Raw genomic sequence first — 72,089 nt, 5'->3', positions numbered from 1 at the left:
ATGAAGTATTACAGAATGGATAGAAACTTTGGAGATAGAAGGAACAATGGAAGAAACTTCAAAAATAGAAAGAATGATAGAAGGAACTAGGAAAAGAACTCTAGAACTAGCAATAATAATGAAGAACAAAGAAACATTGTGAGTGAACTTTGAGAAGAACTTAATGAAGCATTTGTGAAAGGAACAAATATCTCAAAAGAAAAGTTAGATGATGACGATACATGAAGATTGGAGTTAGTTGTTGAGTTTGATTCAATTAAGTTGAATTGAGCTTGTTCAATGAAGAGCATTCAAAAGTGACTTGTTAGAGTGATTTCAAAAAAAATCCTATTTTCAAAAGGAAGTATTTTATCATTTTTCCACAAATTTATTCAGTAAAAGATATTTTTTGATAAAGAATCATGGATTTTTTGTAGTACATAGTGTTGAGAATGAGGATAGACCCAAATTTAAGATAGTTTACATAAAATATAATGAAGGAAACCATAACTTTGCATTGTTTATCAATCTAAATAATGTAGTTTAACTTGAGGATGTAGAAAGTTATTTGAATTGCAAGTTTGAATCGATTGGTAGTGAATATATGAACAAAGATATGGAGTTGGTCTTTAACCACAACATGATAGTGAATCCTAGATTTAAACATTTAAGGGAATTAGACTTGTTTAAGTATCATTTCTACTATGAATTATATACTGATGAATGGACTCAAATTATACTGAATAGGATACATGATGGAAAACTGTGGATGCAGCATAATGTTGTAGACATTTCTGCCAACCTTATACATGAGGCAACTAGTCTTAGCAAACAAGACAATGTACCCATAGGTGAGAAGATGGTTAAGAAGAAAGTAGAAAGTTATACTAAGGTAGTATACAATGGGAAGGCTATGGTAATCAGCTCCATCAAGTAGGATGATGTGAGGTTTCTTAGTAGAATTATTGCTTATTTAGTTTGTGCAAGTTCTAAGATAGATAAACTTTCAACAGGATTTATTTATGCATCTTCTAAGATATGTGTTGAGAAAGAGAAAGTAAATCTAAGTGAAATACTAAAGACTCTTGGAAAACCTTGAAAAGATCAAGAGGACAAAGAATGGTGTATTTAGATTCCAATCATTGATAAATCACATATTCTTTCATGTGCTAAAGAGATTTCCCTACTTGTTAGTAACAAATGTAATGAGTAGTGATAGCTGCATTATGGAGAAGATTTTAGAGGTATGCATAAGGTATCCTTAAGACAAGATATTATACAATGGAAAAATAAATAATGAAAGAATTCTAAAATGAGATGAAATAGAGATTTAGGATTTCACCAAAAATTGTGGATAGATTCAAGGAGGACATATGTATTTTGGTTGATACAAATCACACTTAAATTTAAGTAGTGGAACCTTGGGAAACATTCTTAGATCCTTTGAGCTATGAGTTGAGTGATGATGTTGTAGTTGGCTACAATTATTTGTTGTTGAATTTAGAGAAAGATAAAGCTAAATATAGATTTGGAACATATGATGAGATCGCACAACATGCTCATCAAGAAACCTTGGAGAAGGCATCTCACAAGAATGTTGAATCAATAATGAAGATGGCACTATCAGAGACCAAAATGATAGAGTGCGAGTCTGAGGCCATAAGATAGACAATGAAGCAAGGTGTATTAAATATACAACCCTTGTTAGTATTAGTTTCTAAGCCATCTTTAGGATAGAGCATTCCATATGCGACAGTGTCCAATGTTCAGCCTAGTGAGTAGAAAAGAAAATCAGAGAGATTAGTGGAAGCAGTATCTTCAATGACTAAGAGATTTAAATAGATGGCTACTAGACTTCGTAAGATGTAGAAAAAATTGTTGAAAATTGAGTCAATTGATGAAGAAGATGAGGAATAGGAAACCAAACAAGCTGAAAAGGTAACTCCACCTAAGCAAGTAACATGCAAAGCTTGAAAACCATGGAAGTTGAAGATTAAAAAGATTAACACATCAATTACCAATGAGTGAAACTTTGTTTAGATGAAAAATTTTTATGATCTATATAATAATTTTGAGAAGGATCAAATTGATATATCTACTATGAGACATATCATTGAAAAAATCTAAGTATGAAGGATATCAAAGGAGTAGTGAACTAGAAAGTCTATGAGAGACTCATAGAGAAGAAGACTCCAGCAAGAGAAGAAGACCTTGAACTTCATAAGTTTATGCTAAGGACCATTTGTAAGACTAATATTGAAGATGAAATTAAGAGATTGTTGAATAACCCCGCACCATACTTGAGGAATAAGTTGAGACCATTCTTATTTATTGTTGGTGATAAGGATAAATTGAGAAAGGAGACTACAACAGTTATCAATAAAATATTGTTAGAGTCACAAGTAGCATCTCCTCCAGCTCCTAGAACCTTGAAAGTATCAATAAGTGGTGAGACTATGAAGATTTATCAAACTTCTAATTCCTACCCCAAATCTCTATGTCGAGCCCCAATGTTGCTCTTAACATTGATGATACCAATCTATTTGGTGGTTCTGAACCAAATGTACTAAATATTGAAGATATTGAAGAAAAGTTGAAAAAAATTGAGGAAGAAAAGAGGCTACTAGAAGTTGAAAGGAGAAGATAGAGGAAGCCAAGCATAAATTGCTTGAGGAAAACAAGAAAAGAAAGGAAGATGAAGAAAATAGAAGAATTGTAGAAGAAGAAAGGAAAAGGAAAACTAAGGAAGAATAAAAGAAAATATTGGAAGAGAAAAGAGAAAGATAGGAAAAGGAAAAGATAGAAGAGCAAGAGAGAAGAGCACAAGAAGAAGCAAAGAAATAGAAGGAGGATGAGATTAAACCATCTAGTTCATCTACTCTGCTCTCTCTTGCAAGTTTGGCTACCGACGATGATGATTGAATAGATCTAATCTCATCCCTATCCAATATCATATAGAAGAATAAAATGGTGAAAATTTTGTAGAGCTCATTAATGCAAGTGACAGATAGATTATGCATCACTTTCACAGTTCAGCATACTGAGTTAGATCCCAAACAAAGAGGACAAGTAGTGCTAAATTCTTCTAATGAAGAATTTACTATTTTTTTGAATGTTGTAGAGGTGAAGGCTCAAATTTCCCATGATGCTAACCTATTTAGAACCATCTTCCAAAATATCAAGAATGACTTAGCACTACTAAATTTGAGCTCAAATTTTGACCAATTTTGGTCAAAATTTCCACCTAGGTTGGTCAAAATTTCCACCTAGATGTTTGCCAAAGTTTTTCTCATCAAAATTTTGATCAAAAAATTTGTCAATTTTTTTAAATTTTTGGTGGTCCTAATTTTTCAATGCTGGTCAAAATTTCAACCAATCCATTCATTGAAATTTTTTTGATTGGTCAAAATTTCAATCAATCTATTTGTCAATTATTTTTTGATTGGTGGAAATTTTGACCAATGCTTGGTAGAAAACTAACAAGCATTAGTCAAAATTTCCACCAATGTTTGGTGAAATTTTTTTAGCATAGGTGGAAATTTCCACCAATGGTTGGTTGAAAATTTTTTAATTGGTGGAAATTTTGATGAATGCTTGGTAGAAAACTAACAAGCATTGGTCAAAATTTCCACCAATGTTTGGTTGAATTTTTTTTTTTATGTTGTATCAAGAAATTGATTCTTATCCAAGCCATTTAATTTGAAACCTTTTAAATCTTTGTAAAGATAAAGTTGGAGCAGGAAATAAATTCTTTTCAAAGGTGTCTTCTGATTGTAAAGCATCCATTCCATTATTTGTTCAACAAACAAGACATATCTAGTTCAACGAATAATGGAATGGATGATTTACAATTAGAGGACACCTTTGAGAAGAAAAAATTTCCTACTCCAACTTTACCTTTGTAGAGATTTAAATGGTTGCAAACTAAATGGCTTGGATAAGAAACAATTGCTTGATACAACATGCAACAAATGGACATTTATGCATAGGGCACCATCAACTATGTGATTGATGCAAATGCAACCAAAATTTTTGGGGTCAAAGCCACCAATTAATATAAGGTTTCTAATCTCCACAAGGTTAACATTTTGGTTGTAAGGGTTGTGGAGAGGGCACTTCTTCATTGTCTACTTCATCACTGATTAACTTGCACCATAGATCGACAGTCTTCATATTTGTTGTGGGCTCCTATCCCCTATCTGAGTGTTGATGTAGAAGCCAAAGCAAAAAAAATAAGTGAAAGCAAGTTGAAGAAGGTTTCTAATCTCAACTTGGTCAACATTGTTTATTTAAGGGCTATGGACTGGGCAATTCTTCAATGTCCAAATAGGGGTAGCATTGCATCCTCTTTAACTATTACATGTCTAGCCCTAGGAGGAAATAGGTTGTTGGTTACTTCTTCTGGCCTTTCACTTTCTTCTTTGTAGGTTTTTCTTAAACACAACTCTACATCCATCCCCAATTTCAAGTGATTTGGCAATGCATCTATTTGCTGTAGAAAATAATACCCATTTCTTGTTTTAGTTTCTGATAGGTCTTGCTCAACTCTTTCATTTAGAGAGAAGGTTTTCATCATGGAAATAGCATATTAAACATCTCAAGGAAAAACTGAAGATGAAAATGAGTACAAGTATACGGTTGACTTACCTCAGATAAGCTTCACCCACAAAGCCAATTCAATAGCACATGAACTAGAAATATAGAAGTTGTGGGATAAGAAATAGATATTAAATAGGGTTGCAAATAAGAACATAGGGAATATTTTTACTCTTCATGATGGTCCCCCTTATGCCAATGGAAATTTTCATATTGGGCATGTGTTGAACAAGATATTTAAAGATTTTATCAACAAATATAAGTTGCTTGAAGGGTATAAGGTGCACCATGTGCCTAGTCCCCCTATTTGACACTTGCTCCAAAGTATATATGAAGATGCACATATTGAAGTATTTGGGAAAACAAATTTTGAGGGCCACATTTATAGAGGCCAAAAGCTAGTTCATTGGAGTCCCTCATCTAGCATGGCTTTAGCTAAGGCTGAGTTGGAGTATCTAGAGGGACACATATCAAGAAGTGTTTATGTTATTTTCAAAGTGGTTAACATAGCAAACACAACTCCTAATATTCTCAAAGGACTTCTACCTAGTTTGGTTTGGCTATCTAGACTACAACCTTATGGACAATTCCTACAAATTGTAATGTCCCCTTTTATATTTCTTGAACACCACATGAGCTATTGCAATATTATAGCTTATTCTATTGATTTATGAATGGTGAACAATGAAGGTGGGATATTTAGTTTGAGCTACATATAGACACAGAATTGGGGATTTAGCAAAGTAGTTGAAATTTATTACTATACTACTAAAGTTGCCACTGCCAATAGGATTTTCTATACCAGCCCACATATTTGCAGCATAGAGATCAACATACAAAAACTTGCAATCACAAAATTGAAAATTATCAAATGAGTTTACTTATCATTTAAGAAAGTGTAACAAGAGGAAAGAACACTAATACCCATGATGGAAGACTCGATTATTGTTCCCTATGAATTATTTCTTCAGAATAACAGTATAAAGTTAGTTTTTTGAGTTCTTTGGAATGACAATTTTTAGTTCTAATTTTATAAGTAAGATTCTTCACCTTCACCCATCATCAGAGAGAAAATTGATCCATTGATTCAACTACCAAGAGTTGCATGTTTCTTAAGATGTGAAAAGCTAAGAGCAAGTATAGAGTGGTGTTTTTTTGAAGCACGGTGATAGTAAAATACTACATAGCTTCATACCTTCCATAAATGCACACATCTTGGTTTTATCTAGAAAGATAGCCATCGATTATAGAGGTAGATCCTTCATATTGATTAATGCTATTATGATCATAACCCATTATTGGAAGAATGGGCTATATAGAAGTTGCACTTGTGTTTCCTCCTAGGAATGAAGGAGGAATGTAGAGATTAGATCCTTCATAGACATTCCAACCATAGTTCCCACCTTCTATTATCAAATTCACCTCCTCATATACTTCTTGCAAATGCATATAATTCAATGTTAGAATCAAAGACATTAAGGTCCTAAGATTTCCAAATAATCTCAGTAAAGAATGTATAATTTATTAATATAATTTTTCTCATCCTAAAGAAATATGTAATAATCCAATTCATATACACAATCTTTCTAATCTAAATTTTCATTAAACTTTTATGAGTGTTTCACACAATTTTGATATAGCTTTAGAATGATCTTTTTGAGGCCTTCATCAAGTTCATTATACATCCCCTAAAGCTTACTATTTAAGACTAATGTCTTGGAATTTCTCCATAGTATAGAGATCCATTCCCATTCCCAAAAGCCACACTACATGTACAATATGAAAACTTTGGCCAAAACATAGTCTATGAAAATCTTGCCCCTAAATTCCCCAAAATTTGAAATATTGGATAACAACTAGTTAACAACTCTACATTCTAACTTCTGTTTTTCCTACATAAACATTAGACCAATTTTTGTCCCATGCTTCCCCATTTACCACTTCCCATAGATGTTTACCTCCTGAAATGTAAATCTATATGCTTCCATTTCATGGGTTCCCTTATATCCAATTTTCTCATTCAAATTTTTAATTATGTATCTTCTTATAATAAACTTACACAATTGGTTTGTTCTTCTGATCACTAACAATTCCATTTAAAATGAGAACCAAAAAGATTTTGCTTCTACAATTTTGCTTTTGCGACAAGGCAATGATAGCTTCCTGAGAAAAAATATTGAAATTTCTTTAACTGAGTTTGAAATGCATTTGAAAACATCATATGGTAATAAGGCTTATTAAACCTTGAGATATTTCTTGTATTTATGGCACCCTGATTTTCTCCAATGAAGGCACTATACAATATCTAGGACCAACATAATGCTCTTCTATCTATTGTCTATTACTCCATTTGTGTTTCACTGTGATACTTCTTTGTGCCATTTTCATTCATCTAATACAAATAATTTAATATTGCTTTCTGGAGCTGGCTACTCATACCTTTCCACACAATCAAACGAGATTTTTATTCATTATTTTAAATTTACATGAATGCCTTGGATAGCATACAGTTAAGAGGTTGCATTTAATTTATCTATAGGAAATATCACAGACTTCTTGAGTTGAGACAGGAAGCATGCATTGGTTGAAAACTTTTATTGCTTGCCAGTGTTGGCATAAAAGTGAAGTCACTATTTCCAATCAATAGACCAATTCTTCACAGTAACAAAAGCTATCAAATAAATATTTATGATAACTTCCAGTTTAGAATATTTTTAGTAGACTCCTTTATTTTTCCTAAATTGGAATTATTAAACACATAGGTTCAAATCATAATAATTAAAAAAGGAAAAGATAAGTTTATAGCACTTGACCAATGTTTGCACAAAAAAAATAAGTTGCATTCAATGTATCAAAGCTACATCACCAAGGATTTCTCAAACCTATGGCCCAAATCTCTGGCTACTAGTTATCATCTTGAACATATGGGTTGTTATATGGAATAGAATAATTCCCCCAAAGGTTAGTTGCATGTATTTCTTCTACACCTTTAAGTTCAAAGAATCAATAGAAAAATAGATGAAGTTAGGTACACCATACAGCCATGCATCAAAGACTTGAATAAAAAAATGTTCACTTGCACATTCCATGTGGGAGATCAAACTCTTAGCAATTTCATTTTCAGTTTCAGAGCCTTGAACAAGACAAATAATTTCAAATATTTCAAATAAATGAGCATATAAATCATTGCTAGATGTTGCTATAAAAGGTGATACTGATCTTTTAAGATCTTTTTGACATATTCAAAACCATTTCCAATGCATAAATTGGTGCTTATAAGGAGGCATAGTCTTTTTGTCAACTATGTATCATGCATACTGAGGTTCCAAATAACACTTTTTAAATATCTGGTACCAATAATAAAAATGAAGACTAATCTCTAACCTATGGAATTCACTAATTTCATCAGTGATAACAATAATTATTGCATTGGCATGGCCCACTAAAGAATTTTTCAAGTACTATTCACATGTGATATTGTCTATGTTCCTTTATTATAGGCATTAGCAAAGAATATGCATTCTAAGTACACACACACTAGAGATGGATGTATTTCCTTAACTTGTTCAAAGTATTACCTTCAGTAGTATAGATGCAAGGAAATATTTTCAATTTGATATTTCCATTTCAATATATAAGGATTATTTGCAACCAAGAATATTCACATTCATAAGGCCCAGCTCCTAGTAGAATTTCTAAAATTCAAAACACAACTATAAACTCTGGAATTCAGACAAGGGAAAAAATAAGAATTCATAACTAGGTATTAATATTAGAACTTGAAGAAATGTTGGAAATACAAGGCTAACTTTGTATAGTAGATTTTGTAGTTTAAGAAAAGCAATGCTCCACATCCTACGTTTTCAATATAGAAACTGCTTACAAGGTGAAGGTGGCAAGAGTCCTCAAAAGTGGCAAAATTTATAATGAGAATGTAAAAAATGCATTTTTTGTAACAAACAAGACTAATAATTTCATTTTTGTACATGGATATCGATTATCCAAATTCATGGTAACAGAAATGAATAAGCATTCAAAACTTTGAATGTTTCCTTAACACATTAGAAGAAATTAGAAGTTTTCATAGGATGTTCATTAAATGGTTTTTGAATATGAGATATTGATTAGAATACTTAAAATTTCTCTTTCTATTTGAATGGTATAGCTTATTATCCTATTCATTTCACAAGGATACATATTCAGCCTCTCTCTATGGTATAGAGGAATCAATTTGTAATGTCCCCATTTTTTGGTTCTCTTTTAGTGCAACTAGTGTTGGCTTTTTGGGTTGATGTCAGTAGGATTAGAGGGGTATTTCAATAATACCAATGTGGTCAAATGGATTGATGTAGATGAATGAGGTTTTTTGGAGTGATTTCAAACTACTTATCCAAGGCTTACCATTTTTAGTATGTGTTAGTTTTGACATTGGTTGATCAGTCCAAAGGTTTGGATGATTGACCATTTTTAGTAGTTACTGTTCCTAGTAATAGTGACATTTTAAATTTCACCCCATGTGATTTTACATCACATGAACATCCTCTTTAGCTTAATTAATTACAAACCTTAAACCTTACTCAAAATTTTCAAAACATCCTTGCCACTTACCATGCCTAGTTCCTCAATTGTTAGGTGTGGATTGCACTCTAACACATGTGAGCCATGGAGACATCTACATGCCATTCTAGCATCCTATGAATAGCTGCAACCAAAGCTTATCATTGGGATGTTACACGTTCTGATTTTGGCAGTGTAATGCCTCTTTGGGCTTGCATTGACATCAAGACAGCTGCTAGTCCCTTAAAAATTCCCTTTTTACCCCATTTTCACTATCTGGTCAATCTCTCTCACATTCTACAAAATCTCTTGGCATTCTACTTGGATTTTCTACACATTTGTGGACATTCTACACACTTAATAGACCACCATTGTATTCCATCCTTTCACAGTTCAACTATTTCACCACTTTACACTATTGTTCAACAAAGTTTCGATTAACTTAGAGGTCTCCACCATTCCTCATTCTAGAAAGTAATGCTACTTCTAGTCTAGAATTGAGGGTAACTCTCTAGGTTGTGTTCTTTATCTATGGATAAAATGAACTAATGAATTAATATGCAAGTGTGGGTGTAATATGCAATTAATGCAAAAAGTGTATAATGAGCAATGCAATGACAATGAATTATGTAATCGAGATGGGAATAGCATATACATATTTACAACTATAATTTCAACCCCTTAGATTGATTACTCGCTTACAATTGATAAGGAAATTGAACATCAAAGAGTTGAGACCCATTTCTTGATCTTTTCTACATATAGAGGTAAAAGGAGACCCACACTTGCAATTTATGGAATCCCTGGTCTCAACTTAGATTGGGTACAAAACTATCACAAGTTTTGTAAAAATAAAATGACTCGTTACACCAATGCACAATGCATACCATGTTACACTGGCCAATGACATCTTCATAACAGTTTAGTTTCAACAAACATGCAGCCATGTTGAGATGGCATGGATTCTTAATAGCATTTTCCATTTCCTTATATTTTACAAATAACTGGAACATAAAATCATCTCCCATGTACACCAGGATCTACACAAAACCACATCTTGGAAAAGTCTACTAGGTAGGAAAACTACCGGAACCTAGGTAATTTGGAATATAGTAAATAGAAGAATCAACAAAGGAATAGATATGTCACCATTTCATATTGCTGCATCACCTCTACTAGTTTTTCCTCTTTAAAAAATTCATTACCCTTTATACATCTCATATCAACTACTTTAATCTATTCCTCTACTGTCATGTCACTCCGCGCCTTACCCTTAAAAATTTATAATAAATGAAAAGAAAATTATAATTTACGAATTGTAATGTAACTACATGACAAGATAATTGGTTTTGCAACTGTAGGTTACCAAGATTGCTGGAATAAGTATTCAGTCTAATTTTCACTTGTTGAGGGAGAAGACTAGTAGGAATTTGACCTAGGTCTATTGTGCAGCAAGCACTCAAAATTAACACTAGACAAAGTCTGCTTGTCATCTTACAAAAAGACATTAAGATTTAAGAATTATACAAAAACCAATGGACCATCTATGTTGGAGGTGTGGAAATGCATTGTGAAAATTTTCTATCAATTCAATGGTCAATCAATAAAAAACATGAAAGAGTGCCAACAATGTAATGAAACTATCAATTTTGATATTACCATCAATAAGAAGGTGCACATAAAGATTGTACATAAGTGGAAATAACACATTATGATATGCAATGTATGTTGAAGATTCATGAAGTTAAGCGTGCTTTCTATGGTCTACTTCTAAATTGATTTCAGATGTAACATGACAAACCCAATCAACGTCCAAATAGAATTGAACAAGCTTACAAACATGAAGATCTACTAATTCCCAATACTACCTTAAATGATTTGATGGATATTTGAATGAGGCCCATAACTAACACCAAAATGCTAAGTGAATCATCCACATTTGGATAAGATACATGTAAACTATTTTGGTCTTGTACTTCCCCCTTTAATAGAATCCTAGTATCAAGAAAACCAAATATGCTTAATAGAAGCATGTTTGAGCATCATAGCATGTCTAGATAATTTACCTAAATAGATAAGGAACAATATAAATGATTGTATACTAGAAGTGAAGCAATAGATGCTAGAGAAAAATGAACAGTTATACAAAAAGATAACATACATACAAACAATAGATATATTGTCCCACATGTAAATATACTCATTTGATGCATGGATACTAAAATGACAAGGCAATCAAGAAAGAATTATTTAAGCAATTTTGTTTGGGCCATTTACAGGTGCAAAAAGAGAAAACCAAAATAATAGCTTAATGAATAAAACATGGTGGTATAACCTAATTAATAAAAAACAATGTCCTAAAATTCTAGTTGAGAAATCAAATGCAAGTCTTAAATGAATTCTAGATCATCCAAATGCCTTATTGAGGTAGATTTTTCAATAAATGATAGATATCAACCCATCAGATATGTTTTTACTTTCTAACTCACAATCTTTCTTTATCAATAAATTGGCATGATCCCACATAAATGTGGGCCTAAAATTGAAGGATATCCATCAATTCCCACATTTTGAACCAAAAATGGCAGTCATTCTAGCATAACATGAGGGAGAAAAATGTGGGGGTCTATTTCCATTGGTGAAAACTAAGTCCATTTTATGTAGATCTAGGATTTTTAAGTTCTCTTTTGGTCTTTTGATTTTGATCTTGCTACTTATCCCAAACCTCACTCCTCATAGATGGATCTTTTAAAGAGTGATAAGTGAGAAATATTAGCCAATATGAATTTTAATTTGTGATATGTAGTGTCAGAGGTGATTTTCTTACATTGATTAGGACTACAGACCAGCACCTTAATATATCCTTATGACTTTCATCAATCACATACATGGTAATATGATTAAGACTAAAGAAAATTGAACAAATTGTATTAAGGGTAATATGGTATACAAAGGAAAATAATTGCATCAATCTAAACCAGAATGTGTGCTCTTGGTGTCTTTTACTCTTCTATGCTGGTAATGGTGCACTTTGAAATTTAGTGGTGAGGAAAAGTGGTTCCCTTACATTCTTTAGGTTTCATTTTAGTCCTTTAATGAGGCTTCTTTTAGCCTCTCTATCTTCTACAATTTTTGATCTCCATCCAGAAAAAACTCATTTAATTAATTAGAAAACTAGAAACAACCTTAAGCCCTTGTTTGTTTCCTTTCAAAACATTATTCAAATAGCATAATCAAACCTCATCTTCTAGCCTGTTGATAAGGAAAAGTAACAAAAATTACCAATAGTAAAACCTTTTGATTCACAAGCAAGCATAATATCTTAGAAACCAATTTCTAATAGTAACTCACAATGAAAGTGCTAATTCAATCCATATCACAAAAAGCCTTTTTTAACAAGAATAAAAGAGATTATTTCCTAAGAATAAAAGGCTCTGTGTATGTAGTTTCAAATTTTTCATGCATACATTCAAGTTTCCAATCAATCTCCTATATTCAGAAAAAATATTTCTGAAATGTAGGGATAGAAGCAAGTGCAACATGACAAACAAATTATTTAATATTGGATTTGATTTGTATCGCATATAATGATGAATACTTTTTGAAAGGAGAGTGAAAAAATATTGTGATATTGCTACCATGTTTCAACTATGTAGTTTTTAAGTCAAATTTGACCTAGGCTTCATGCATTGTGTGTGGTTCACAAGAACCCATCTATCATGAGAATGAATGGAAGACTTGGCACTCATGGAAGATTGAATATGTCATATTGGAGTTAAGTAACATAAAAAGAGATTACAATTTACTCAAATTTTAGCCAAGTCTTGCCTTATAGACATATCAGATGTTATTGTAACAATCTGAAGGAAGCACTAAACAATAAAAATTTCAATAACCATGATTTTAGTAGGGGACTTACCATCACAATTTATGGCCATACAATTTGGTAAATATATCCTCACCCTTGAATCAATGTGTTTTAAAATAGAAAAGTAACAAATTTGAATAAATAATAAGCAATCCTATAAACTTCTTTCTATGCATTATAGTACATAACAGTTTTAACGATACAATTTATTTCTGCCATTCGCTGCCAAGAAAAGATGATTTTATCAAATGAAAAGTTTGTAGAGAATTGTGAGTTTTTTCAAAAATATAAATGGTCAATTAAAAATGGATGGAATTAAATATGAAGAGGTCAAATGACTTCATTTTGTCATTTCTATATTCTTTGTAGTTAGTGTTCTTTGGACAGATCTTATGAGTATCAGGTTCTCTACTTCTAGTTATTTCTATGATTCACAACTAAGACAAGATGATTTTATCGAATTGAAAGTTTATAGAGAATTGTGAGTTTTTGAAAAAAAACTAAATAGCCAAAGAAACATGGATGGAAGTAAATACAAAAAGGTCAGGTGACTTCATTTTGTCATTTCTATATTTTTGCAATTTGTGTTCTTTGCTTCTTTTCCAACTCTTATTCAACATTCTATAAGGCATTTTGTTTTGCTGATCATAATAAAAGGAGTCAAAAAGTGAGGTTGCTAATACTACCACAAACTGAATTTGTCAAGACATCTGTATTGAACTGAATAACAACACATTTTAGAAACAAAATTATGGAACAACCTAGGAGAGGTGCAGATAGTGGTGTGGTGCTTGAGAAAAAAACTTGAACAAGAGTCTAGAATTTAAACCTTCTTGGTAGTCTTGGATACATTGTACTACCACCATTGAGAAAAATGTGCTAATATAACTACAAGTGTGTCAAGAATTTTCTTGTAGTTTTCCTTATGAAAATAAAGAAGCATTCTCATTTACATTTGCACCATATTTTCTCTTCATGTTTTATACAAAATAAATTGAAGAGTATACCCAACTAAGATTTGATGTCATTATCAATTTATTGTTTTTTATGCTTGTTCTACATGCCTCATTCTTGTACTTCAAAAAAATTGGATAATAAAAGGTGTCCACCATATGTAGATTACATGTATTGTCCAAATCTGGCACAAATATGAATTTCATTCTAAGCTAATATGGAAAATAGAAAATTGCCCATTCAAAATTAAAAACTAGGAGAGTATTACTATATGCCAAATAGGTCAACAAGAAATATAGAGAACAACATTAATGTTAATGAGAATCACTGAAAACCAAAACAAATGTACAAGGAATGATGGTATGGTTATTTGAAAGTTTAAAAGAAAATATTTCTTTTAGGTAGTTACTACTCCTATAAATATATTGAGGTCCAGAAGAACATGTAATTATGATGAAGAAAAGACTCAATTAGGCTTAACAAAATCCTTTTATTTGGAGTATGCAATTTCTTATAGGAGAAACTAGTGATGGATCTTACAATTTTGATATCAGAATCTAATTGCTATTCTATTTTCACATATTCTCCAAAAAAGTATCTTAGAGGTTGATTGAGAAAGAACATGAAACCGGTTCAATGCCATTTTTTAGCACCTTTCTGCCTAGTAAACTTCATAGCTAACTTCCCCCACATCTTATATCAATTTGAATAAAATAGATTCTAGGAAACAAAATGAGAGCTAACTATGTAGAGCTCTTAGAACCTTTTGAAACATTTAATAGAGCTCTTTAGAACTTTTTTATATCACTATATTTATTAGCATGTTAATAGCAAGTTAAATGCATGCAATGGAAGAGGCATTTCAAGGACTATTAGAATATAAAGTGTGTATCACTAAAAAGATATATGAAGTTGAACTACTTACCATCAAATAGTTATCAATTTCCAAACTTTGGATGCACTAAAACACCAAGTTAGCCAATCCATCTCCCTCAATGTCTATTAGCTCCTACAAATAACATAGAACACAAATACAAAACTGATGGCTAACAAATGGCCATACTAAGTTGAAAACCTAAAGCTTTAGGAGTCCAAACAAATAAGAAGAACAAAGAATTAGCCATTGTGAGGTAGCAAGAGAAACATGGACCTATAATGTTCATCATGCCAATGGAAATCATCTCCTTATTACCATCAATATGGTTGTTCTTAATGAGCCCAAAAAATCTACCAATTGCTATTTCGTCCTATTTTTTATGTCACCTAGATCAGCCTAAATGAATAATTAATTGTACATAAATATAATAAGAGAGGAGAAATGGTTACACTAAGTAAAAAAAGCCCACTTATAAGTCCTATTGTTACTATAGTCTTCAAATATTTTCCATCAAAGATAAAATCATTGATAATCACTGGATTTAACCCACTTTTTAAATGATCAACCTACTTAAGCTAGATAAAAACATTAGATGTGGCCCAACACATCAAAACTATGTTGTCAATATTTAACTAGAAATGGCATATTAGTATTGTCACAAAAATTAGGGTGGTTGTTGCATCAAAAGATTGATGCTTGGTAATAGATTCCTTAGACATGAGTTCTCCTCTTAAATGACCAAAAAAGATGGAAGCATTGTTCTTAATAACCATATGCAGTCTTAAAGTGGTTCATTGGGAAAACTATCAATGGTAAAACAACTATAAGGGAGTAGTCAACAAGAAGTCATGAAGGACTACTAGAGCACAATACAAATAGAAAGCACCATACAAGTGAGGAGCAATGGAGGTGAAAGGAATAGAGATTCAAAGCTATGAGAAAAATTTAAGGGCCCCATCATTTTTTTCAATCAAGGTCATAGCTAAGAAACATATTTTCTTGAGAATAAGATGGAGTAAGTGAATAGCATGCAAAAACACTAATTTGTGAATGGTAGAGGTGCAACAATTTGGAGGGTAGCACAAAAATAATGTTTATGACAGTCATACCTCAAAACTAGGATCACCTATAGGCCAAATAATCAGAGGCAGAGAGGATCATTACATGATAGTCATCTCAAAAAAAGCTTGACCTATATGATCAAACAGTCATAAAGGTGCAAAATATTATCAACTGATGATAAGCTTGACCTTGACCTATAGCCCTAGTTTCAAGGGTTTAACAGTGCTAGTTTGGGTTTTTTTTGTGTTGTAGCAACCCTGAGACTAATTCCTTTTATATTTGATTATCTTAAGACATAACTAAGTATTGCCTAGGAGTTGAGGTCATTAGGAGGAATCATTCCTATAGTTCCTTTGAAAAATTAGGCAATTTTGGTGCATGAAAACAAGGCAACAATGCTAAATAGGGGTGTTTGTTCAAAGCAATAGTATAAAAGCCTTTGGTGTATTGTTGAACTCCACAAAGGGTGTCTACAAATGTCATTGTTTTATTTAGTGTCTTGAGAAAAGAAAGAGTTATCCACATTCCAAGCATGCAATAGGCCTAAAGGGCAAAAAATTAGGCTTTTGGAATAGTTTGAGAAAATGTTGTGTGAATTGGGGGTAGTTGAATTGAATTGGAGCCTTAGAACCCTTGAGTTAAATTGTTTTTAAAGCTTATAAAACCAAATCCTTCATTTAGGAGCCTTAAAGACAATCTTAAAAAAATAGATCCAAGAAGTATTTGATATAATTGATAGGCTAGTGTGCCTAAATCTTTGAAATTTGTAACTCTTATTATGTTTTGGATACCTCCAAACTAGTTGTTGCATCACAAGCAATCTTGGGGAGGTGGGTTTTAATGTCCCCTCCTTAGACATGCTAGTTGGCAGTTGGCTTGGGCTATTATTTGGTTCTTGTAGGCCATTAGACTATGTAGGGGACCATTCATGAGCTTATGCAGATACATTAGGGCTTTGTAAGCCAGTTTGACTAGTTTGGGATAGTCTTGTAGGTTTTAGGAGGAATCCTTTTTTAGGGATGGATTAGGAGACCTTCAGAATCAATGTGGAGACTATTTGTTAGGTTGTAGTAGTCAAAGAATGTTAGTGGACATGTATCACAAGAGAAACCTTAGATTACAGTATAATTGATTTCAAGATATTATGCTGATTAAATTGAAATAGATGTTCAATCTCAGAAGCATAGATTACAGTTTGACATCCATTTTGTTTCTTATACATTAGTAATAGATTTCATACCTATTTCTCTATCCATTCACACCTTCAAAATTCTCCTACACAATCATTTATCACTCTTTAGTTCATCTCCAAAGTATATCCACTGCAACACAATGATATCCGTTAGGTCATCCTAATAAGATGTATTTTCTATAAAGATGTACAACACAATTACTCATATGGAATTTTTGGATGCATTAAGAAATGTAATTAATTTTTTTGCAATTTATAATTAAAATACAAGCATTCAATATAAAACTTTTAATTCAGAAGGTTTGGCTAGCTATGAATATTTTTATTATCTGGGAGGTGGTATGCAATGAGATATTTTTTATAAATAGGACTTTGAGAAATCTTTGCAATCTATGTTTTTGAGTTTTTCATGTAGGAAAATGCTTAATCAATTTCTCAAAATTTTACTAGGCAGGTTTAATCTAATTGCTCTCCACATGAATGGAAGGTGGTTTCCTATCATTCAAAAAGTGAATAGGTATAATGAATTCAATAACCTTGAGCTAGCTAGAAGAGGAATGATAGGACTCACCATGGTTTACTCTTTGCATAATTGCCAACAAACAAGAAATTTTAGGTTTCACAATGAAGTAGTTCTCCTAGATTGTGCTTCAGCTGGCAAGCTGCATGGTGATGAAAGAACTTTAAATGCGAAGGGGATTAAGTGTTTCTCAAAATTCATATTCAATGCTTCCCAATTGGAGAAGTCTCTTGAAATGTCCAAATCTATCACATCATTTCATGGATCAACAATGCATGCATTCAAACAAAGTTTAAGGAAAAACCATAATTTATGTAGAGAGTGGTTGGAACAATTATGGCTTGAGGAGAAGAAAAGGAAAAAATTGAAATGCAAAAGAAATAATAAACTTTGTGAAAGTGCAAGTTTAGTTGATTCAATGAATTATACTTATTCAATTTTTTGGGATTTAGTCTGATGTGCCTCTAGCTTTAGTTCATCCTAGGGGTTTAGTGGGTCCACCTATTCAACAACCATCTCCAAGCTAGTTTCTTGTAGGAATTCTAAAGCCAACTTGCCTAGAAGAAGTAAGATATTCTGAACATGTGATGCATTTTTTAAAAACAATAGTTCATCCTAGAAATTGTACAAACTAGTTTGTTTGTTCTTTTCACCCTACTTGAATTTTTAAGGGGAATACCTTCTTTTTGTTCTAGAATCTAATGTATTTAACTATAAATATTAATCTCTAAAATAGGAAGCAACTTGGGCTAGACAAAATAAAGAAGCTATCTAATTGGCATGTCTGGATGAGTGAAATTTGAATAATCTAAAGTCTTAGCCCCACTAACAAATTACATGTATTAACATCCAGTTTTAGCTCATCTCAATCCAAACTTTAGTATCAATTTCAAAATATACCCCAATAGATTCTTCTCTAGATCCAACAAAAGAGCATCTTTTACTTTTTAAATGTTTAATACGAATTGCCTCTGCTAGTATCATGAATAGCCCTAATTGGATTTCCTTTGAGAAAATCATATAGCCACCCTAATCTTGTCTCTAAGCTGATGGGATTGATTGCATTCAAATGAACTAGACTTTGATTGCTTGTTAAAGTCGGATCACTCATTTCTCATGTAGAATTCGGTCCAAAACATTTGATATAAAGAATCTACACAACAAAATTTAAATGCTATAAATTTAAAATTTTACAAGGGCATCCAATAAAATAACATAGGAAGAAAAGTTGAAGAACCTAAAATAATAGAATTCTAGCTCAACTGCATGCCCAGGACTCAATGTATGCTGATTGATCTACACAGAGCCACAATGAGAAAAGCTAGGCAAATTTGTCCTCACAAGAATGAAGTCCCAATTTTATTCCCACCCATGCTTAGGCAACTTTTTCTTCATAGGAATGAAGTCCCAATTTTTCTCCTACTCGTGCTCATACCTTTAGGATTGCTCATGAATTAATGAAATTTTTTCTTTTTGACCCATGCACGAATGATTGAAACTTTTCTTTTTTTACATGTAAGCCCCTTATTGGTTGAAATTTCAACCAATGCCCCTGTGTTGGTCAAAATTTTGACCAACATAGGGCTTACAAGTAAAATAAAAGAAATTTTTACCTTAACATTCTGACCAACCTAAACTTATTTAGTTGATTGTCAAAAATTTTGCTAGAAAAATGAGGTTAAATGTAGTAGTGTAGTCAATCTTGATACATGCATAAAAGAACTTTAGAAATGCTAGTAGGAAGGGAAAGTTTTGTATTTTATCTATAACTTATCATAAAAATTGACTAAAGACATTGATAGTCAGATAGAGACTAAGATGAGTGAGCTAGAGGCTTTATCCAACCAGATCCATCATCCATCTAGTGAAATTGATGATTTTGAGAGTCAAGTTGCTAGTGTTCACAATGAGATCAGGAAATTGGAACTAAAAGAAGAGAAAATCTTGAAGAGAACATTTGATTTTAGAGAATCCATTTCTCTAAAGTTATCTTTTGTTGAGAAATAGCTAGAGGAATGTTTCAAGGCCAAGGACACATATACAAACTTTTTGTATTGAGATATCAATGCAATTGAGATTGCATCATATGCTTTATGTGCAACTCTCACATCAACAAAGTCTACAAAAGAGACATGGAACAAAGGTATGGACAAGATATTTTTTGCTGATTGTATGAAGATAATATTAGCATAAGGGAAGACAACAGTTTCAATGGTTTTGACAATTTTTGGGACAATTTTTTGATATTTTTACCTTTTTTATTGATGTCAAGGGGGAGAGATACATGTGAAAATTGGATACTTGTCATTGTTGGGAAAGATACAAAGGGGATAGATACATGTGGAGATTGTAAAAGTGTAAAGTATATTGTAAGGGGGATCGTATATGTAATGTTGATCAAGTTGTAATAGACGTAATGTTGATTTTGATAGTTTGTTTTTGTCACTTAGCCAATTTTCCCTATTTTGTTGCCATCAATTCCAAACTGGGAGATTGTTGACAATTGGCTAATAGTGATATGTAAATTTTTTCATTTATGGAAACATATGATGTACATGTTGACAAGAAACCTCTAAAATAAAGATACTTAGTGTTTGATAATCTAGAAAATTGTCTAAGTATAAAATTTGGTTTACAATAGTGTATTGTTTTGTTTATAACATATTGCAAACATCATATTGTGACAAGAAAAGTTACATGCAAATAGTATACATGTTGATGATGATGTGTGTAACCTTGGAAGTTTGTACGAACTGTACAAAATAGAGATAATCATGTTTTGATGAATCAAGATAGTGAAATTGAAGGGAAGAACTGTTTTGTTTGCAAAAAAATTAATTTTCCAATTAGGGCCAAAATCCTAGATGTTTACTATTGTTGGGACTCAAAATTGAAGCCTTGATTTTGAGTACCATTGAAAAAATCAAGCGCTTTAAATGCTTTTAAATGCATACGTATTCAGTTATCCATTCAAGGCCTAAGAGGCACTTAATGTTTCTAACACCTTGCATTCAATATGTCCACTTGTCCCATGAAGATAAATTGTGATTCTGAGCCATTTTGTGAAGTCCCATTTTGAGCGATGTCTAAATCTGCATTTTTGCCTAAGTGTCAAATAGCGATAGGAGGCCATGTTTACAATTGAATATCTTGCACCCAATAATTTTTCATGACTCACTGCTTTGGGAGTGTTTAGTGTCCATACCAAAGAGCTGATGTTTCAGATTTCAATCTATTTTGAGTCCATTTGGCTAGGTTTTGAATCCCTCAAAGTTGGTCATTTATTATTAGCATGCTGATGCATTCTGTTCTAAATTTTGGGAGGCCCTGTTTGACTTGTCATAAATTTGACCCAGTAGAACAAAATGAGAAAATTCCTTTTGCATCAAATTCTAAAGGTTAGATACTTGCTACATTTCAACTTTGAGCTTATGATGAATCCATTTGATCAATTTTCAAACGTGATTCCAAATGCAATTTGTAACTTTTTACTGGTATCAAGAAAGGTAGATTGATCAGTACCCCTATTTGTGATGTCATAACTCAAAATATGATATAGGTGAGATAGAATGGATTGTAACACTACATTCTAATCCAAAAATACTTCAAGTATTCCAATTTTTAAAATTTTATGAATCCATCTACACACTTTCCCAGATCTATTCCATTTGCAAAAACTGCTTTTCTGACATTGTTTCCAATCTGCAAATTTGAGTGGCCCACTTTGACCATTCATCTAATGTGTCTTGTTATTTTTCATGAGCCCTCACTATAGATTTATATTTTCCTCATGACAATGAACTAATGTCTTGGTTCTTGCTTCCCCAAGTATTAGTCTGACCTATTTTTAGAGCCAAATCCAAACGTGTTTTATGGTTTTCTAACATGTTTTCTTGCAAGCAGTTCTAAAAGGGTAACATTGATGGTCTATCTTTTGAATAAGAATTTTTCATGAGATGTGATTTGGTAGGGTGAAAGAATGTGGAAGAGAGAATTAGCATGTATGATTTCAAAGCCTAGTCAGGTGTTTTTGTTAGTTTTTAAAGCTAGTTAAAGGACTTCCTGGCACAAAGTTGATTAGTTGCAGAAAGAGGTGAATTAAAATTTCAAATGCTGATTCAATGGTCAAATTTAATTTGGATTTTTATCAGATGATCAATGGAAGAATTCTAGGAATTAGTTCTTTGAAAGAAAAAAATATTTTTATGCTGACTAATTCCATCAAACTAGTATGATTGATGTCAAAAAATGATAGAATGATATTTTGTGAGATCAATTAGACATTTGAATTATACACATTATGATTAGATTAAGGTGGTTTGAGGCATAGTTCAATAAAGATCAAAGGCTGAAAGATTAGAAGGTATGACCAAAAATGGATGAAGTGCATAAGATGCAATTGTGCATTGACAAAAAGAGATGGGAGAGAAAGAGGAGAGGATGATACAACCTTTGAGAAGTAGAGTTCACTTTTTGCTTTAGTAGTTTCAAATACTGTGCTTATAAATATGTGGTTTCATGATATTGGTTATGAACAAGCAACAAGCAAGCCATTATTGAAAACAATGTTCTAAGTCATGATGTGTTTATTTAGTTTACAAAGAATGACATTACTTTTTGTCATTAAGGATAAGAAAAAGACACCTTTAGAAGTTCTAGAGCCCATTCTTTGAGAATATATTTAGAAGATTTGGAACTCTGTTATAAAACCACCAAAACATAGAGGGACACCACTTAGAGAGTTTTTCAATGCTAAAGTTATACTTTTCAAAGAGTAGGTTACCTTCCTTAGATAATATTTTTTCCAACTCCATTGCACTGGGTGGACTTGTTGGTGATAGAAGAGTAGTTGTCCCTGGATCTAGCTTTCCATTTAGCATACAACAATTTTGGAAAATCATCGAAGAAAATAAGGACTTTGACTTGCCTGCTCATAAGATTATGGTTGTAACTATTTGATATGAAGAGATTGTGAAAGGAAAAGTTGATTAGTTGTCCATTGATGAGGAAAAAGTACAATTCTGAATCATCTCTACCATACGAATTTCATGGAGATGGATGCCAACATTCAAGGCAAGGGCAGCAACAATTTCAAAAATCACCAAATGTCAATGAGAAAATACATTGAATGGGTTTCATGAAGGGAAACTTTTAGTATTGGTTGCTCCAAATGTTGCAACTTGTGGCCTCCACTTGCTACATTATGCAATGTTGTTTGACCTAGGATGTTTGTTTCCTAAACCCACTTCATGTACTATTTTGGTAGAAAATTACCAAGAAGGTTGTTGACCATAGATGGGTTGCCTCTAGCAACAACCATGCGCAATAGCATTGTTTGGCTCAAATCTTTGATAAAAACTAAATTTGTACCCTGTGCTCTAGAAATGAAGAATTGTAAAACACTTGGACTATTATGAGGTCCAGCTATTGCATAAAATATAGGAGTCTATCCTTAATTGTGTATAATTCTTCATTCACAAATCTTATTTGCTTGATTTCTATTCCAATGACTTTGTCTTCCCAAAAGTAGAATGAAGCCATGAATGCAAACCTGACATAAAAGAATGAAGAAACAAAATAGAGGAAGCTATTGCATAGAAGGGGGAATAAGAAGCAATTATCCCACATTTTCTATGTTTAGGTTCTTTTAGGTCTTCAAATACAACAACACACATAAACCTAAATGTCTTCAAGACAAGCCCTTTAAAGAAAAGAAGCTTGCAAGGAGGGTACCACCGTGGACGGCCAACTGGCATGGCAATTGAAATTTTGACCGACGAAGCACAAGAGTTGCTGGAAAAACCTATCAAAATCTGGATATCAACATGTTGCCACTAGAAAATGGGAGAATTTTTCCAGTACCAACATGGTGAACTCCCAAAAAATCCAAAAATAGACAAAAGTTGCAAGACTCAGTAGTGGTCAGGAGGACCAATAGCATGATGCCATGTGGCACTATTAAGATGACCAAGGGAGATATAAGGATATTTAGTTTTAAAATAATAATAATTATTTTATTTCTAATTTTGAGTTCTTAGAACTCCAATTGAAAATTTAGATTTTAAATGGTGTTTCCCTATAGTTTAGACTATATAGTTTTTATAAAAAAAAAAAAAAAATTGTATTGCATTTTAATATGAAACACTAGAGTTGGAGCTTGAAATTTGAAATGGCTACTAGAGGAGTGATTTTTAACCAAAATATGGACTTCATTATATGGTTGGAACTAGGAGGAGATGAGTTTTCTAAGTATGGGCTAAAAATTTGTACAGATGTTTAGTAATTCAGTCTATAAGCAGATTTGTATTTTTTGGGGCATTCTCAGCAGAATGAGCAAATTTTCAAGTTTGTCAAGGCCCAAATGTGGATAAAAGTAATTATGATAAGTTTATTTTGCCTCTAGAGGTCATTTGACTAGATTTTTCCTTTTCCTTGAGCTCAAATCTGACATCAAAATCAGTTATGTTTTTCCATCAAATATTTGAGATATTTTATGCTTTTGAAAGGCAAAATGATTTGGGATTTGATATTTAGTTACAAAGAGAGATTAGAGAAATGTTTTGCATCTAGAAATGGAAGTTTTCCAAGTGGACACATGTCAGACACATAACAGATCTAGGAATCCATTCCTCCTATATCTTTCTCTCTCTCATTCTTTGTAGGTGTTGGCAATTTTCTCTTTGATACCAGCAGGGTTCCAATTTTCATTGCGAGACTAGGTTGTTGTTGGTTTTACTTCCTATCTAATTAAGTAGAGCTCTAGCTATGAAGGCCACACATCCACTCTTGTGTAATTTTTAGTTTCATTTCATGTGTTGTTTCTCTAAGATAATGGAAATTGATGATAGATAATGTAGCATATCTTGAGTTTCATTTAGGATTAATAGTTGAATGTATTTGGTCTATCCAAGGATAAATACAAAAAGGGATTTATAATGAATTATTTGTGTTCTCTTATTATGTCTCCTATTTCTTCATATTGTATTAATTTTGTGATTGAATGAATAAGGTTCATTGAATCTAAGGCAGCTTGGATGAGTTGTATGTCAAATCTATTGTTGCTTTTGATTCAACGAGTGAAGTAAATGCCTCAATGATTTAATAGGGTTTCTGAGTGTATGGAGGGGATACTAGTAAGAATGAAATTTGGGAATTTCAGTTGATAAACTTAATTGTAAGGCAATTAAGTTAGGTCATCCTACTAGTAGTGACTCTATGTTGCAATGGATAAGGCACTAATCACTAAATTAGATGCAAGCTGAGATGAAGATCATTTGTACAAATCTTTTTTAATCAAATCAAATTAGTTCTTTATGTTATTAAATGGCTAAAAGGAATTAACCCTCACTTAGCTTATGGGTTCATAGGTTATGATTAGTAGCTATTTCATTCCTATGTTACAACATAAGTATTAGAAGACATAAGGGTTTCATCTGTTGTTAATAGGTTTGAATTATATGTTTAATTACACTAGTCCTATGTATTAGAACCTCAAGGTTAACCTACCTAGGTTTTGTAGAGCCTGAAGTGAAGAAGGAGTTATGCCTTATAGTTGGTGCAAGATTGGTAGTCAAGTGTATCCATCATAGGAATTCACTAGCCTTAGATGCATTGGTCTCACTTCTTGGTTAGTTCTAAATCTGTTAAACTAGGTGCCAACAAAGTGAAAAAAAAATTGTAATCTTATAGGTGCTAGCCAATTAATTGAATCAGGAATCACAACATCAAGGAAAACACTAGGCAGAGAAGACTCCTCAAGTCTATAATCAAAAGGCATCTCTCTAATTACTGATTTAAACTTTAGATAACACTAAAATCCACTAAGACCCTTAATATCACCAATTGCATTTCTTATGCCAATGATGATATTATTATGAATCTTTCTTTTAAGCTTAGCAATATTTGAATGAACACTTTTAGGAGTTGGTACATCACTTTCAGACCTACACTCTGAATTTGTCTTTTTAAATTTTTAAATTCTACCTTTATTTTCTTAGTGCTAAAACCACTTGATGGAGGCAACCATTTTTACCATTCAACTTTCATGAAAGACAAATACATGAAAGCTAGAAATATCTTTATGTGTTGCTACATAAAACCTCTAATCTACTGATTGGCACTATGTAAACATGAAATCCTTTACACCATAAATCAAATCCATGTAGAGCCATCAGGTCCTTAAAGAGGAAAATGAAATCATAGTAGTGATTCACCTATTTAAATCAATTACTTTAGTAGATACAAACAACCACATAAAATATCAATGAAGAAACTTATACTTCATCTTTCCAAACAAACTAGATCTACCCATAAATACTAAAAGCCTCTGATATTAAATAAACCATGCACTAGCATAGAGATTTAGACTAGAGTTGCCACTCACACTTAGTGAGAAATGATTTTGATGCAGGAGCATCCTGGGTGTAAGAGCAATCTTATATCACCCAAAAATATTTTATTTTCAGTCTTTTCTATTTTAATAAGGACAAGTAGCTAGGGTGGTTATTATTTATGGAAACTTTCTATTGTTAGTAAGTTTTTCATATGAGCTTAGAGTGTTCTTATTTTCTATAGGAAGGTTCATTTTAGAGATATAAGCCTATCATAAAAATCTCATTGCTCCAGCTTAAGTATCAGAGAAGTTATTATAGATTTTTGGTGGAGCAATTTGTACAAAAATCTTTAGGCTCACTGTCAGAGGCCTTAGATTGCCTAGATGAGGTCCAAAAACTTGATAGAAGGGCATTAGTGTGGTTTTGAGCTTGTATATTAGAAGTTGATATTTTTGAAAAGTGGTTATAATAGCCAATCAGAGCAACAATTCATGAGTTGTGGCCTTTTGAAGTTGGGCTACTTGAAACTTCTAAAATAATTGTCAAAGATGTATTTAGCAAGCTCTATATATTTTTTTAGGGTCTCTCAACCCTAAGTATTAAGTTTGAGCATCTAGAACCTTCCCGAGTGGCATAAAGCTACCTATTTTAGAAAGGGCTTGAACATTGTCTAGGATAGCTTTGAGTAATAGTTCATAGCTTGTCTTGCAAATTATTGTACTAAAGGTGCCCATGTGGGTTATCATATTGTACTTATGAATTCTATAATTCTGCATTTGTAGTGCAAATAAGAAGTCCATGTTTTGTTCTTGCATTTGCTATTGTGGTATTAAGGGGATCATCCTACATAAAGTGGTATCAAAGCTAGAGTACTTAAGTGTGTGGACAAATCACCGATTGTGAGGTAGTTTTCACTAGGACCATGGTTTTGGCTGAGTGTGTAGATAGATCATAGATTGTGAGGTAGTTTGCACTAGGGTTTTAGCAGAAGTGCAAAAATGCCTCCATGAAGAGAGCATGGTGGAAAAGCTATAGGTGTTACACCTGAGGGTTTTTAAGCCCTCCAAAGGTAAATGCAAGCATTGGAAGAACAAATACAAAGAGGAATAAATCTTCCTATAAGAGATGAAAGCAAGGATGAGGACAAAGTAGTATAAAATGCTGAAGCAGAGGTAGTTCTAAATCTAGAGGAAGAGAGGATTTTTAGGGCCATCTCCAAGATTGGAAAAAGGCCTAAATTTGAGATTCCCACATTTTTGGGAAATCTTAACCTAGAGGAGTTGATCGATTGGATCAATGAATTGGAGGACTACTTTGAGTATGGAGATATTGATGATCATGATAGGGTCAAGTTTGCAAAAGTAAAATTAAAGGGACATGCAAAGATCTGGTGGTAGGAGGTTCAATTGGAGTGAAATAGAAAGGGAAAGGACAAAATCACTAGATGGGATCAGATGAAAGATAAAATGAAGTGGCAATTCATTCCCATAGATTATGAGTTTGATATATTAAAGAAAATGCAAGGGTTGAAGCAAGCGAGAAAAATTATTCAAGAGTATACCAAAGAGTTCTACTGAGTTCTCATTAGAACTAGCCATGCAAAAGCTGATAAGGAGAAAGTCACCCATTATCTTAATGGGTTAAAGCCTAGCATTTAGGATGAGTTGAGTCTAGTTTGAATGAGTAGTATTGAGGAGACATACCAATTTTTCCTAAGAGTCAAGAAGAAACTAAGCAAGAAGTTTGACAATAAGAATAGTGGAAGAGGTCATGGTGGAAGATCTAGTGGATGATCTTATGGTGGTCGTAATGAAGATCAAAAGAACAAGGATGAGGCTAGAAGTAGTAATTAGAACTAGAGGGGAAATAATTCTCATTGTTTCTATGATCAAAACAATAGAGATCAAAGAGAAAGAGGCAAAGGAAAAGGATATGAAAGACGAGGCTTCTGTGGGAAATGTCCCCACTATGGGGAAGAAGGGCATAGAGCATTTGAATGTACCCAGTGCCAAGGAAGGATAGATTGAAGAATAAAAGGCCACGAAAAAGTTACACATGTTGATGAAGATGTTAGATCCTCACATTCTAAAGATGCTAAAAGAGGAAAAGTCCTAGTTAACTAAAGAGTCTTGCTAAGTGGTGAGAATGAACCTGAGCAAAGAAGGAGCTTGTTTCACACAAGGTGTAGATGTGAAGATAAGTGTTGTGATGTGATCATTGATGGTGGAAGTACCAACAATCTGGTGTCAAAAATGATGGTCACCAAGTTGAAGCTAAAGAGGTAGAAACACCCGCATCCATACCATATTGCTTGGGTGGAAGATGACCACAAGGTCATGGTCAATGAGCAATGCTTAGTGAAGTTCATTATTGGAAGCTACTAGGATGAGGTACTATGTGATATCATACCTATGGAGATATGTCATATGTTGTTGGGTAGACCATGGTAGTTTGACATGCATGTTTTACATGATGGGTGAGAAAATACCTACACTCTAGCTAAGGATGGAGTGAAACATAAGTTGAAGACATTGAAGGATAAAGAAGAAAAGGTATATAGTGCTACCAGAATATTTTTTTTGATTGAAAAGAGTTTCTTAAATGTATGAAACATGAGCATATGTGGTATTCTATAATTCCTAAAGATAGTAAAGAAGAAGTAGAAGAGGTACCTGTAGATGTTGTAGATATGTTGGGAGAGTTTTTTGATATTATATCATATAATGTACCTAATGGATTACCCCTAATGAGGAATATTAGTCACCAAGTGGATTTGGTTCAAGGAGCCTATTTTCCAAACAAGGTAGTGCATAGAATGATACTAGCAAAAAGTGGAGAGTTCAACAAACAAGTTCATAAGTTGTTGTAGAAGGGGTTGATTCAAGAGAGTCTAAGTCCATGTGTTGTGTTGGTAGTATTAGCACCAAAGAAGAATGGAGAATGTGCATAGATTTTCAAGATTAAGTATTTGAGAAGTTATTAAAAATTTCTAGTGGAACAATTTGTAGAAAAACATTTAGGCTCACCATTGGAGGCCTTAGATTTCCTAGCTGAGGTTCAAAAACTTGACAAAAGGGTACTAGCATGGTTTCAATTTCATAGTTTAGAAGCTGGCATTTCCAAAAGGTGGTTATAATAGCCAATCAGAGCAATAGTTCATGATTTATGCCCTTTCAAAGTTGGGTTACCTGAAACTTCTAAAACAATTGTCAAAGATGTATTTGGCTAGCTCTATATATTTTGTTAGGATCTGTCAGCCCTAGGTATTAAGTTTGAGCATCTAGAACCTTCCCGTGTGGCATAAAACTACCTATTTAAGAAAGGCCTAAACATTGTCTAGAACAACTCTATGTGATAGTTCACAACTTGTCTTGCAAATTATTGTACTGAAGGTGCCCATGTGGATTAGCATATTGTACTTATGAATTATGTAATTCTACATTTGTGGTGCAAATAAGAAGTCCATGTTTTGTTCTCTCATTTTTTGTTGTTTCTTTGTTTCTGTTATGAGTTTATGGTATTAAGTGGAATACCCTGCATAAGATTTGAAACAATTTACCACTTGTAAATTTTGAACCAAACTTTCAATATGAAAAACTTGTAGATCATTAATACCTTGAAAAGAGAATACACTTCATAAATCAATTCTTGACACTGAACTTTCTCAACAGCATATTAAAAAACCTAAATTTATTGAAGATAGACTTATAATAGTCATAAAACACAATTTACATCCAATTTTACAACATATTGTTGTCTGTGAATAAAGCTTAACTAGGGAACACAAAAATTTAGTAGAGAAATGGAAAACACCTCACAACCCTGCTGTTATAGAAATTTCTTCTTCTTGTATTGAATCTTTTCTTTTCAAATTATCAAGGTTTGTCTATCATTAAAATTCAATACAAGTCCCCAATAGAGTCACCATTTTGTTTGTGACTTAGATGGGAAAAACCATATTGGAAAATAGGATTAAGATATTCAATTGACACTAGAGGTTCCTATCCTTTTAACAAGGTTTATTGCCATCTTATCTCTCTAGTAGATTGTCATTTTGTTGGATCTTGATCTAACAATGATTATTACCAATAGACAACAAAATTTATTATACCTAGAGGTAGCTAGTTCTCATATTTAGCATAATAAACTATGTCTTTAGGCCAACTTCATAAAGCACAAATGCTTCCTACACTTTTGGCTCTGCAAGACCAAGGTGGCAATACTTTAGGGTCTCAAATATTTACTTGAATCTTACCCTTAATCCCTAGAAACAATAGATATGGTCCAATTTCTCAAATATAAATGTGGAACAAAGATGAGCTATAGCAACTAACACTAACTCATAAATTTCCATAAATTAGATGATGACCACCTTTATGCACTTGATACAATATTTGATTGATTGAAAATTGAATTATAAATGGATACATGTAGTAGAGTTTGTTACAATTTGTTTCTAGTTTATATGACTAGTGCCTTATCCATTATTGCACAAAGTCCTCTATCAATAGGGGATCTAATTTAGATAACTTGTAAATGAATTATATTAGCTCTGATCACCAACTCCCATTCTTATGAAATATCCCTCCTACAAACTCATAGACCCTATTGATTCATTGAAGCAATTCCTTAATTCCTTGAATTAAAAGAAATAATAGAATCCATATACAACCTATCTAGATTGCATTCAACCAATTAAACCTTACTTAACTGATCTTAAAGTAAGAAAATTAATCAAATGGAGATAGAGATTAACAACACAAATGTAGTGTAAATGCCCTTTTGTATTATCCTTTTAAAAGATTGATACAATAACTAATAGAAACTCAATAAAACTTAGAGTATATTACTAGTTGTCATTGACATCAAAATGTTATAAAATTACAAAGCTAGAAAATAAACTTAGGAAATTGCACATAAGATTGGACCGACTGTACTTTTGAACAAGGAAAAATTACAAAATGCATAGAACAAGGAAAAATTACAAAATGCATAGATATGGATGCCAACATTTAAGGCAAAGATAGTGATAGTTTTGAAAATCATCAAATGTCAACAAGAAAAGACATTGAATGGGTTTCGTGAAGGGTGATTTATAGTATTGGTTGCTACAAATGTTGCAGCTCATGGCCTCCACTTACTACTTTATGCAGTGCCATTTGACCTAGGATGTTTGTTGCCTAAACCCACTTCATGTGCTCTTGTGGTAGAAAATTCCCAAGAAGGCTATAGACCATAGACGGGTTGCCTCTAGCAAAAACTACATGCAATAGCATTATTTGGCTTGAATCTGTGATGAAAACTGAATTAGTACCTTCTGCTTTGGAAATGAAGAATTGTAAAACACTTGGATTGTTATGATGTCTAGCTATTGCATAAAATGTAGGAGTCTATCCTTAATTGTGTACAATTCTTCATTCACAAGTCTTAGTTCTTTGATTTTTATTCCAATGACTTTGTCTCCCAAGAGTAGAATGAAGCCATGAATGCAAGCCTGACATAAAAAATTTGAAGAAACAAAATACAGGAAGTCGTTGCATAGAAGGGGGGAATAAGAAGCAATTATCCCACATTTTTCATGTTTAGGTTCTTTGAGGTCTTCAAATGCAATAGCACACATAAACCTAAATGTCTTCAAGACAAAGCCTTTTGAAGGCAGAGAAGCTTGCAAGGAGGGGCATGCTATGGATGGCCAGCTGGCATGGCAACTAAAATTTTGACTAGTGAAGCACAAGAGTTGCTAGAAAAACCTACCAAAATCTGATTGCTGCCATGTTATCATCAAAAAATGGGAGGATCTTGCCAGTAGAAACATGGCGACCTCCTAGAAAATAAAAAAAGTGGCGAGAGTTGTGGGACCCAGAGATGGTCAAGAGGGCCAATATCATGATGCCACATGGCACTTTTAAGATGACCAAGGGAGATATAAGGATATTTATTTAAAAAATAATTATTATTATTTTATTCCTAGTTTTGAGAGCTCTAACCTCTAGTTGAAAAGTTTGATTTTAAATGGTGATTCCCTATAGTTCAAACTATATAGTTTTTTTAAATTTTTCAATTGTGTTGCATTTAATGTGAAACACTAGAGTTGGAGCTTGAAATTTCAAATGGCTTCTAGAGGAGCAATTTTTAACCAACATATGGACTCCAATATACCATTGGGACTGAGAGGAGATGAATTTTCCAAATATGGGCTTGGAATTTGCACAGATGTTATGTAGTTCAATCTATAACTAGATTTGTATTTTCTAGGGCATTCTCAATAGAACAAGTAGAATTCACCATTGAGCATCAAAATTGGTTGGAAGGAAGATTTTGAACTTTTTTGAGCCTAAAGTGAAGGAGTTATGCCTTATAGTTAGCCCATGATTGGTAGTCAACTACATCCATCATAGGAATTTGCTAGCCTTAGGTGTATTTGTCTAGCTTGTTGGTTATTTCTAAAACTGTTAAATCAGGAGCCAACAAAATGATAACTCTGCTAGGGAGATAAGATGGCAATACACCTTGTTAAAAGGATAGGAACCTCTAATATGAATTGAATATCTCAGTCCTATTTTTTAGTACATTTTTCCCCATCTAAGTCACCAACAAAGTGGTGAATCTGTTGGGGACTTGTATTGAATCTAAATGATAGACAATCCTTGAGAATTTGAAAATAAAAGATTCAATACAACAAGAAAATTTTTCTGTAATAGTAGGGTTGGGAGATGTTTTCCATTTCTCTACTAAATTTTTGTATTCCCTAACTAAGCTTTATTCATGGACATTAGTATGTTGTAAAATTGGATGTAAATTGTGTTCTATGACTATTATAAGTCTATCTTCAATCAATTTAGTTTTTTCATATGTTGTTGAGAAAGTTCAGGGTCAATAATTAATTTCTATAGTGTATTCTCTTTTCAAGGTGTTAATGATCTGCAAGTTTTTTATATTGAGAGTCTGGTTCAGAATTTACAAGAGGTAAATTGTTTCAAATCATTTCTCACCAAGTGTGAGTGGTGAAATGCATGGTTTATTTTAATATTAGAGGCTTTCAATATTTATGTGTAGATCTAATTTGTTTGGAAAGAGAAAGTGTAAGTTTCTTGATTTATATTTTATGTGGTTGTGTGTATATGTTGAAGTAATTGATTTCAAAAGGTGAATCACTAATGTGATTTCATTTTCCTCTTCAAGAAGGTGGTGGCTCTACAAGGATTTGATTTATGGTGTGAAGGATTTCACATTTACATAGTGCCAATCAATAGATTAGAGGTTTCATGCAGCAACACATAAAGGTATTTCTAGCTTTCATGTGTTTATCTTTCATGAAAGTTGAATAGTAAAAATGGTTGCCTCTATCTAGTGGTTTTAGCACTAAGAAAATAGAGGTAGAATTTTAAAATTTAAAAAGATGGATTCAGAGTGTAGGTCTGAAAGTGACATGTCAACTCTTGAAAGTGTTCGTACAAATATTGGTAAGATGAAAATAAAGATTCATAATAATACTGTCATTGGTATAAGAAATGCAATTTGTGATATTAAGGGTCTTAGTGGATTTTAATGTTATCTAAAGTTTAAATTAGTAATTGGCAAGATGCCTTTTCATTATAGACTTGAGGAGTCTTCTTTGCCTAATGTTTTCCTTGATGTTGTGATTCTTGGTTTAGTTAATTGGCCAACACCTATAAGATTACAAAGTTTTTTACATTTTGAAATATTTGTGGAGATGGAAAGTGATAATTATAGAGTTCATGATATATCTTCTAATGATAATAATGAGTGTGCTAAAAGTTGCGGTAGTAATGAATATGTATATAAAGATAATTTGTCTTCCAATTGTGAAGAGGTGGATTCAAATGTTAATGAATCAGATAATTGCAATCAACGTGAAGAAGATGGATATGAAAGTGAAAATGAACCCTGTTATAGTAAATATGAAGTTGATGAATTATATAATAGTAGTGGAGATAGTTCTCGCCATGATGAGGATGAATTTTGTAATAATGTTGGTATTTCAAATTTTTATACTAATTATTTTGTGGTTATGAATTCTTCATGTCATCTAGATGATAATCATAGCTAGGAGAAGATTTGTAAGGCAGTCTTCTTCAACCCTGATGAAATTTCAGCTTTGTTGGCTCATGATTTTGATAATCATGTAAGTGCTACTAAGGATGCTCATATTTTCCATCATAATATTTCTTCATTCAGTCAAGTTACTTCCCCAAAGTTTGACATGGAAAGAGTTATAGAATCTAAATAATCTTTGTTAGATTTTGGAGGTGTATATGATAGTACTTCAAATGTATTTACACATGACAACTTTTTGGATGCAAGGGATATCAGTGGAGAGAAGTTTGATGTTGTTTTATATTCTTCTCATGTTGATCTTGCTGCAATGTGTCTTGACATTTCAAATTATGAAGAGGAAAATAGTGAAAGTTGTCAATCTGAATGTGGATTTTCTTTATGTGCTGATAAGTCTTGTAAAGATAATTTTAGGGTTCATTTTAACATCTTGTTAGATGGAAAAAATGATTGTGATCAGCATGGTTTATATCAACACTTTTAGGATAGGTTTTCAGACTTGGTAACTAACCCATTGTTTGGAGAATATGAAGAGGTTTTAGCGAAAGAAAAAACTAATTTAATGAATGACATGACTGCAAGTAGGTAGCGATCAAATTTTACATACTCTTCACACCTGAATACACAAGTTGAGTTATAAATTGATTCATGTAACACATTGAATGAAGTAGTATACCAAACCTTTGTGTTTCCAATTAATAGCATGCAACAATCATATGTGGATGACAATTTTTAGTTTGATCCTAGTTTTCATGAGCATGCTAATTTTCTTTCTCATAGTGAGCATGATATAGAAGTTAATGAAGGAAGCTATTTCATTTTGCCAAGTGATGTGATTCAAGATGCTAATCTAATTGGTGAAATTGAGAAATATTTTTCAGCTTACCTCATGAAAGTGCACATTAAAATCAAATTTATGATAGAGGTAAGAAGTTGTGATAAGTTCAATGGCCTAGGGCCATCATTTGTACATAGTAGGAGTAGATTTATTTCTTTCAATAAAAGTTGCATGAGATAAGTTTTTGCTATCAGGTGTGTGGTCTACTTCTTCTAAAGATATCACTCTTATCCATACCTGCAAGGGACATGTATCCCCAAATAGAGCCACAATTGGGACTCAAAATTGAAGCCCTAATTTTGAGTACCATTGAAAAAATTAAGCCCTTTAAGCACTTTTAAATGTATGTGTACTTAGTTATCTTTTCAAGGCCTAAGAGGTGTTTAATGTTTCTAACACCTTGCATTTAGTATGTCCATTTTTTCCATGAAGATAAATTATCATTCTGAGCCATTCTATGAAGTCCTATTTTGAGCAATGTCCAAATCTACATTTTTTCCTAAGTGTCAAACAATGATAGAAGGCCAAGTTTGCAATTGAGTATCTCACACTTAGTAATGTTTCATGACTTTCCACTTTGGAAATGTTTAACTTCTATGCCAAAGAGCTTATGTTTTAGATTTTGAGTCATTTTGAATTCATTTGACTAGATTTTGAATCCCTCAAAGTTGGTCATTTATTGTTGTCATGGTAATGCAAATTGTTTCAAATTATGGGAGGCCCTATTTGACTTGTCATAACTTTGACTCAGTTGACAAAAATGAGAAAATTTTTGCTTCTTTGCATTCTAAAGGTTAGAGACTTGCTACATTTCAATTTTGAGCTTATGATGAATCAATTTGATCAATTTTCAAAAATGATTCCAAATACTATTTGTAACTTTTTACTATAGTCAAGAAAGGCAGATTGATTAGTACACCTGTTCATGATGACATAACTCAAAATCCATGATAGGTGAGATTGAATGGATTGACTAGAGCTCTAACAATGAAGACCACACATCCACTCTTGTGTAGATTTTATGTCTTGTTTCTCTGAGATAAATTTCTTGTTCAGCCCTCTAAAAGCTGATAAAGTGCTATATTATGGCCAGGAGGGGGTAGCCGGCACCTACAGCTCGGTTCCTGGGGCAGTAAGTGGACATTGGCCCCCAAACAGATTATTGTGCGTTTAGGAGAAATTGATGATAGATCATGTGACATATCTTGAGCTTCATTTAGTGTTACTAGTTAATGTATTCTATCTTTCCAAGGATAAATACAAAAGGAGATTTATAATGAATTATTTATGTTCTCTTATGTTGTCTCCTAATTTCTTCATATGCTATTAACTTTTCGATTAAATGAATAAGGTTCATTGAATCTAAGGTAGCTTGGATAAATTGTGTATCAGATCTGTTGTTACTTTTAATTCAAGGAGTTAATTAAATGCTTCAATGATTTGATAGGGTTTCTAGGTGTATCAACAAGATGCTAGTAAGAATAGAATGTGGGAATTTTAGTTGACAAAATTAATTTTATGGAAATCAAGTTAGTTCATCCTATTGGTAGTGACTCTATATTGCAATGGATAAGGCACTGATCACTAAATCATATGCAAGTTGAGATGAAGGTCATTTGCACAATTCCTTTTAATCAAATTAGTTCAATTTTCCATGTTTTCTAGAGGGTTGAAATGAATTAACACTCACTTAGCTGATGGATTCATAGGTTATGATTTTAAGCTATCTCATTCCTATGTTATTGCATAAGTATCAGTAGATAAAAGGGTTTCATCTATTTTTGATAGGTTCAGATTATATGTTTAAATTGCATTGGTACCATATATTATAACCCCAAGGTTAACCCACCTAGGTTTTGCAGAGCCTAAAGTAAAGAAGGAGTTATGCCTTATAGTTGGCCCAAGATTGGTAATCAAGTGCATCCATGTTAGGAATTTTCTAGCCTTAGGTGTATTTGTTTAGCTTCTTGGTTATTTCTAAAACTATTAAATTAGGAGCTAACAACTCTAACTTGGAAAAGTGAATTGTGGTCTTAGCTGACCCAATAGTATTTCATGTAAAGGTATGGTATTTATGCAAAGGACTTATTGTGATAAGAAGGTGTGTAATCTTGGTATATTGTGTAAGGAAAGTGCTATCTTGTAAGATTGCAAAGTGAGTGAACTTTTGTGAAAGTGATATATATGCAAAGTTTTATCTAATGATCTGAGATTGAGTTGAAGATCAGAGATCAAAAAAGGAAGGTAAATAACAATAAATTACTTGTTTGAGTAGTGAGCTATTCTTGTAGTTGAAATTGCATGTTTGGGCAATAGGCTCTTCTTGCATACATTATACCACAACTCATAACATGGCTGGAATCTCCTAACAAGGATTCAAAGTCTTCTAACAAGGACTCCTTATAATAAATTTTCTTATTGACTCCTAACAGGGTCCATCCTCTAACAAGGAACTTATATATCAGTATATTATCTAGTGGGTATTATCCCCACTAAATTTTTCCCTTGGCCAGGGTTTCCCTAGTTAACAAAATATGGTGTTATGAGTTATCTTTGTGCATTTTTACTATTATTGTTCAACATTAATTTATTTCTTTGTTATGCATGGTTTAAAGTAAGTAATAATATTGAGTTGGCGACTAAAGTTTGTAGATTACTGATTCACCCCCTAACCTCTTAGCAATCCCTATTTCTAACAAGGAATATATCTATTAGTATATCTTTGTGGGCATCATTCCCCCCGAGTTTTTCCTTTGATCAAGGGTTTCCCTAGTTAACAAATATGGTGTAATTGTGTATGTACATCTTGTTATGTTTGTTGTTTTCTTTGATTGAATGGTTAATATTAACTAAGGTTGATAAATGTTTTAATTGGATACTTGATTCACCCCCCCTCTTAGTTATCTTGGTGGACTATTATTTCTAACAATTAGTATCAAAGAAGAAAGTCTTTGAAGATAAAGTTTAACAACTTTGGGAGATCCATGGCTAGCATATTCAGAAATAATAGTCTTAAGTTTGATTGAAAAAATTATGAAAATTAGAAGGAAAATATAAAGATGCATCTATTGTGTATGGGTCTAGGATATTGGATCTTGACAAAATAAAAAAAGACAATTACTATTGAAAGTGCACTAAAAACTTGTATCAAGAATGAGAGAGAACTTTTTATGTGCAACATGAGAGCTAGAGAAGCACTATTGTTTGTACTTCCTAAAATAGAGTACAATGCAAGTTAAAACTCTTGATACTTCTCATGAGATTTGGAAATATATGGAAAATAGTTTTGAAGGTAATGAAAATTCTAATAAAATGAGGCCACAAAGCTAGATTTGTGCATTTCAAGATGCTAAAAGGATGGAAGATGAATCTATAAGAATATATGTAGGTAGAATATCAAAAATTACTATAGCTATCAAATCTCAAGGAGGAACCAAGGAAGATGATGAAATGATTTGGAAGATATTTAAGATTTTAACACCACCTTTTAAGTAGGCAATTCAAATGATACAATTGTTGATAACTTATACCAAATATTTCACCAAGGAAACATTACTTGGGAGACTTTAAGCAATTGAGAATGAGCATAGACAGTCTATAGAATTGTTTAGAAAAAAGCCAACCTTTAGTTCCCTAAACATTCAACCTAATCTATCAAGGAGCAAAAGTGCTAGAGGAGATTTTGCTAGCAGTAATAGATTGGATGAGGACAAAAAGATAGAAGAAGGAACAACCCTTCTTGTAAGAAGAGAAAAATATGGTAAGAAAATATTTAGATGTTGGACTTGTAATGGATTTGGTCATTATACATCTAAGTGTCCTAAAAGAGAGAGACAATATAGAGGAAAGTTCAAACCTAGAAGGGATAGAGATTGTTTGTATGTAAATGAAGAAAATGAATTTGATGAACAAGGAGTAAGGTTATTCTTATCCTATGTAGCACATAAGAAAATTAAAGTGTATCAAATGGATGTCAAGTCCACATTTCTGAATGAAGAACTTGAACAAGAGGTATACATAGAATAGCCAAAAGGTTTTCCTTGAAAAAATGACAAGGACATTGTATGAAGATTAAATAAAGCATTGTATAGCTTAAATTAAGCACCTAGAACCTGGTGTACAAGGTTGGACAGGCATTTGACAAAACTTGGATTTAGAAAAGGTATAATAGACAATAGTCTCTACTAGAAAAAAATAGATGATAGATTTATGATTTTGGTAATATTTGTTGATGATATCATATTTGGAGAAGATGATAATGAAAGTGAAAAAATTACAGAGGAAATGAAGAAGGAATTTGAGATGAGCATGATAAGGGAAATGAAATAATTATTAAGATTGTAGATTGTGTAGGATAAAGAAGGAATCTTTATTCCTCAAATGAAGTATTTGAAAGATTTATTGAAAAGGTTTGGTTTGAGAACAAGTAAACCAATTGGAACACCTATGATAACTAGACATAAATTATCTACAAAGTATGAGGCATCTACTATTGAGCAGAAGAAGTATAGATCTATGATTGGAGGATTGCAATATTTGACTTACACAAGGTTAGACATAGAGAATGTAGTTAGAATTGATGCAAGATTTCAAGATGATTCTAGAGAAGCACATTATGTAGTAGTTAAAATGATATTTAGATATCTAAAGGGAACATGAGAGTTTAGACTGTGGTATGATAGATCTAATGATTTCACTTTATATGCTTATACTGATGTTGATCGAGCAGGCAATATGGATGACATAAAGAGCACCAACAGTGGAGCATTGTATGTCATGGAGTACAACAGAGGAAGAATATGTTGTAGTGGGAAACAATTGTAATCAAGTTATTTGGATGAAGAAGATGCTAAAGGAAAGAAAGATATAATTTAGTGAACCTATTGTCATACATTGTAATAACACAAGTAGAGTGAATATGTCTAAGAATCGATTGTTGTATTCTAAGACTAAGCACATTTCTATCAAATATCATATATTGAGAGAGAAAGTTACAAAAAAGGAAATCAGGCTAGAGTATGTAAGCACCAAAAAGAAAATTACAAATATTTTCACCAAGCCTCTTCCCAAAGAGACTTTTTAGTATTTTTTGATGTATACTAGGGGTTATGCCCCTACCTACATCAAAGTAGATGATGTAAGAGTGCATCAGTCTAGTAGTATGGAGTACTTTTTTTTTTGGACTAAATGTTGATTCTTGTTGTATAGGGGAGTATCTATGATGAAAAAAGTCATCTAGGATTCTTGATAGATGTTGTTTTTAATAGTGGCTTTGAATACTTGAGTAGGTTAGAGATAGTTGTTGCAGATATTGACAAGATGCAATGATAGATGGTTGTTAAAACCTTTGACATTGATTTCAATGAGGGAGAGATTATAACATGAAAAATATTTTGATACATGGATAAGTTACATCAATGGGGGAGAATGATTAATGAAGAGGATTTGAAAATGAAGGACAACAATCTTTAATAGTTGGCATTCTTGGATCTAGATATTTCTTCATCTATGTTGCCATCAATTCTAAAGGGGGAGATTGTGTGAAGCATAAATTTTGATGATACTTCTATGGGGGAGTATTGTAGAAACATGATTAGATCATTATCATGATGATATGTTACGTTCATGATTGTGTTTTTTATTGATGTCAACATAACATTTTTTTGTGAAATTTGACAAAAGAGCAATGGTAAAGATCATGTTGGTATAGATAGATCATTGAGTATTTTCACTAGCAAGGTTAAAGGAGATACTAATAAATGTCTAGTATATGAAGCTAACCTTAGGAGAAAAATATATTATGTCTTGAAGAAGTTATGCGAGTTTTGGTGAAGACTGTTCCGAGATAGAGTTTATAGAAGCATGTTCTAGTAAACTTGTTATATCTCTTAGTAGAGTTGTTATTTTAAGAAGAAAGATTAAAAGCATCTTGGAGACATGATGAAGATGACATGACTATGCTCACTCATCATAACATAAAACATATGCGAATTTATACAAGTTACAAGGAAATAGATTAATGTTATTACTAAGTAAAATGTATTCTTAATGAGGTCCCATAATAATTAATTAAGAAGTATAATAGTTGACTCAAGAGAATTTTTTTAAGGATTTGATATAAAGAAAGGATATATTCATTTGTTATGTATGATTTATTTTAAGAATTATGAAGAGTGAAAGGAAGAGAAAAGAGATGAACATTGAGTAATTGCAAAGATAAGAAGAGCAAAGAAAAGTTGAAGAAAACTTTGTTCTCAAGGTTGTATTTTAAGATTTGAGGTTTGATTATTGGATCTGAGGATTGTGACCTAGTCTACAAGGTTTGATAGTGATTGGTCTAGTTGATAGGATAGAGGAAAGAGGATAAAGCATAGTACAAAAAATTATTCTACAAGGAATAGTTGAGAGATCAGTTGGATAGTGAATACAGAGGGATTCTCACTTAAAATTCATCATTATCAACAAAAGATTGTAAATCAATCCCTAAGTTAGCTCAAAAATGGTTTACATAGTAGTTTTTGTCAATAAAAACAACCATGTCAAAAGTGTGTTACTCAGCATTTGAAGTCCCAGGTGCTTAGTGCTAACTATGACTTCAATGCTGCCACTCAGCATATGAATTACTCAACACATACTATCATCTCAAAACTTGAATGACCTGGCACATGAGTGACTCACCACTCACTGTTTACTCAGCATGCTTTAACTTACCTATTGTGCTCAACCTATTTTACTTCTTTGGCATGAAATAAGTAAATGACTTAATTATATAGACACTCACTTGTCAAAACCAATCTAAGATTAACAATCTCCCCCTTTGACATGAGCATCAAAAACACTTGGTGATGCATTAATGATCTTATCCTTACAAGCATAACATAGATATTTATTTGACTTCTATACAAAATTTCAAAATATCAAAAAATTTCAATGTTAATCAAATAAATAAGATTGGCAAATGAGTGTCAACACACTTAACCATTTTCACTATACATGCTGAGTACACAATGGAAGCCGAGCTAGAATTTCTTTATGTGCCAAGTCACAGATAGTGCCAAGAAAACTATGGTTGATGTCGAGTAGAACACATTACAGTATATGCCAAGCTATACATGTACCAAGTAGATCAAAAGCCAATGTGTGCTGAGCATTGCAAAGTTAATGGAAGCCAAGTGATTTAGGAATTCTATAGGAGTCAAGTAATGTAGGAAACATAGTGGATGCCAAGCAATCTAGAATAGATGGTGTCAAGCATCAGTATTACTTCATGTGCCGAGCAATGTAGGATTAACATAAGAGTTTGTGACAATACAAAACAAAATGTAAAATGGTTATGCATGACTCATGACAGGATAAGGAGATAAGATCAAATCCTCCCATCCACCTATGCGATCCTCATGCAGTCAATTAGAAAATTAGAATTGCATGCAACCAATGGGTGAATTTCAAGGGTTTGAGCCGGAACATTTTTTCCAAGGATACATAATGATCCACTAATCTTTATAAGGGAGTCTTGACACCAATGAAAAAAAAATTTGTAGAGAAGAAGAAAAAAATAAAGCCTTTTATTGAGGTCGTTGCAAAACATTGGTGTAAAAGATTTAGTGGAAAGGACAACATTTACATATCTAGTTGATCAGAATAGAACAAGGAACACAATCAATAGATCAGATCTAGCAGAGATCAAGGATAGACAAGTAGATCAAGAGCTTGAGATCAGCATTAGAGACTATATTAGTTCAGGTGTATTATTCTAATACTCTCTTACAATTGTATTAGGAACTTGGAAATCCTATTGAGCTAGGTAGGTTTAACATCCTTACGTAAATCTTTTAATAGGGTGGCATTCTAAGTTGATTGTTCTTAAGTCCTCTAACAAGACACACTCCTAATAGGGTGTAGAAATGCTTTAACAAGGTCACATATTAACAGTGTGTTGTAGCCTTTAAAAGGGTAGGCCTTTAACAGGGCAAACCATCAGAAGTGGTTGAAATCAATTGGTGCAATAATTTTGTGGGTATCATCCCCACCCCAATTTTACCTTCTTATTTCTAGAGGGTTTCTCGATCACCAAAATCTCAAGTGTTATGTGGTGATGGATGTTTGTCTCTCATGATTGTTTAATGTTTATATGCATGCACGTTAATTTTAGTTATATGTTATTAAGGGTTTAAAAGTGGTTAAAAGGCTAGTACTTCTAATTCACCCCCCCCCACTCCCCTCTCAAAAGATCTCTTCCCATTAAGACATTCCAACAATTGGTATCAGAGAAAAGTTCTCTCAAAGAGAAGCCTAACAGCTTGGAGGAAAAGATCTGAAAATGGAAGTCTTCAAACTTGGGAAGATCATTGAGAACTAGGTGATAGATGTGCATCTCACTCTACACAAGATAGAGGAAGCTAGAGAGGAATTAAGAAAATCCTTGTAAAGAAGGAAGGAAATAGCTATAGCTAAAAATGATATTCACTACAAGGAGATTGACACCACACAAGTATTTGCCAAAGGAGATTCCAAAGAATTTGATGTAGCAATAGCAGAACTGATGGAGAAAAATAGAGCTCAAGCAGAAAAGATAAGAACTCTTAAGATAGAGCATGAATCATAGGCCATGATGCTTTATGAAATCACTGAACAAAAGAAAAGAGCAGTTGAGGATAGAGTCGTGATGGAAGATAACAAAAGAAATCTTGCAAACAAACTTGAAGAAAAATGTACTAAATTAACAAGGATCTCAAACATGCAGATGGATACACTTGCCCAAATGATGAACCTTCATCATGAACTCAATATGAAAGATATTGAGATCTCTACTTTGAGGATGTATAATGAATTGAATAGAGAAAAAGAAATAGCAGAGAATCTCAACAAGTCAAGTAAAGCTATCAAGCACTTTGAATAGTTGCTGAAATCCCCAAGATCAGCCCATAATACATTAGGACTTGGATAATCTAGCACTGAAGTTGGTGAATCATCAAAGAGTGTTGAGCAAAGGAGTGACAAAGGTAAGGATTCTAAACCCACTTGTCATTACTGCAATAAAATGGGCATACTTCTAATGTTTGTAGGAGTAGAAGGATCAATCAGCCATACACACCCAAAAGCAAGGGTTACTATCACAAGTGCAACATGCAAGGACATATGATACAAGATTGTAGGTCCAAAGTCATAAGGACACAAAGATTTGATGGACATTGCCATAATTGCAAGAAGTATGGACATAGAGCCTTTGAATGTAAATCAAAGCCTATGTGGATGCCAAATCAACATGTAAGAAGGGACAACTATGAACACAATTACAACTGGGACTACAATACAAGGAAAATTTGTCACTATTGTCAAGAGTATGGACATATACCCCAAAACTGCACAAGAACACATTTCAAGGGAAACTATAAAAGATGGTTGAACCAAAATACTTGCTTCAGTTGCTTGAAAACTAGACATGTTAGCAAGAAATTTCCAACAAAGTCTAAGGCACCCAAGATTGAAGTAAATAAGGGCAAAGAAAAGATTGATGTGGAACACATCAGAACAGACATGAAGAAGACATGGCATAAAAAGAATGGATCAAGTACATCCAGTGGAAGGGTCACTTCACCCACAATGTCAAGTGATCATATCTCATCTAGTTAATCACAAGATGAGCCTATGGGGCTAATACATATAAGGAAGTATCATACATCACCCCTAAACCATGAAGAAGCACTGCAAAGTATAAATCTGCATGAGACAAAATGCTAAGACAAAAATTTGAATGATCATGTCGAGCTGTCTTTAGATACTAAGTGAAACTACAATGGTGGCCAAGTTATTAACAAAGTTAGTAGATGCCAAGTGAGAATAGTTGTCGAGTGGATGCCAAGTTGAAAAACCTTTGGAAGCTGAGTGACAGGTAAAGGTACAAAAATGCATTAAATGCAAGGTTTTTGATTCGCTTAAAGGTGAAAATTGATTCATTTTTGAGCCATTCAAATGAAGAGTGATTATTGGGAGCATTAATGAGTGATTTTCAAGCTTTCAACCAGCGATTTGTAGTGATTCAGTATCTACCCAAGTGATCTAAGCATTTAACTAGGTATTTCCTTCAGGTGTCAAGTTTTACAATTTGTGAAGTTTTCTTTAATCATCAAACCCTAGTTTAGTTTAAAATGGAATCTAGTTCAAAGATGACCCAAGGGAAAGAGAGTCATGAGATTCAACTTGTTAGCAATGAGGTTAAGCAAACTGAGTTTAGGCCCATACCAGAAGTTGCATATAAAAATGATCTCACTGGTGCCCTATCCACCATCCCTAAAAAAGTTGTTATGGTTTAGGATGTGCAAAAGTGTTATAACTAAAAAATAGGAGCCATAGGAGATTTGGAAATCTTTAATGCCTTTGAAAAACTCTGTGATAATGGTATATTGAAAGACAATTTTTCTATCATAGAGAAGAAGGGTTTAACCAAAGTCCTAATTTTTCCAATCGTATTCAAAATTAAGTGGATACGCATAATACTTAGCAGAATCCATGATGGATCATTCTGGCTAGAGTGAGGACCAATCAAGATTACCAAGAAGATGGTTCATAGGTTATAGGATTTCCAGCCCTAGATCAGCCCAAGACATTGAGAAGTGAAAAAAAGGGAACAATAGAGAAGAACACAGGTGTAAAATGGAATAATAGGGGAATGACAATTGACATAGTAAAAGATCCCCTATTAGACTTTTTTGTAAGGATCATATCACATATTTTTTATCAATCTAGTAGGTTGAATAGTGTACCCTACATAGCAATGGATGTGGCATATAAGCTTGTAAAGAAAGACCACACCTATGACCTTGTAGAGCTCATGTTGCAACAAATTAATGAAAATCTTGGAGCCATTAGAGAGTCTAAGGAAGCACAATGCAAATTTGGTTCAGTGCTAGTTTGTATGTTCTTCTATGTGATGAAAGAATTCCCTTCATTTGGTAAAGTCAACTAGAGTTAGAATAAAACCATTGTTGATCAAATAAATGATTTCATTGCACAAATGGGAGATCGCTTTGATGATCAAATGTCTATCTATTTTGATGATTTCAAGAATGCAATGAAGAAAAGAATGAGGATACCAATTTCACTGGTGGAAAAGCATGTAAATGACATATGCTTTCTAGTTAGCATTGATTATACTTACATTCAAGCAGTCCTTCCAAGAGCAAGATGGCTTAGACCATTGGGTTATGAGCTTGATATAGCCATCACAACATTACTTACAGAGGAAATGGACAAATCTACCAAGGCATTTGGAACATATGATACTATCAAATCAAGATTTGTTACCGAACTCAAGACAACCACAACAGTAAAGAAAAAGGAAAATTTAGTAAAGAAAATAAAGAAGAAGTTTGGTGTTGGAGAAATAAGTGCACCAGGAAAAGTAGAAGAGATTAGCAAAGGAGAAGAAGAAGGTGATGATTAGAAAGATGAAGATGAGTCAGAACAAGGGCCACTTGAATTCTCACAAGGCCAAGGTGAAGCCAAAGCTAAGAGTGCTGAGGAAGAAGAAACCAAGGAAGCACCCATCAAAGGCAAAGTCATCAAAAGGAAGGCAAAGACACGTCCAACTCCTCAGCCTAAATCAAAGAAAGCTGCCATGCAAATGCCCAAAAAGCCAACAACCAGAGCTACAACAAGAGCCTCTAGGCAAAAGGCCTAAGAGGAAGCTACAAAGAAGAAGAAGAAAGTCAAGAAGGCACAGGAGGATCCAAGGAAAAGAAAAAGATATGTGGCTCAACCTGATACTAATGAGGAAGATCAAAATGAAAAGGTAAGTCATCATCCTAAGTCTTCAATTGATATATTATGTGAAAAGATTAGGAATGGAGATTAAGTAACATGAAAAGGATTGATTTAAATAAGTTTAGTAAAGAGGAACAAAATAGCATAGAAGAATCAGTCTATGCATTAATGGCATAGTTCAAGTACACACCTCTTGAACTTGATGGACAATTTCCAAAGGAATTGTCTAAAATTGTAGAAGACAAATGTCATTTCTATTTGAAAATGGAGAAGGAGATGAGGGATTCAACCCTGGCAAGCAAACTACCTAATTTGACAAAGGAATAGGTAAATCAAGTAGTCAAAAGGAATAATACTAGGTTTACACCTAAGTATAGGGCATTCTCCATTCTCCAAAACAAAATTGAAGAAGTTGTACAAAGAACCACAAGAGCGTGGAAGAACTTGTATAAGAAAATTGAAGATGCCCTTGAAGAGGAATACAAAGAAGAAGTTGTTGCTAAACCAAAGAAAATAAGGAAGAGGAGAGAAGAGAAGACAAAAGTAGAGAAAAAGGTTGAAGAAGAGGAAAACAAGGAAGAAAGAGAGGAGGAAGGAAAACATGAAGTCAAGGGTACTGATGAGCAGCAAAGTGTGCAAGACACACAACTTCCACCTCCTAGTCCTCCTCGCTCTACTACCAGACCTATAGAAATCATAAAGATTAAGGATGTTGTTGACATCTCATGTCAAAACATCAATCCATTAACTACAGAGGATCTCACTAAGACTTTCATTTCTACCACCTCCATCACCACCAAGAATAGCCATACAAGCTCATCAGGAGCTAAGTGCAATAGTAGAGGAAGTCATAGGTATAATAATACATATAGCAAGTACACCTCCAACAGAAGTGGTACAAGAAGAAGATAGGGAAGAAACACAGGATAAGGAGGAGTCAAAAATACAAACTTTGGTTGAATTGCCAAAAAAAGGTACTCCTACCAAACCCATTTAGAAGCTGGGTACTAAAATGATGACCTTACATGTCAGTACACCAAGCTCAAGTTCTACTAGGGTAGCCAAGACCATTCATTATGGAATTCCTAAGCTTGATGAAGAAATTAAAATACCCTATTATGATTCAAGCACTTTAACTGAAGAAAAGATGAATGAGATACAAAGTGCATTGGATAAGAGAAGGAGGCAAGAGGCAATGAGGAAATATCACAAATACAAGCAGGCAATGAATGAGATCAAAGATATATTCATGGATGCCTTCAGCATACAACCTCTAGATTCAAGCAGGCCAATCCTTCAGCAACTATCTAATATAGTTGACCAAGAGAATAATGAAGACCATGATACAAATGAAAAACTCATGGAATGGTTATAAAAGAAGTTTGAAGGCAAGGTCAACTAGAAGATAGCTAATAACATAATTTTGGGATAGGTTGACCTAGCTAAGAAACTAGATAATGTAAAGATTATATTAGGGAATATCTTTTTTGTTTATAGAAAATTGTGTGATTTTTCTAGGTTCACACAAGAAATAAATCTAAAAGTTTTGAACCTTGAGAGAAAACTTAAGCTCTCCAGCATGCAACTACCCTCAAATCCTATATAGAGTGAAAAGCAGTTTGCTCAAACACTTCACACTTAGAGGGAATTAGCTGCATTATCAGTAGAAGAGGCCACTATTAAAGAAAAGCTGATGAAAATATGAGCCTCTATCACTCCTCACTTGGAGATATTACATAAGGAGCAAATGTATGTAGAAACTATCTTGAAGAAAGATCCAAATATTTCTACTCATAAAGGACTTGTTGCTCTAGCAGTAGAGTTTGCAATCCAACACAAGTCATTGGATATTGCATTGAATAACTGGGATGCAACTCTCAAAATACTCCTTGAGGTAAATAAGACATTTTTGGCCAAGCATGGCATTACCATTTATGACCCTTTGACATCAGTGTCAAAAAGGGGGAGGTAATTTATTCTAAGAGGGAGATAATATTAAAAGGGGAGAGATATATTAAAAGAGAAGATAAGAAGATAATAGGATAAAAAATAGAGAACATTAGGCACAATGGCACAAGACATCAGAATTCATGACATAACAAGGCATAATCAACTCAGGGGGAGTCATAAGATATATGTTTGTTCACAATATCTTTTTGAAATTTTGAAAGTGAAGAATGTACACGTAAGGTTCAGATCATGAATGATTAGTTAAGTGTTTTTGACACTCATGTCAAAGGGGGAGATTGTTGATCAAATAAATAAGATTGACAAATGAGTGTCAACACACTTAACAATTTTCGCTATACATGCCGAGTACACAATGGAAGTTGAGTTAGAATTTCTTTATGTGCCGAGTCATAGATAGTGCCAAGCAAACTATAGTTGATGCCAATTAGAACACATTACAGTATATGCCAAGCTATACATGTACCAAGTAGATCAGAAGATAATATGTTCTAAGCATTACAAAGTTAATGGAAGCCAAGTAATTTAGGAATTCTATAGGAGCCAAGTAACATAGGAAACATAGTGGATGCTGAGCAATCCAGAATAGATGGTGCCGAGCATCAGTATTACTTCATGTGCTGGGCAATATAGGATTAGCATAAGAGTTTGTGCGAATACAAACCAAGATGTAAAATGGTTATGCATGAATCATGATAGGATAAAGAGATAAGATGAAATCATCTCATCCACCTATGTGATCCTCATCCAGCCAATCAGAAAATTGGAATTGCATGCAGCCAATGGGTGAATTTCAAGGGTTTGAGCAAGAACATTTTTTCCAAGGATGCATAATTATCCACTAATATTTATAAGGGAGTCCTGATGCCATTGAACAAAAAAGTTGTAGAGAAGAAGAAAAAAAATAGAGCCTTTTATTGAGGTTTTTGCAGAACATTGGTGTAAAAGATTTAGTGGAAAGGACAACATTTACACATCTAGTTGATCAGAATAGAACAAGGAATACAATCAGTAGATTAGATCTAGTAGAGATCAGGGATAGATGAGCAGATCAAGAGCTTGAGATTGACATTAGAGATTGCATTAGTTCAGGTGTATTATTCTAATACTCTCTCACAATTGTATAGGAATTTGGAAATCCTATTGAGTTAGGTAGGTTTAACATCCTTATGTAAATCCTTTAATAGGGTGGCATTCTAAGTTGAATGTTCTTAAGTCCTCTAACAAGGTACACTCCTAACAGGGTGTAGAAATCCTTTACAGGGTCACATATTAACAGTGTGTTGTAGCCTTTAACAGGGCAGGCCTTTAACATGGCAAACCATCAGAAGTGGTCGAAATCAATTGGTGCAGTAATTTTGTGGGTATCATCCCCACCCCAGTTTTACCTTCTTATTCTTGGAGGGTTTTTGGATCTCCAAAATCTCAAGTGTTATGTGGTGATGCATGTTTGTCTCTCATGATTGTTTAATGTTTATATGCATGCATGTTAATTTCAGTTATATTTTATTAAGGGTTTAGAAGTGGTTAAAAGACCAGTACTTTTGATTCACCCCCCCCCCCCCCCCCCTCCCAGAAGATCTCTTCCCATTAAGACATTCCAAAATTAAATACATGACATATACCTCAAAATTTCATAACTCCCCTTGAGTTGAATGTTTAGTTCTTGTATGTATTCTATATCAAAATATTTCTATTGCTAAGTAGATTTGCATCAACTGATAGTCTTTCTTTGTTCCTATCTGAACTGATGTTTGCATTTTTTTTTTCTCTTACTCCTCCTTGGTTATTTGTCTCTTACTCTCCCTCAAGTACAAATATCCCTTTGTTTTCATTTATTTCTCTACTTGCTCCCCCATTTCTCTTACTTCCCCTTTTTGACACTAATGTCAAATGGGTTATACACTAATAGTGTATTTTTCCAAAAAAGAGTTATGGACCTCAAGTATAATATTAAGAGCTATATCCCAATTATCACAAGCTACCTCCAAAGACTTGATTTGGATGGCCAGCTTAGTAGCAAGGTGTACTAACCATCCAATGTAAAAATATTGTGGTCTTTCTTCATAAGTGTTTCTGCATGGCCTAGTTCCTTGCATAATATCTCCATGTGAGAAATCAATGTTGACTGGATGCTAATTTGTGTATCCCTATGTTTGCTTTGTCTACTTGTAATGATGCTATCTGAATCTAGGATTGAAAGAGGTTCCTAAAATATTTCTCACTTTGAGTTGGAGACTTGAGAAAAGTAGCACCAAATGACTACATATGGTTCTCCAAACTTAGGATGTGATTCCTTACTTCTTGTGTGAAGAGTGTAGGATTACATAGTTTGGTAAACAAAGAGAAAATGTTCTCTAGTACCTTCTTCACACTATCTTGGTTGCTAACTAAACATATGTTAGTGTAATAACACTTGATATCTTCTCATTTACCTTGTTTTGAAACTTCCTTTCAGACCATTCTAGTAATTTTACATTAGTATCTAGGTCTTTGTTACTAACTCTTTCCACTATATTGGTTAATTGTTCAATGATGGGCTTGTTTTCATCTAGAGTTGGGAGACTGAATGCATCTAGGAAAATCTCTTTGATGTAAATCAAAGCTTGCTTCTACTTATGCTCCTTTCTGAGAAATTCTTGAGTTTTCTTCCTTGCTAGGGCCTCTTGTATTACACCCATCTACTTTATACATAATCAAATTTAGATAATAAAATATCTTCATCTAGGCTAACACCTCCATAAGTAATTACCTATTTTTCCTTAGATGAACTAGGACTCATCCTTGAGAATTGCAATGGTGTAGAATTTGTACTTGGCCTCTAAAGAGTTTGACTAGGAGGAGTATTAGATGTTAGTAATGTCACCAGTGCTTGAATAGCTAGTAGCTCCTTTGGCTTGGGTGTCAAAATTGACTCTTTGATCTTGTCCTTTTCTTCCTTTGTAGTTCCAATTACACCTTGATCTTATGCTAGAGGTACAAGTGTATCTACCTGACTGATTTGTCTTTGAGTGTCATCATTTATGGTGTTTCTATCTTGTCTTCTCCAACTATTTCATCTTTTTCTTTTTAAATTTTTGGTACATTCACTAAGACTAGAGTGTCTTGCATATGTGTATTGATAGTGAAACTTGATGTCTCCTTCCCTTGATATACCACTATAGGTTGTAAAGGTTGTACACTTGTGACATGAGGAGTGATTATAGATGCTTCTTATGTTTTCATTCCTCCCTTGTAGTTATTGTTTTTGTATTCTCAATTTCATTGACACTCACTAGTATATGGTTGTCACATAGTTTGGCCTAGAGAGTGGAGTGGACAAGTATCCTTTTCAAATCATTCTTTGTATGGGGATTGATGTTCTAATCAATAGTCTCAAAAACATCCTTTACTTTGATAATTTCAGTATTTACACTTGTCTCCTATGGAGGGCTAGCACTTGACATTTGTGTGCCTTTACACTTAGTTCTATTTGTTTCTGTTCCTCAACTAGTGCCTAGTTGTCAATATTCATATATGTGCCTCCCTTAATTGTGCCTTGTTTAGTATCATCTTCTTCATCCTCACCTACCTCAGTAGGTGACTGTTCAACTTCCTTAGATGTTGTAGTCCATAACTTATCTTCCACATTTGTTTAGACTTCTATACAACATCCTCTATATTGTTTTACAATTTGTTGAATTCCATATATTTTGGCACAAATCTTACAACATACTTCTTAATGACTTTAGAAATTTAATTCTTACAAATTTTTGGTATAAGTTGAGAAAGGGTTGTCTCCCTAATTTTTTTCAATGTCTAAACAATAATTCCATTTTTCTCAACTTTATCATATAAACTTTTAGGTATGGAGTTGGCCAGCTATAGAGGATTCTTTTTAAATATAGTCATCATGGCATATACTTCCTCTTTAACTTGGTTCTCCTCAATCTTCCCAAGATTGTCAAACTCAAAGTGATAGAATCTTGATAAATCAATATTATTCCTAATGTTCTCACATAAATTGTCTAAATTTGAAGAGGTATTATGACTTACCACTTGAAATTAGATGATGTCATCTGATTCAATATTCTCTTCATTAGATTCATCTTATGCAACATACTTCCTCCTTGGTCTCTTCTATACTTCAGCTTCCTTCTCTTTAGGCTTGGCTACTTCTTTAACCTTTTGTGCAATGACTCTAGTGCTAGCCCTTATGGTAGGTGCTATAGGTTTGGGCTAATTATGTTTAGCAACCTTCTTTGGTTTGTTCATTTCTTGAGCCTTTTATTTTCTCTTTTTCTTCTTAGTAGTTGCAGGTGCTTCATCGGCTTCTTCTTCCTTGACACCTACTATAGTTTCTACTTCATCTTCTTGATGATCTTCTACCTAAACTTGTGTCAATGCCAGTGGTGCTTGAGATTGTGTTTCCTCTTCTTTCTCACCATCTTCTTCTTCTTCTTCCTTGGCTCCTTCACCAAATCTTTCTTTCATTTTCTTTACCTGTTTGTTCTTTTTCCCGATCACTGAAGCAGTCTTTTATCTCCATAGTGATATTTGGTTTAGCCAAGTCATAATTTCCAAATTCTTTGGCTTCCTTATCCACTTCTTCTACAAGTAGTGTTGTGATTGTTGTAGAGGCCTCATCAACATTTATTTCATATCCTAATGGCCTTAGCCATCTCACCCTGGGAATTGTTGCTTGTACATATGTGAAATTAGTATCAACTAGGAAGCAAACATCATCAAACTATTTCTCCACTAGTGAAATTGGTATCCTCAAGCTTTTCTTCATAGATTGTTTGAAACCTTCAAAATAACTTGACGTGATAGATTCAAAGTTATCACTTAGTTGCTCAATAAATTCACTTATTTGAACTACAATAGGTCTATTCACCTTCCATGCAACCTTACCAAATGTAGAAAATGTATTTTGCACATAAAAGAAAATACATACAAGAATAGATTTGAATTTACACTATGTACTTTTGGTCTTCCTTATAGCTCCCAAATTCTCAATCAATTATTGCAACTACAACTTGGCAAGATCATAAGTATGATCTGTCTTCATAATTCTATAACCCATATCAACTATAATGGAGGATACACTATTTAATCTACTAGATTGATAAAAGTTGTGTGCTATGACCCTCACTACAAAAGCTATTAGGGGATCCATGATAGTATCAATTTCCATTCCCCTTTTATTCCACATAGATACCACAATTGTGGGTTACACTTTTTTGCCTAAACTGACATTGAATATGAATTTTCAAGAAAACTTTCACTTTTGGATGAAAATTGTCATTCAATGGTTAGGAATTTGAAGATGAAGTAAATTAGAGTTTTCTAGGATATTCTATTTAGAATCCAAATATATATTTTAAAAAATTGGCTTGATTCACTGAATTATTTTTACTCCCACGAAAATTGGTATGTTATTAAAAACCTAATTTTAAAAAAGTGACATTGTTTTTGACACAACTTTTTTTTATACAATAGATTTCAAAGTGATTCTTTTAAATTTAGTTTTTTAACATCCATACCAAAACCATGGAGGTGATATGATGTCTTTATCCTTTGTATTTCATCTTTTAGCATAGTTAAAAGTTGACATAACATGAATTTCAACATACATGGCTTTTGACACATGTAACTTGTTATATATTTACCCGATTCCAAATTTTGTTTTTTTGATTGAAAGAGGACTCAAATATGGAGACTATAGTTTTTTTTTTTCAAAATTTTTCTCTTATATACTATTTTTTCATGAGCATCCAATATAGAGGTTTATTTTAAAAATGAATCTCTATTCAATTCACATGCAAAAACATTTACCTAAAAAAATCAAAATGTAGCAAATTTATAGTCATTAGAAAGCTCTTTATGAGTGCTTCTATCATGTAAAATGACATGACTTCAATCCTCCATATGAACCTGGTAATTGAGCCTGGAAGCCATGAAAATAATAGAAAATATTATAGAATTTATAAAAGACATCTAGTTTTCTAGTTTCAATAGAAACTAACTTTCTATCAAATTTTTTTGTATAGTTTCAATAGAAACTATTTATATTTAGTTTTGATAGAAAATACATAGTTTTTATCAAAACTATTTAGATTGAATTTTTTGCCTAAATAGTTTTGATCAAAACTATTGAGGACAATTTTTTTTGTTTGCTTAGTTTCAATCAAAACTATGTTAAAAAGTAGTTTCGATAGAAACTTTTATAGTTTCTATTGAAAGTATATGATTACTTTCGATTGAAACTTTTGGGGTAAAAAAAATTTCTTTCACAATTTTGGAGGAATTTATTCCTCTAAAAAAGTGTAACCCCTATTTTCTTTTCAATTATTTCCTTAGCTTTACTTCTTATAGTTTTTTGTCAATCTAGGGTTGCATACCCTATCACTTTGTGAACAATCTTCTTAGTGATTTTTACTAGCCCATTCTCTAACCATACAGAGGTATCATGAATTCTACCCAAAATAATTTTTATCCACTCTATCTTAAATACATTGAGGAAATCTAGGGCATGAGTTAACCATTTCTTCTCAAAAATTTTAAACTCTTCCTATAATGATTTATTATCACATAGTTTTTCATATGTTTCCCTAATTTTCATATCTCCTATGCTTCCAATTTTGCATGTGTAACAATTTATAACATCTTGAATCATCAAGACTTGTGGTGGTATCATGGATAATGCACCAGAGATATCTTTTTTATAAGCTATATCTAAGATAGCCTTAAAATTAGGTTGTTTGATTCCATTACTTATCAATTAAATATTTAAAACCTCTTTACCCTCTACATCTCTAGATGCTAAAGAACTAGACATCATTACATGAAACTAGGGTTTGCAAAATTTAAAATTGTGTAGCTTGGCACACGATAAATACCTTGTAAGTCCTATTGGAACGGTGTCGAACAACATTTTAAATCTCTTGTAAATTCTTAGATAAAATTCTCCATATCACCTTTAGCTCTTTGTGCTCTTCTTCAAATTTGAGTGATGTTAAATGAGTGGAAATCAATTAAATAGCCCTTAAAAAATTTTATATAATGCTAAGTGCTTCCCCAATTGTAAGCTTGGCTTCAATTGAATTTATAGCTCACTTGAAATCCATGTATTTTTCCATATGCTTAGAAACCACTACAAGCTCAACCTTAACTAAAAAATTGTATTAGTTCAACATCCACTAACATTTGACTTGTTAACCATGTGAAACTTTTCATGCTCGACAATAGAATGAAAACTAATAAAACTTAAAGATTTATTCTTAATTCCTAACAACACTTTGCATCTTTATATATATTTTAAATATTAGTCCCACATACATGTTAATTGCTTACATGAGGTGTGATAACCTGACCCATTGGGTGAAGTGATCCCATCTACACTTGATGTGCTACCATCTTCATTTCTCTTCCATGTCTTGTTCATCTGATCTCTAGCATTTTTGATATCTTCCTTTTCTTTGCCTTTGTTGAACTCACAACTTGGTGCTTTTGACCTTGTTGGAAAATATCTATTTATGAGTTTAGTCTTCAAGTAGCTAAAACATGTGGTTTGATTCAACTACCTTCTACAATCAATTATGAAATGTGTTCTAATAAAATTCTTAGGAATATGTCCATACTCTTGATATTAGTGACAACTATACCTTGTATTATAATCTCAATTATAAGAGTTTCCATTGTTCTTTACCTTTTTTTTCTTGTTTGATGACCACTTGGGTTTGGATCTGCATTCAAAAGCTCTATGTCCATACTTCTAATAGTTATAAAATTATCCTTGAAATCTTTGAGTGTGCATGGTTTTGATTCTACATTCATGTCCTTGATGACTTTGTTTGTTACACTTGTGGTAGTGATCCATGTTATTCTACTTAACATTCTAATTTATAGTCTTGCTTCTACAAACATTAGAAATATGTCCTATCTTACCATAATTATGACAAGTAGGTTTGGAGTTCATACCTTTGTTACTTCTTTCTTCAACACTTTTTGATGATTCTCAATCTTTAGTAGTAGTGTATCTCAATCTAGATTTATCATTGCTAGAGCTAGGGGATCTCATCAATTGTTCAAAGTACTTGATGGCTTCACTAGGTTTATTAAAACTTTCAACAAACTCCTTTTCCCTTTTCAAATCATTGTTCAATTTTTCATTTTGAAACTTTAGTTTTGTGATCTCAATGTCTTTACTATTTATTTCATGATTAACAATCATTTCTTGATTCATTGTTTCCAATTACATATAAGCGATCCTATTTATTTCTAATGATTTCTACTCCAGTCTGCTAGTCAAAACTCTTTTTTCATCTTTAATCATGATTTTTTCTTCCATATATTTCTTATTCTATTTATTCACCTCACATAGTTATATGGCTTTTGATTCTTTCTCTATCTCAAGATTTTTGATCTCTTTAGCTAGAGTTTTGTTCCCTTCTATTAGATCTACAACTGCTACATCAAATTCATTGGAGTTTCCATTTGAAAATATTTTATTTGTGTTTATCTCTTGGTATTGTGTCTCATTCTCCTCAATTGAAATTTCCTTCCTTCTTCTCAATGATTTCATTAGATCTTCTCTTGCTTCATTCAACTAATGTACGATGAGTTTTATTTCAATCTCCTAGTTCTTAATAATCGCTCCCAACTTGTAGACTTCCATTTCCAAGATCTTTATTTTTTAGAGAACCAAGCTCTGATACCCATTGTTGGAATTACAATAAGAAAGGTAAACTCTAAGAGGGGAGGGAGGGAGGGTTTGAATTAGTGCTTCAAAATATTACCCATCAAAACATTCACCATACATCCATCTCGTAATTTAACAAGTAAAGTAAAATACCATATAAAGAATATACATCTAAACTATGTAAACAAGAAAGCATTCAAACATGTACGACACAAGATATGACTACCCAAAAACCTTGCAATAAAAAGGTAAGACTAGGGTGGGGATGACACCCACAAATCTTCACTACTATAGTAATAAAGTGTATCCAATGAAGGTTACAATGTTTGATCATGAAACATGATCTACTCTATGAAAGGTTTTCCCTATTAAAATCTCACAAAGGTTGTTAAGTCTTACCCTGTTAGAGTATTTCAACACCCTACTAAAAGTGTTCCTAATTAAAAGACTTCAACTCACAATTAAGTAAGCACCTTGTTAGAGGATTTCAGTATAGCCTATTAGGACTACTCTATTAAGAGATTTAATTGATTCACCTATTATAATATCTTAGCAATGATCCTAGGATTAGCACTCTTTTTCTTAATGTTAGATCACCTCTATACTAATGTGTACTTGATCCTTTCTGATTAGATGTCTCTTTGTTGTCCATTGTTTCCTTCCTTTATTCTATTTTGACTAATTTTGTAATGTAACTCAAATTATAATACCTTGGTCACCATGAATGTCCTATAGGCACATGTAAAACTCTCCTTCTCTACTCTTCTCTCTCTCTCTCTCTCTCTCTCTCTCTCTCTCTCTCTCTCTCCCTCCTTAGAACATTTAGGGTTTCTCCACCTTAATAAGATCTAGGTGACTTAGGATTAGGTATGAATCAATGACTTGGTTCGCCCATATTACCACTTAAACCTTCCCTTTTTTTGATTGGATGCATGTGATACATAGGGATTCTCACTTAAGATTTTTTCTTATCAACAAAAGATCATAAATCAATCCTTAAGTTGGCTCAAAAATGGTTTACATAGTAGTTTGTTTCAATACAAATAACTATGTCAAAAATATGTTACTCAACATCTAAATTCCTAGGTGCTCAGCACTAACTTTTAATTCAATGCTATCGCTCAGCATCTAAATGACTCGATACATACAATTTGCTTAGCACTTGAATGACTCAACACATGAGCGACTCAACACTTACTATTTACTTAGCATGCTCTAACTTACATGTTGTTCTTAGAATATGTTACTTGTTCAACATGAACTAAGTAAATGACTTAAGTGTATAGACACTCACTTGTCAAAACAAATATGAGATTAATAGTATACAAGCTAGATAAGGCGATTGAGAATGAAAAGTTAGATCTGAAATTGTCCATTGGATAACTCAAGAAAGAAAAGGAGAAAATATCTCAATCATTGAAATGAAGAAAAGATATTGCAACACAAATGGATGACAATATCTACATTGAAGAAAGAATTGAAGAATTATGTCTAGAAATAATTTTAGATGAAGTTGATGCAACAATCAAAGACCTATTAGAAAAGAATTCCAATCTTCAATAAGAAGTCACAAAAGCTAAAAGGAGAGCAAGAAATCCAATCAATCAAATTATGTGAAGTCATGGAAGAAAAAAGAGAAAGCCAAAGAAGTGATAGAAGAAAAGGAAAATTAAATTCAACAACATCCTTTCAACAAGAAGACTTCATTGATCAACTCAATGATGCAAATCAACAGCTTATCAATCTAAGGACAGAGAATGAGAGACTGTAGAATGATCTCAATAATGATGAAATCTCAACAAAGTATGAATCAATTGAATGAGAAAAATTATTATAGAAACAAAGGCAAACCTAGATTATGATATATAGAAGATGGTGAATCATCTTAGCAAGGAGCTCAAAAGAACAAAATACCTACTCGTAATTATTGTCATAAGATAGGTCATACATCAAACAAATATTGGAGCAATGGTAAAGAAATATTAATGGAAAATGTTATAGTTAGAATAAGAATAGACATATGCCAAGTGAATTCATAGGGAAACCTAAGTTTGAATGAAAGTGTCATAATTGCAATAAACAAGGACACAAATCTTTAGAGTGCAAGACCAAGAAGTGGAACCTAGCAAAATAAATCTGGAAAGAAATATTTGGATGGGATTACAACACATGGTGTAGATGTCACTACTATGGTGAGTTTGGGCATATTGGAGAAAACAATGTTAAACATCACATGAGGAGAAGAGATACTACAAAGAAATGTTTTATTTTTACAAAACTTGGACATCTTGCCATGAACTATATGAACATAGGAAGAATTGAAGATGAAAAGAAAGCCAAACCTAACAACATCATTAAAATAAAAAGAAGAAATGGGTGCATAAATCTCTAGATAATGCAAGCCATAGTCATAAAAATTTTGACACCCAATTCAGTGAGTTGGATGACCCAACCATTTAAACCTAGTTCCCTATGGAGATCACTAGAATTGTGATTCAAAAGAAGTCATCTAACATTGGTTCTAGATAGAGAGAAAAAATTTCCATATTAGTGTTCAAGATACATAACGATCACCGAGTGATGATGGAAACTCAAGACCTTACCAAGAAAGGTCAAGTTGCAAGATCTTACCATGAAAGGTTATGTTGCATGTATTTTAAAGATGTATATAATGAGTTGGTGACTCTACTGAGTACCAAGTTTAGACCAAATGGTGGTAATCTTATCGAGTTCAAAGTTCTCTAATTGGGTAGTTCCTACCAAGTTAGGAGACCTCACCAAGTTGAAGGTGTCTTTCAAGAATTAAACACTAAACTGAGTGGAGGACAGCCTATCAGTGAACAAGTATGTGTACAAAGCATTAATGATGATTAAAAAGAAGAAATTTGTTAAAAGGGAGAAATAAATTATATGATTTCACCATAATTTTTATGAGCATAAAGTGAAGAGAAAATTCAAAGCCTCTAAGAGATTTAAAAATTTTCTATTGAAGATTCTCATATATTCAAAATCCTACTGAGTGATGGCATCTTCAAACCAAAAAGTCAAAAAAGGTTCAAAAATGTTAGTTCATGGAGTGGATTGCAAGGCTCCTACATTTAAACTAAGTCGAACAATTATAGAGACATTAGACCCCACTAGAGCATAATGGAAAATTCCACCAAAGGTACTTCTTGTTCATGACATTCTTTCATTCTATCACTATTCTATTCAGGATCTTGGAACCCTAGAGATGAATGAAGCATTCAATCAGTTATGTGTGGATGGAATTCTTAAACTCCATAATAAAATGAAGTTGCTAAAAGAATGAATAGGACATTGATGGAGAAGGCTAGGAGTATGCTTATTGGAGCTGGTCTTGAACAAAGGTTTTGGGTTGAAGCTGTGGCCACTACTTGATATCTAGTTAATAGATCTCCTACATCAGACCTTGTTGGTAAGACACCCATAGAGGTGTGGTCTTGTAAGAAGCCTTCAATTAGACATATTTGTATTTTTGGTTGTGAAGCTTATGCACATGTTCCAAAGGATAAAATATCTAAGTTGGAAAACAAAGCTAACAAATTTATTTTCATTGAATATAGTGTTGGTGCGAAGGGATACAAGCTTTGGGACCCTGTGAATAGTAAGGTGTTGTATAGTAGAAATGTTATTTTTAGAGAGATAACATCTTCTCCCATTGTACTACAACCAGGTGAAAAAGAGAAGAAAGAAGATATTGTTTAGTTGCCTCCTACCCCTAAGAAGACTAAATAGAAAGACCATGTTGGGTCTAATGATAAGGAGAGCTCTAGTAGCTCTGATAGTTCAAAAGAAGAGGAAGAACAACCTCAACCTCAACCCTTGAGGAGATTCACAAGAGTAAGAAAGAAGCTAGAAAGGTTTGGTTATTCTATATTAGATTCTAGTTGTGCCTTTACTTTGATTACTAACATTGATGAGCCTAGATCTATGAAAGAGGCTTTGGATATGGAAGATGCAGGTTCATGGATTGAGGCCATGTATGATGAGATGGCTTCATTAGATTAAAAAAAAACTTGGGACCTTGTACCTTTTTCTAAAGGATGAACACCTATTGGTAGAAAATAGGTGTTCAAGAAGAAATTTTGTGCAGATGGTAGTATTGAAAGGTACAAAGCTAGATTGGTTGCAAAGGGATACTCAAAGGTAGAGGGAATATATTATGGTGAAATATTCTCTCCTGTTGCAAAGTTGACATGGATTATATTTCTTTTTATCTCTTGTTGCATCATATGATTTAGAGATAGAATAGATGGATGTGAAGAAAACTTTCCTTCATGGTGATTTGGAGGAAGAGACTTATATGGCATAGCCTAAGCACTACATTGTTAAAGGTAAAGAATCTTTGGTTTGTAGATTAATGAAGTCTCTATATGGTTTGAAACAATCTCCTAGGATGTGCTACCTTAAGTTTGATGCCTTTGTGTTGTCAATTAGATTTGTAAGATTGAAATTAGATCATTGTTTTTATTTTAGAGTTGAAAATGATCACCTTCTTATTATTGCATTTTATGTTAATGATATGTTGTTGTTTGGGAAGGGAAAGGGAATGATTTCTAATTTTAAATCTCAGTTGTTAGCATAGTTTGAGATGAAATATCTTTGGGCAGAAAGGTACATCTTGGGTATAGAAATTAGTAGAGAAAAATCTAATAGAAAACTTTGGTTGAGTCAAAGTAGGTATGTGAAGTCTTTGTTGGAAAACTTTAACATAGTAGGTTGTAGACCATTGTGTGTTCCTATTTCTATGGGAAAAAAGTTATCTGTAGATGATTGTCCAAAATCCCCTAATGAGGTGGAGGACATGAGTAGAGTACCTTATGCTAGTGCAATTGGAAGCCTTATGTATGCTATGGTCTATAGCAGTCTAGACATTTCCAAAGTAGTTGGAGTTCTGAGCTAGTTTATGGATAATCCTTGATAGGTACATTGGGATGTAGTTAAGAAAGTATTCAAATATTTGAGGGGTAAATTAGACACTCCATTTTTTATCATGGTAACTCTTCTAGAGCTCTACATTCAGTTTGATTCATGAGCTTGTGGATTTAGATTGGGCAGGTGATATTGACAACATGATATCCACCAGTACTTATGTGTTCACTATGTTTGGTGGTGCCATCAATTGGATGAGTAAGTGACAACCAATGGTTACTTTGTCTGCTATAGAAGTTGATTACATGGCTGCTACTCATACTTTTAAGGAATCCATTTAACTTAGGAGATTGTGTTCTAATATTGGTGTTGATGTAGGAAAGATTACTATTTGGTGCCATAGTTAAAGTGCTATTTTCCTTGCAAAGAATCCAACTTTTCATGCCATAACAAAGCACATTGATGTGATGTTTCACTTTGTGAGAGATATGGTGGAAGATGGAAAGGTAAATTTAGAGAAGGTAGATACTATAAAGAATGTTGCAGATGCATTGATGAAACTAGTGGGCACAAGGAAGTTAATATGGTGTTGAGAGTCTATGGGCCTTTCAACCAATAGTACTTAGTTCCTATTATGTTCTTGTTTCTCTTACAAGGTGTTTGACAAGTGGAAAAATGTTATGAATAAGGTATCTCAACCTTGGATTATTCCTATTATTATTATTTATTTGTAAATGTATTTCTTACAAATAATGTAATTAAGTGTGAGTGTACATGTCTAGTTGGCATGTTGATGTGTCACTCCACTTGCATGTGTCATCATCTTGAATTGTGTGTAAGGAGATCATGATTGAAATGGTTATGATAGATTCCTATAACACATAAGAGATACCTTTTGAAGATAAGATGATGGGTGAAAATGTGAAGACATGTGGAAATTGATCATTAAGTATTGTGCACTCAAGTCTCCATCTAGCATGAGGGGTTCAAATTTTTTTTGGGGGTTCCTAATTTTTTAGAGAATGGTAAAACCCTAATATAGTTCTTCTTTGGAAGTTTCCCTAAAATGGAAAGTGCATGATATAAGTGACTTTAGGGTTGTAGATAGGTGAGTGTGAAGAGTGTATTGTTGGTAGTGTTTTGTTGTGACTAGATTTTTCTTTTATGTCCTAAAAGAACTTGCATTGCAAGTGTGTTGTAACCTTTGTGTTGAAGATAATACATTGTATAGGTTTTGGAGGGGTGGGGTTGTTTTACCAAAAGGTTTTTCCCCACCAATATATCTTTGTGTCTTTGTTTACTTTCTCTATTTATTTTTTGTATTCATGGTTGACTGCAATATTGTTGTTTACATAATATTGAATATGAAATTGTAAGGATTTAAATATAATTTGCACAATAATTTCCTTAAGGGATTAGTGTAGGAAGTTGTTTTCACACCTGAGTTTCCTTACAAGGTTGTGAAGAATAATTTGTCTTTCGACCTTGTCAAGTTGTTTTTGAATTAGTTCAATAAGAACATGGAGAGCATCAAATTATCAAAGAATAATCCATGTAAGTTTAGTTCTCTCTTGACATGTTTATTTTTTTATGTTTAGAAGTTTTTCCCTTCTAAAGGAACTATAGTGTTGAAGAAAAATACTCTAGTCTTGTACCAAATCAATGAATTCATAGTAGAGATGGGAGAAATATTTGATAGCATTATAGAAAACTATTTTAAAATATTTAAGGAGAAAATGCAGAGCAGATTTAGGATTTCCAAGATGCTTGTAGAATATTATAAGCAAGATATTTGTTTTATGGTTGATTTTGAAAAAGTGTACATTTGGGAAGTCATACCTAGAGTAGCATGGGTTTAAGCCTTTGGAACATAAGGTTAACATAGATAACACTAAAGATATCATTGAGGCTCTATTTAATGAGCATGTGGATTCTAAGGCAACTTATTTTAGAACATATGATGAGGCTAAGGCTAGAATTGAGCTTGAGATCAAGCTACCTCAAGTAATTAATGGAGGAAGGAAGAGAATAGTGAAAATAATCAAGAATGCGAACTCATCAAGCTCTCCTCTCATGATTACCTAGGGTAAAGGAGATGATGTAGAGGATGAAGATGAAGAGGATTAAGTAGAGGAAATTGAATCTGAGGAAGAGAAGCCTCCCAAGAAGAAAGGAAATGTTATTATAACCAAACTTGATAAGTCCTCCCCTATAGTGTTTACAAAAAGAACAAAAAAGTCCAAGAATAAGTTGAAGTTGGGTGAAGATGAAGTTGAACATATTATCTCTAAGAGGTCTACACATACCTTTCAATAAAAATTGAAGAAAATGGAAGAAGGAGCATGTATGGCATGTTTTTGTTGGAATTCTTTGAAATAACTAAGAGGGGGGGTGAATTAGTTACCCAAGGTCTAGATGTGCAAATAAAACTTTTCATAGCTTAGTGAACCCATATCCACAAAAACTTAATATGCATGCATCCATTAGATCATATAATGCTTAAACTTTGTAGGTTACTATCCTAGGTCAAAATAAATTTGTAGTAGTGAAACATAATAGATTCAATAACACATTTGACACATGGATTTTATGAGGAAACCCAATTTTGGAAAAACCACTAGTAACATGCTACTAATTCTCACTCTTTTGTTGTGATGCCCTATAAAAGGCCAACCCTATTAAAGGTTACATTACATACTATTAAATGTGGACTAGTTAGAGTATTTCAATCACTTTGTTAGGAGTGATTCTTGTTAGAGGACTTTAGATCATTCACTTGGAATGTCACCCAGTTAAAGGATTTAAAAATGATTGTTAGGTCAACCTTAATCCAAAGGATTTACCCTAGATTGATACATTAATTAGAAAGTGGTAGTAAGGCTTGATCTAATAACAAATTACAACTCACTTATAGATTATAGATCTCTATTTCAGTCCTCCATTCTATTTGTCTTTCACACACTTCAGCCATGATAGCTTGTTCACCCTTCAAGCATTCACACTCTTAAGCCTTATCTCATTTGTTACCAATAAAAGTCTCTTCTATTCAGCCATTGAACGAAGTAATACCCTGGAATGCTTGTCTTCCTTAGGTTCTTGCACAGGACAACCTTTTCTTCTTACCAGCTCTCTCTATAAATAGAGATTTAAGATCTTTTGTCCTTCATCCTCAATTGTCCATTTTAGAGTTAGGATATAATGAATCTACCCACTTTTCCATTTGGTTACTCTAGAAAATTCTCCTTCAATACTCTTTGAATTCAACTCAAAATGGTTTAACTTAAATTTTGTGCCACTAGCTCATCATAGTTATCTTCCACATGCTTCACATAATTCAAGAAAATAAAATAGTTGGCTCAAATTTGTCAAATCTACAATTTAACATGGATACTAGCACCCAACATCAATATGTTGTCACTCAACTTCTATATTGTTCTTTCACTCATTATCCACTAAATAACTTAGCAAAAAATGAAGTTTAGTAGCGCTTAGCATCAACTAAACTTTACTCAACTTACACTAAAGTTCACTCAGCATACACTAACTTTTCTCAACTCCGACTAATTTTCTGATCAACTTGTGCTAACTTTGCTTGACACCTATTATCCACTTGGTTAAGCTTAGAAGATTTAATTCTTCTTACTTGTTCTTCTAGACTTAATTAGTGTATCCATCCTTTGTACCCTTAATTAGATAACCAATACACTATGTCATCACTATCTTAACTAATCTTTCTACTCCTTTTACATACCATAACTCAACCTTTCCTCTAGGTGTTCCTGTCATCTCATTTGATCAAAAACTCCTTATCAATCAAAAAAATGATAGTACTCAAATCATCTAAATAGTTATCTTACCAGCATGTAGCATGTTTGACATTAGTGACAAAATAATGATTGAAACATTACATATTCTTCACTTCAAAACATTCTTATATAAACAATTTTAAGTCTCTTAAGTGTGAGACTAGGAATGTAGAAGAGAAAAAGAAGATTGAGGATACCCTTATGGAAAATTTGGGCAAGTGGAAATACATACCTTATGAGCTCTCATAGAAAATTCTTGATGAACTTTTGAAAGAAATTAAACCTAGATGGAAGAGTGTAATGAAGACTGCTAAGGACATCTATGAACAAACCTTGAGATAGGCGATGTCAAGTCTCAATGATAAAGAGGTGAAGGAATATTTGAAGAAGAATGAGAAGAAGCCCACTCTAAAATTTAATACATGTCTAATACTTCTTAAAGATATTGAATTTTTGGTGTAGTCTACTACTACAACATGGAAAAACATTTATGGGTTGCACAAACCTAGTGAATTTGTCATGCATGTTAATGATAAAGATGGTGAAGATGAGGATGCAGAAGAAGAAGTAGAAATTAAGGATGATGAGTAGGAAGAATAGGAATCTTTCTAGAACTATAAAGTATTATGCAAAGAAGATTGTAGCATAGATTATGATATCCATTCCTTATTCTCCAAGAAAAACCTTATTGTAGTTAGGCTCAGAGAAGGCTTCTACCGAGTTGTTTGTGGTTACCATTGGATCACCTTTCACCTAACCGATCTCTGGATCTATATTTCTAAGTGTTTCATTGACTAAAGTGATCAACACTTCATTTTTTGGGAAGCTAGTCCCTCTAACATCAATTTCTACCAAGAAGTAGCTAGGTACAAGTATTCCATCTATCACTACATTTATTACTATTCCATCTATTTATAATATTGTTTCAATATCAAGTGTATCCATATGTAGTGTAATGAAATTTGAGACTCAGTCTCTACCAAGAATTAAAGTTCTCAATAAAAGAAAATATATTGTTTCATCATTAATTTCTAATGAAAAGGGTAAAGAGGAAGAAATTGATCTAGATGTGTGTTATTGTTATTCCAAATTGGGATATATCTATCCTCACTCCTGATCAAATGGATATTGTAGGATAAATTTTGAAGAAAATGGATAAGCAATAGAATCTTAGAGAAGAATAAAAGAAGAAAAACCAAGTCCTTAAGGACATAAAGAACATATTTTTTGATTCTCTTAATGTTGAGGTTGATAGAAAACAACCTATTTTCGATCAATTAGCTGAAATTGTCCACAAGTACAATGAAAAATTGAATGGACATGAAAAAATGTTGCAGAGAGCTGAAATAAAATTTGAAAATAAAGTTTTGGGGCAAGTAGCACTAAAAATTTCTATAGATCAAGTAGAACTATCTAACATTCTTGCTACACTAGAAACATCTTTAGTAATGTTATTTCTTTCTTTGTCAAATTGAGTGAAACATCTATCTTCAAAAAGGATATTAAAGATAAATTGTCCAAGATAGATGAGGATATGAAGGTAAGTACACACTAGTAGTCACTTGATCTAAGTTATGGTTCTTCATAGTCCACAAAGATCATATATTTGAAAAAATCTCTAGGTTGAATTATTGAGGGAAGAAGCTAGAATTAGGGCCACACTTGAAAAAATTCAAGCCATGATTCTTCAAAAAATGGATGCACTAAAAAAGCACATTGAACATGAAAAGAATCTCATCCATGATAATAACTTCTCCATACCTGACCACATGATGGAACTTTTGGTAGAGGTATAGATAGCCTTGTATGCAAGTAAGGTATTGCAAGAGAATTGGGACAAGATTATGGTATTAATGTTGAAGGTGCATTCTAATTTATTGTCACATTTATGTATTAACTTGTAGATATTATAGACCTTTGGAATTTATGTCAAAAAGGGGGAGAAGTAAATATGCTTAGGGGATAAGACATGAAAAAAGAAGATTATTTGTATAGAATATTGTTAATAAAGGGGAAGAAGTATATTATACTCTAGATATATATATACACGAGATATATGTATGGGAGAGTAGTATAGTAATATGTAGATGCATGTACAGATAAGCTAAGAATATGTTTACAACAAAAATTTTTAAAAATAAAAACAATAGAGTAATTTACTTAGCTATAGTAGTAGGAAGTCACAACCAAGTTGAAGACACAGAATCTTGATAAAAGAAGTATTTTTTTGACTTGTAATTTTCAGAATTCAAATTTTTTGTTGGATAAGTGTTTTTGTCACTAATTCTAAAGAGGGAGATTGTTGACATTAAGGTCAATTTATCTATTAGTGACTCAATAGTTAGTCAGTTGGTTACATTGCTACTAAGCTTTACAATTACTATTAAGACTAGAATTCATCCAATACTATTAACCAAGTGATTCAAAAACTACTGAGAATCTCAATATTCACTAAGTCTGAGCTACCTAAAAGTGATCAGTATGGATCGAGCTTCAACTTCACCCAAGTGCTAGAGTATACTAAGAATTGATAGTATTTGTTGAGTATCAGAATATCACTGACTTTTTCTTCTAAACTTGAGTTACAATAGCTGGGTCAACTTTGTGAATTATCATGAAATTGGTATAGTAGCCAACTCTAGTAAGTATTTATTTGGATTGATATATATGTAACTCATTGTATCATATCCAAGTCTATAATTGAGAAGGAATATAAAGTGTATGAGTGTGAATTGAAGGAGGTTAAAAGTAGTATAAGGGACAACATAGATTTATCTATCATAGCTAGGTGATTATTGCAATACAAGGAATCTCATTCAAAGAATCAAAGTTGCAGATCAAAGATTAGCTACTTATTCATCCTAATGGGTGCATCAGTCAAATACTTTAACCAGGTGGACTTAATAGTCTTTTTCTAAATCTCCTAATAGAGTTAATACTTCATTGTATGTTTGTAAATCCTTTAACAAGGTGGACCTCATAGTCCTTATTGCTCCTAATAGGGAAGATCACCAGAAGTGGTCAATTGTAAGCCATAACAAGTTAAAATTATACAAATTTACTAAAGCTTGTGGGTATCATCCCCACCCCAATTTTACTTTCTAATTGGAAGGTTTTTGGGTCACCATATCTTATGTCAAAGTATTATGTTATTTATTTCATTCTTTCATGCATGCAATTAGATCAAAATAATATGTGAAGGATTAATCAGAGAAGTAAGTTAACGTTTTATTGGTTATTGATTCACCCCTCCTGTCTTAGCATACTAGCCTACCTTATATTTTCAACAATAGGTTGAGTCATGTATATAATATTGTATATACCATCCTCTATAGGAGCCAAGTAATTATATGGTTAATGATTATTTTCAAAGTAAGTTGATTGTAATGTTAACCAAGTAGTTCAATCATGTTAACTATGAGTTATATAGAAGGTATCAAGAATAATAGAGACTAAGTGTTAGTAGCATATACAATGAATTTCAAGTGTCCAAAAGACTAAGTGTCAAGAAAACATAATTTACATTCAATTTAGAAATGCTACAAACTTTAAGGTAAACCATTTTCAAGATGACATGGACATGATATTTAATATTTTTAGAGTTTTTTACATAGAGTTGTAGGCATTTTATGACGTGGATCATAGATCCCTATGTTCTCTGATGAAAGAAGTAGATTTAGAGGAAAAACAAGGAAGCATCTAGAAAACTCTTTATAATATCTTTAAATAGGGCAGAATTTGACCTATTTTGATATAGAGAGAAGATAGTTAGATGAAGGTAAAGTGAATGGTGATGCAAAGGAGTGAATAAGATATTCATGCAATTCAAAGTGTGAATGTGTGAAAGTTATAGAAGAGGCAAATAGTTCTTTTATTCCAAAATAGAGAAAGTGACCTAGCCAAGTAGTGAAGGACACAAAGTCTTTATCAGTTAAGAAGATCAGATTAGATTGGAAGGAGGAGATCCAATATCAGCTTATCAGAGAAAATTAAGGATTAGGTACTGAATTGGTTTTAACAAATTGAGTCAAGGTAAATATCTTAATAGAGTGGTCATAACTAATCTTTGTAAATCTACTAACAAAGTATTTACTTTTTTGTAAGTGTGAAATCCTCTAACAAGTTGAGATCTAATAGTCTCAAAAAGATTTTAACATTGAAGACCCCTCACATGGTGGATCATTGATACGATCATACATTTTAACCCTAATTGGTTAAATTTATTACTACAATAGTAAAGATTTATGTGCGCCATCCCTGCCCTAGTTTTACCTTCAATCTGAAGTGTTTTTGGGCAACCAAAATATTTTTTGTTATGTGATTACTTTTTATGCATGTGATTGATAGATTATATCTACATGTTATTACAGTTTGATTAGATAAGTAATGCATGCATAAAAAATTGGATATGAGATGGAAAATTTGGTGAATGCATTATAGAATTGGTGAAAAGGTTAAAGTGTTACAAATCTTGATTCACACCCCCCGTCAGTATCTTTGTGTCCAATTAAGACTTCCAACAACAACCCATCTTTCAATTTATAGTTTAATTATTAACACAAGGAATGACTCTCATTCTAACTCTAAGAACAATGTGAATAATTATGATTCCTACTTTAATCCATTTTAAATTCATAGATAAAAGAATAATTCTTGCAATAGTCATTTGAAAGTGAACAACTTCATAAATATTGGCCATCAAAAATAAATATCTTAATCAAGTAAAAGTTGCAAATTGTTCCCAGTCATAGATTCCACAATATATAAATGTAAATAAACCAACTACTTATATGATTCCAATCTTCAAAATGTTGCCCAAAAAATAAGTTCCCACTACAACAATGTAAAGAAATAATAAATTGGTTGCTAAAACTTGAATTACTAACCAAGTAATTCCTACTACTAGAAATCGGACTACCCCCCAGAAACATGACTAACAATATGATATTTATAAAGAATATATATTATTTCAAATTCAAAGTTGTGAGTCCTCCTAATCAGGCACAAAATGAATGACTAAAATAATAGAACTAAATTTTTTGTTGTTTCAATAGAGAAATATGGAATATGTGGAAGAAATGTGCCAACAACTATTCATAAAACATATTGGTATGCTTAGATGACTTATTGATTCATGAAAGAGTCTTTAGTTATACTTCACTTGGCTAAGATGACCACTCCACATTGCTAAAAATCTATCAGTTAACTCAAGCCTCAGCATTGGCATATTCAAAACTAGTTGTTCCCAAATCTATCATTACTCAAAAATGATAAAACACCAAATATGCATAGTAATAACTAAGATTTGTAAGATTTTTTCAATAATATTCCAAAAAAAAATGCATTAATTATCAAAATACTAACATTAATTCATATGTTTAAAATCAATTAAAGTAGCATTAGTCTAAGTAAAAGTGTATATGAGTACTACCAATAATACACATTTATCATAGAAAATATGTCTTTGGATTAATTTTAAAATTAAAATAAAATACATTTTTAAATGTCTATCATTTCTCCCTTTCCTAAACTGCATGGTGTCCTCATCATGTATCGAGTAGATTCCTATTTTGTTACTATATATAAATTTATAGACATAATCCCATGAAGTTGTATTTAGTGTAAGGCCTATTTGGATTATATCTATTATCTCTCTTAATATCATCCCTCTAATTTGTAAATGCTTGGCCATCAAACCTATTTGGTGCACTAAATGTGGGAGGGGGTAAGATGATTAATGGAGCTCTAAATACCATACCATTAAATTATTTGTTTCTTTGTGTTAGCCCAAAATGATCAAGTTATTTTCAATGCTATGATTGTATGTAAAAGAGTCATATTATTTGTTATGTTGTCATTGAAGTCAATTATTATTTGGATAGACATAATGCTAATTCAATAGAGTGCCATATCAATTGATTAATGAAGATGATTTGAAGAAATAAAATTGATGATGGACTTTATAAGTATGGTATTCAATGAGAATTTCAATGAGTTGGAAAATGATAATTTAATGTTGGTTAGATTGTTTTAAAATCATCTAATATTATAATGTAATGATATTTACAAGATAAGCTAACTAACAAGGTGAGAGAAGGAAAACAATATTCACCAAGTGACTACA

The sequence above is a fragment of the Cupressus sempervirens genome, chromosome 2, assembly GCF_028749045.1.
Source record: "Cupressus sempervirens isolate cs-2001-9-10 chromosome 2, ASM2874904v1, whole genome shotgun sequence".
In the NCBI taxonomy this organism is placed as follows: Eukaryota; Viridiplantae; Streptophyta; class Pinopsida; order Cupressales; family Cupressaceae; genus Cupressus; species Cupressus sempervirens.
This window is presented reverse-complemented; position numbering follows the sequence as displayed.